Genomic DNA, 70,115 nt, shown 5'->3' with positions numbered 1-70,115 from the left:
CAAACAATATAATTATATTTTCAAATATTTAACGTTTTTCATATTCATTAAATATAATAATGGTTTTTATATGACAAACAATATAATTATATTTTTAAACCACCAAGTTTGGTCTAATGATGAGAGATTTTGGTAGTTTGCTAAAGGTCCCGGGCTTAATCCTTAGATCTATTGTGAACAAAAATATAATTACCATTTTACAAAAAAGTAATAAAAGACGGGTCCAAAAGCATTATTTTTTTTACCAATTATTCTTTTTTTATTTTAGTACTAATATAACAATATTGATATTAAATATTTTTTTGACCGGATATTGATATCATCATTAATTAATTTTGAAAATCTGTCACATATATAATAAACCACTGTGTGTTTCTTGACCAAAAAATATAAAATAATAAACCACGTGCATTTCTTTGACCAAAAATTATAAAATAATAAATCACGTGTATAGATAAATGTTCGCAATTTTTGCATATAAAAACGATAAGAAGTAGGGTTTTCTTGTCACATTAGCGGCGAAGGAAGAGAAGTTTGAGCAACATATCCCATCGTAGTTCTCGATTGATAGCACATGCAATTTCTCCGGCCGCTTTATTTTCCTGTAAATACATTCTCATTCATTTTCATTTCAAGTTTTTCTGTCTTATATTTTATTTATTATATAAACTTATATTTCAAAAGGGAGATCTGAAATCATCATGAATTGGTAACTACCACAATTTATCATTGTTTTAAATTATACTTATACTTATGTTGTGAAACCTCATAAACTACCGTAAAATGTTGATCATGTCGAAATTACGGTTGTGATGTAATTGTTGAAACCTAAAAAAAATTATATTTCGATAAACAGTTTAAAACCATAATTATTGTCCAATTCTTATCATCAATATCAAGATAATTAGTATTATTTACTTTGTCTTACATATCTCTTTTGTAGGTCGATCTTGAAAAAATAAGAATGATTATAGTTAGATATTCAGTTAAATGACAATCATTAATCATATCACCATTCACTCATTTTGATGACAACAAATTTGGTTTTTACTTTTATGTGTGTTTTATTGTTGTTATTGAATGGATTGAGTAATTGGATTTGATAATTTAATTTGCAGTAGTGGTAAGAGATATTATTGATGTATGCGTCATGCAGGCATCTACAACAAAGGTGCAACTCATCCTACGAATTGGTTCAGTTCTTTTCACCGGACAACCTACAACTTTTCAAAGTCGTACACAAAGTGTTCCGAAGGAGTAATGTGTCCAAGTTGTTACGAGAAAAAGACTCTACACAACACAAAAAAGCAATTGATTCATTAGTATATGAGGTTGAGGCTCGTATGAGGAACCATGTTAATGGTTTTATGGATTTTGTTCACAATCTTGAACATAGGTTGAAGAAAGTTCAACATAAAATCGATAATGTGAAGAGTGAACTGGCCAAATACCTCAGTCCTGAGGTCATTCAATTAGTGATAAACAATATATCACAAATTGAATGACCTCAGGACTGAGGTATTTGGTCAGTTCACTCTTCACATTATGGATTTTCTGTTGAACTTCCTTCAACCGATTTTCAATATTGTGAACAAAATTCAAACAATCATTAACAGGGTTCCTCAGACGAGCCTCAAACTCATACACCAATGAATCAACTGCCTTTTTGTGTTGTGTAGAGTCTATTTCTTGCAACATCTTGGACACATTGTTCCTTCCAAACACTTTGTGTACGACTTTGAAATGTTGCGGGTTGTCCGGTGGAAAGAATGGAGCCAATTCGCAGGATGACTTGCAGCTTCGATATATATGTTTTTGCATGCCACACACCGGTACATAATATCTCTTACCATTGCTACAAATTAATTTATCAAATTGGTTTATTCAATTCATTCAATACCAAGAAAAAAAACTCCTCCTCATGGGTTGAGAGAAGGAGGCACACTGAATTAACATCTCCAAGAGTTTTTCCCTTAAAGGAGATGTTCGAGATGTAGTCGCCTATGAGTTTCGTCCTAAAAAAAGACATGCATAACAAATAAACATTGCCAAATGAATTTATATGATAAAACTTTATCTAAACTAGTATATAATTTATACTTATTATTAATAAACCTGAGTCTGTGTTTTAAAAAAATTGACGCCATTGTATATGATTCTTTCCTTCTTTTTTTTATGAATTAACCTTTGTCTCCATTTTCTTTTAACCAACCTATGTATTCATATTTTTAATTTTTTTTTCTTCATAGTTGTTGTATATTTCATTTCTGTCTATCTATTTATATATTTACTGTTTGCTTCAAAACAAAATATACATTACAAAATATGAATCAAAATAAAAAATTATAATGAGAAACTTTTGTGTTCATTTTTCATTTAAAAAAATTAAAAGATTTTTTTAATTAAATTTTATAGCAATCAAATTTAAGTCATAAATATTTTTAATTTTTTTTATATAGACTGGGTCAACAGTCGTGCGGTGACCAGTGACCTAGTGACCCAATGCTTCGACCAGGTCGATCACCGGTCCGGGTTTTAAAACTATGTCGCCAATGAAGTTCACCCTCAAAGGAGAGATGTCAAAAGGTTTAGTCGCCTATCGGTTTCACCCATAGGCAGAACCAAGGCCCAACAAGCCTTGACAGTTTCTCAGGCTCTAGCCAAAAATTTGGCATTTTCGGTATTAATTTAGGGCAAAATTAAGATTTTTAGGGGTTAATTTTGGGAAAAACTGAGTTTTTTTGTTCAAAACCGAGATTTTTAGGCGTAAATTTAGGGCAAAACTGATATTTTTTATTACACTAATTATATATTATGTCACATGTGAAATTATATATTACACTAATTATTTTTTATATATTTTTTATTACACTAATTATATATTATCACACAAATTTTTTTGGCTCCGCCATTGGTTTCGCCATCAATGGAGACACATTGTGTGGTAGTCGCCAATGAGTTTCGCCCTCAAAGAAGATATACGAGGTGTAGTCGCCTATTAGTTTTGTCGTCAATGGAGACACATTGTGTGGTAGTTGCCAGAGAGTTTCAACCTCAAAGGAGACACAACGAAATAACATCGCCAAAAAGTTTTTCTCTCAATGGGGATCAAAGATTTTCTCCTCCAAATGACGAGATGAGCTTTCTTGAAAAAAGGAATTAAATTTGATAAACTTGCCAAAGGAGAAGTATGCTCATCCAAGATAACGATTTTCATTTAAGACGAATAAAATTATAGAAAATAAATCATAAATAAAATGTTGCAGGTTGATTAGTCCTACATTTAAAAATCAGATACCACCACGAATAAAATGGAACTTTGAGCAAGCTAAACAACATACATTAATCAAACTTATTGTTAATTGCAAATAGGGGCATTGACCCCGTTATAGGTTTTAATCTCGAATTAATGTCGATAAATATTTTAGTAAGTGTACTAAATTGTCATTTAAGTAATAATATTCATAATAAAGATTTGTTTCCACCGAGATTTCTTATTTCAACAATTCAATTAAAATAGATTTAGGACTAAAACAGTAATTTTAAGGGTTTTAAATAATAAGAAAAAGATTAACCGAATAATAACGAAGATAATAGTAACAACGAGAAAATAAATTGGTTTTGAACTTCAAATGAAGAAAAAAAATGATTAGGTTGTTTCGAATCCATACCCTATCACTATTTAGTAATTGCGGTCATACATTACATTTTATTCTTAATATTACGATGAATTAACACAAAAGTAGTTAAGACCAGTGTCCTCGCTTTAAACCCTATTCACAAATAACAACACCCTAATGTCTTAGGCGAGTTCAAAATTATGAAAATATTAAAGTACGTTATAATTCTAAAGTTACAATTAAAAGTTTGATATGTCTACCTAAACTACTTGATTGAATAATTATCTCGGATCGAGTTTCAAAAGTTGGTGTTGATAGTCATTTGTTACTTAGGATCAATTCACAAATATGTCTACTTATAAAAAATATTAAGCACAAAGATAATTAAATGAAGGGTAATAGCCTTTAACCCCCTGCAAAATATGTGATTTTTGTCTTACCCCCTGCAAAATAAAAAGTTGTGATTCGCCCCCTGCAATATGAAGATTCCATCATTTACCCCCCTTACTGCCACTTGGATTTGGAATCTTCATTTTTGCTGATGTGGCAAGCCTATGTGGCACCTGGCTGGACAAAATTGATTACATGACATGCTTATGTGGCCTTTAATTAATTTTTGATTTTTTTTAAACAAAATTCTTTTATATTTTACCTTTTCTTTTTTCTCTTCATCCCTGCCAACATCACTTTACAACAACATCAATATGAACAACCCATCACCATGATCATCCTTTACCCAACAACAATAACATCAACAACTTCTATAATAAACCCCAAAAATCATAAAACCAGGATTAATCCTTGTAACCCAATTTGGGATTTCTTCTTGTAAGGTGACTATATGATTATAGTGGAACGGAGGGGTTGCTTTCTCCCCCCGACTAGGTTGTTTTGACCGAACTAGGTAAACAAAGATTTGTGTCTCTTTTCTTTTATTTGTTTATGTTGTGAATTCGGATTGAATCACACCAATAAAATAATTGATGTGTGGAGCAAATAACGATTAAGCAATCAAATAATGAGATCGGCAATAAAAATCACAAATCAAAAGATAAAGCGATAAAAGAAAAGAACACAAGAGAATTGTTTACCTAGTTCAGTCAATGTGACCTACTCTAGGGGAGAGAGCAGCTCTCCGATCCACTATCAAACTTGTTCCTTGATTACAATGAAATTCACCACAAGAGTTACAAGATTTAGAGTTTTTCCTAAATCTACCCTAAGCCCGAATTTCTTCCCGTGACCAAGAAATTCAATATGAAAGTGTTTCCCAAGGTGATAGAATGTTTCCCTAACCCTAGAGTCTTCCCAAGATGAAATCTCTCAACCCTAGCCTTTTTGTTAGCCTTTGAAACCCTAAAATCCCCTTAAAAAAGTCAGAAAACGCATAACATATATATAGGCCCGCAGACACTACGCCTGGGCGCAGCCTCCCACGCCTGGGCGTGAGCAACCTGAGTTCAGCCCAGTTTTTCACGCCTGGGCGCCAACTCCCACGCCTGGGCGTGAGCAGGCAGAGACTACCAAAACATGATTTTCTGATTTTTACATTATTTCAAGGCAATATTCAACAATTCTCCACCTTGCCTTTAAATCAATGGTGATGCCGACTTCTCATCAACCATCGTGCTGCTCTCTCCAACCTCCGTCTACTCTTCAACGAAGTTAATCAAGTCCAAGCAATGCTTGAACTTAGCTCTAGGTAACGATTTGGTGAACATGTCAGCTGGATTCTCCTCCGATGCAATTTTCTCCACCATGATCTCTTTTGTCTCAATCATGTCTCTTACAAAATGCAACCGAATGTCAATGTGCTTTGTCCTTTTATGATACACCTGGTGATTTGCCAAATGAATGGCACTCTGACTGTCACAATGTATCTTCACACATCCTTGACTAATCCCCATTTCTCCAATCATACCCTTCAACCATATGGCTTCCTTGACCCCTTCAACAAGGGCTATGTATTCTGCTTGAGTTGTTGACAAAGCTACAACAGATTGTTGATTGGCCTTCCACGTTACCGCTGTACCGAACAATGTAAACACAAAACCCGATAAGGATTTTCTAGTGTCTATGTTACCTGCATAGTCCGCATCCACATATCCCTCCAAAGCATCTCTTCCTGGATCAGTTCTTGTGTACTTCAGACCACCCTTCAAAGAACCATTCAAATATCTCAGAACCCACTTCAAAGCTTGCCAATGAACTTGGCCTGGATTTGCCATAAACCGACTTACCACACTAATTGCATATGATAAATCAGGCCTACTACAAACCATGCCATACATGATGCTTCCAACCCCACTTGCATAGGGAGTACTCTCCATCTTCTTTCTCTCATCCTCGGATTGAGGACACTGTTTTATCGACAACTTTGAATGGTGACCAAGTGGCGTGTTCACTACCTTAGAATCTGTCATTCTAAACCGCTCCACCACTTTCTTCAAATAATCATGCTGAGATAAGAACAACTCACCTTTACTCCGGTCTCTCAAGATATCCATACCAAGTATCCTCTTCGCATTGCCAAGATCCTTCATCTCAAATTCACTATTTAGTTTCTCCTTGAGCTGTTGAATCTCTTGCTTGTCAGAACTTGCCATAAGAATATCATCTACATAAAGAAGAAGGTAGAGAATGACTTTCTCATTCCTCTTCATCATGTACACACAACTATCATAGTTGCTTCTCACAAATTCAGTCTTCAATAAGAAATCATCAAACCGACGATACCACTGCCTTGGACTCTGCTTCAACCCATACAAAGATTTCTTTAACAAACACACTTTTGAATTGTCTTTCACAAAACCTTCAGGTTGTTGCATGTAGATAGTTTCTTCTAACTCTCCATGTAAGAATGCGGTCTTCACATCCATTTGTTCTAACTCAAGATCATACATGTTAACAATCGCCATAAGTACCCTTATAGAACAATGTTTCACCACAGGTGAGAAGATTTCGTTGTAATCAATCCCCTCAACCTGAGTAAAACCCTTCGCTACAAGTCTTGCCTTATACCTTGGTGCTTCGACCCCTGGTATACCTTCTTTTCTTTTGAACACCCACTTGCTACCAACTACCCTTTTATTTTTAGGTAATGGCACAAGCTTCCAAGTCTGGTTCTTCTCCAATGAAAGCATTTCCTCATTCATTGCCTTCAACCAGTCTTGACTATCTATGCTTTCTGATGCTTCCCTGAAGTTCTTTGGTTCCGAGTCTTGCACTTCTTCAGCTGCATTCAAAGCATAACAAATAAGGTCAGCATAACCGAGTCTATTAGGTGGACGAATAACTCTCCTCTCCCTATCTCTTGCTAGCTGATAGTCAGGAACAGTTGTTTCATCACTTCCACTTTCATCAGGTACTTGAGTCTCATCCTCCTTTTCCCTCTCATCTGTGGAAGGCTCCACCTCAAACTGAATTCTCTCCACCCCCATTTCTGGTCTTTTCTCAAGGTCTTTGCACTTCATCCCCATTCGGGTCTCATCAAAAGTGACATCCCTGCTTATGATAAACTTTGATCCTCCAGGCTCCATCTTCCACAGCTTGTAACCTTTCACACCTTCAGGGTAACCAATGAAAACACACTTCACAGCTCTAGCATCAAGCTTATCTTGCTTGACATGTGCAAATGCTAAAGCTCCAAAGATTTTCAAGTTAGAGTAGTCTGCCAGCTTGCCACTCCAAACCTCCATAGGTGTCTTTAGATCAATTCCTGTTGATGGACATCTGTTGATCAAATATGCAGCAGTGTTAACTGCCTCTCCCCAGAAACTCTTGGGTAATCCAACTCCCAACAGCATACATCTCACGCGCTCCAGCAAGGTCCTGTTCATCCTTTCAGCCAGTCCATTCTGCTGCGGTGTGTATGCAACGGTCTCATGCCTCTTTATACCTAGTTTCCTGCAAAACTCATTAAACTGCTCTGAAACAAACTCCAGGCCATTGTCAGTCCTTAAAAGTTTTAGTTTACTTCCTGTTTGATTTTCTATTAAGGTATGCCATTCTTTGAATTTTTCAAAAGTGTCACTTTTATTCTTTATTATGTAAACCCATACCCTCCTAGAGTAATCATCAATTATTGAAAGAAAATATGAACCTCCCCCATGAGTAGACACAGATGCTGGACCCCAAAGATCCGAGTGAACATACTCGAATGGCCTAGTAGACTTATGCACTCCCACCCCAAACTTAACCTTATGTTGTTTTCCTAGAGTACAATTATCACAAAAGTCTAGTTTGTTCAATTTTTCTTTCCCTAGTAAACCTTGTTTAGCTAGTTCAACTAAACCCCTTTCACTAACATGACCTAACCTCAAATGCCATAGTTTAGTTATGTCTGCATTTTCAACACTAGTTACTAATGCATTAGAAATAACAGTTGAACCTTCTAAAATGTAAAGACCATTCATTTTAGACCCCTTAGCAATTACTAATGCACCATTAGAAATTCTCATTACCCCACGTTCAATCCTAGTACAATACCCTAGATTATCAAACATGCTTATGGAAATTAAATTTCTTTTAAGTTCAGGAATATACCTCACATTCTTCAAAAGGAAATCACGATCGTCATACATTTTAAGACGAATAGTACCCATACCTTGAACCTTGCACGCTTTATTGTTACCTAGACGGACGACTCCACCTTCTTTAAGCTCCAAAGTTTCAAAGTACTCCTTTCTTAGACAAATGTGATATGAGCACCCCGAGTCCATGACCCAGCTCTTCTCAGGTTCCCAACTTGTAACTGTCAATGCTCCTGCACTCTCATAACCTTCCTCTTCACTAACGGCAATTTGAGCTGACGAAATACCACCACCCCTTCTCTCAGGGCAGTACTTCTTGAAGTGACCTGGTTCATGACAATGATAGCACTTTAACTTGCCACCACCATCACCCTTTGACCTAGACTTGGACCTATGCTTCTTTCCCTTCCCCTTACTTTTGTTCTCGCTTCTTCCTCTCGCCACATTCAGCCCTTCTCCGCTGTCATCAATCCTCAAGTCTCTCATCTTAGTCATCTCCTTGGTTCTCAAAGCCGATTGGACTTCATCCAAGGTGATAGTACCTTCTTTTCCATAGAGCAATGCATCCTTGAGGTTTTCAAATGACTTAGGTAAAGCACACAATAGGTGGAAAGCTTTGTCCTCGTCCTCCAAGTTCACATCAATGTTCGCCAAATCGTCAATAATCTTATTGAACTCCGAAAGCTGCTCAACCACGGACTTGTTCTCCGACATACGATAGAAGAACAACCGTTCTTTCAGACACTGCTTATGTGCCAAGGACTTGGTCATATACAATGCATCAAGCTTCGACCACATCCCTACAGCAGTCCTCTCCTTTGCTACTTCTCTCAACACATTATCCGCGAGGCACAAGATAATGGCACTCAATGCCTTATCATTCATCTCGTTCTTCTCTGCTGCTGAGAAAGTATTAGGCATGTTCGCAATTCCTAACAATGCTTCTGAACACTTCTGTTGTGTTAATATTGCCCTCACCTTCACCTTCCACAACCCAAAGTCGTTACTCCCGGTGAACTTCTCAATGTCCCACTTAGAACCCATGATACTTAAATCGTTTGATCCTTTGCCCCACGGTGGGCGCCAATTGTTGTGAATTCGGATTGAATCACACCAATAAAATAATTGATGTGTGGAGCAAATAACGATTAAGCAATCAAATAATGAGATCGGCAATAAAAATCACAAATCAAAAGATAAAGCGATAAAAGAAAAGAACACAAGAGAATTGTTTACCCAGTTCAGTCAATGTGACCTACTCTGGGGGAGAGAGCAGCTCTCCGATCCACTATCAAACTTGTTCCTTGATTACAATGAAATTCACCACAAGAGTTACAAGATTTAGAGTTTTTCCTAAATCTACCCTAAGCCCGAATTTTTTCCCGTGACCAAGAAATTCAATATGAAAGTGTTTCCCAAGGTGATAGAATGTTTCCCTAACCCTAGAGTCTTCCCAAGATGAAATCTCTCAACCCTAGCCTTTTTGTTAGCCTTTGAAACCCTAAAATCCCCTTAAAAAAGTCAGAAAACGCATAACATATATATAGGCCCGCAGACACTACGCCTGGGCGCAGCCTCCCACGCCTGGGCGTGAGCAACCTGAGTTCAGCCCAGTTTTTCACGCCTGGGCGCCAACTCCCACGCCTGGGCGTGAGCAGGCAGAGACTACCAAAACATGATTTTCTGATTTTTACATTATTTCAAGGCAATATTCAACAGTTTACTTGCTTTTGGATTATTTATTATCATCATCTCTATCTACTTCATATATTGGTTGCTTGATTCAATTGCTCCACACATTAAGTTTCGTATTGGTTTGATTTATTAACGAATTCACAACAATTAGCGTCCACCGTGGGGGCAAGGATCATTCGATAATCAAGTATCATGGGTTCGAAGTTTGATATCGAGAAGTTCACCGGTAGTAACGACTACGGGTTGTGGAAGGTGAAGATGAGGGATGTTTTAGTCCATAACAAGTGTGTTAAGGCCTTGAAGAGGGAAGCACGGATGCCGGCGAGTCTCTCTGCTGCGGAGAAGGCTGATTTGAATGATAAAGCGGTTAGTGCTATCATCTTATGCCTCGGAGGACAATTTGTTGAGAGAATTTGCAAAGGAGACCAACGTTGTAGCTATGTGGGCTAAGCTTGATTCATTGTATATGACTAAGTCGGCGGCACATAAGCAGTTTTTGAAACAAAAGCTTTTCTTTTACCGAATGGTGGAGACGAAATCCATGACGGAACAACTGGCAGAATTTAATAAGATTATTGATGATTTAGCCAACCTTGAGGTGAACCTAGAAGATGAAGACAAAGCCCTACATCTATTGTGTACGTTACCTAAGTTCTAGAAAGTTTCAAGGATAGCTTGCTCTATGGCAGGGAAAACCCTGTTACCTTGGAGGAAGTTCAATCGGCCTTGAGGTCGAAAGAGCTAACTAAGTCAAATAACTTGAAGGTGGAGAACGGTGTGGATGCCTTAAACGTTTCAAGTGGGAGAGGTGGAGGTAGCGATAGGAAGGCTAAGGGAAATAGTCACTTCAAGGCATTGTTACCATTGTCAGAAGAAAGGTCACTTCAAGAGGGATTGTCCGGAGTTGAAGGACAATAATTCTGCTCATGTTGTTGAAGGCTTATCGGAGTATGAGGGTTATGAGCATGGAGAGGCACTAGTGGTGTCAAGCTGGGAACCGGGGGAGATTGGGACTCATAATTCTGGCGATGCTTGTGACGGTGGAGAGTTAGGGGATTTCGAGGTGATTGTTTCAGAGGAGTTGGAGAGGTCTTGTTTGTTACAAGGTGGAGATCATGGTGGGTATACTTTGGTGGAAACTCAATTTGAGGCGGAGTCTTCCAATAGTGGTAGACAGTCAACATTAACTCATGGCTAATCGGAGATAGGCAGGAGGGTGGTAGTGTTGAACCAAAGGGGGATGACCATGGAGACCTTACGGGTTATGTTTCAATTGTATCTGAAGAAGTGCAAGACCTTGAAAGCAACTGTGATCAAACTAGGGAACTTGTAGGACTAGAAGTCAAAGTTTTCAAGTTGCTGTTTTTTGCGCCTTAGGTGGAAAGTTTTCCGCCCTAGGCGGAATTTCCTGTGCCCCGGGCAGAAATACGCGGGTTTGTTATTTTTTGTGAAAAAAAAAACTTTTCTTGGAGGGCACTTTGACTTGGATTTGTTTTATTTAAAAACAGATTTGTTACTAGGTTTTTGGCATATATTTTTTTATAAATAGGGATCGCTTTTTTCATAGAAAAATTGAGATTGAGGGAACAATAAGGATTTGCCAACAACAAAGGCTAGGGTTTTAGAGAGAGAACAAAGAGATTTTCTTTTGGTATAATTCTAGGGCAAAGGTTTATTGTTTGTTCTTCACCTTGGGTAGACTAGGTCAAATTGAGTCTCTTGGCCACAAGAAGAGATTCGGGTTTTTTGGGTAGAACTAGGATTAATCCTTGTAACCCAATTTGGGATTTCTTCTTGTAAGGTGACTATTTGATTATAGTGGAACGGAGGGGCTGCTCTCTCCCCCATACTAGGTTATTTTGACCGAACTGGGTAAACAAAGATTTGTGTCTCTTCTATTTTATTTGTTTACTTGCTTTTGGATTATTTATTATCATCATCTCTATCTACTTCATATATTGGTTGCTTGATTCAATTGCTCCACACATCAAGTTTCGTATTGGTGTGACGAATTCACAACACATAGAAATAATAATCATAACAAAAGAGTTTTGAAAATTATACATGAATAGCAGGAGAAATATGAAACTCAAAGGTGTTTCCAATGATGAAAACTAAGATCCAATGATCTTTGGGAAGTCCCTAGCCGTTTTTCTCTCTTAATTTTAGTGTGTCTAATCCTTGTGGCTTTATTTCCTATTTATAGGCAAAAACAGGCGTCCATGTTACTACATCGTCGGGCGATAACCCAGAATCATGGCACAATTTGTCTGGTTGCACCTAAAAGATTTAAAAAAATTGGCTTAACTACACATTTGGTCCCTTATGTTTATTTTAGGTTTCAATTTGGTCCCTTACGTTTAAAAAGTATCAATTTGGTCCCTTACGTTTATTTTAGGTTTCAAGTTAGTCCTTTCCGTTAGTTTTGTCACTAACACCGTTTGAACAGTACATGTGTCAGCATGTCAAAGTGCCACGTGTCAGTCCACATATGCAAATTGACTGTCACATGTGACAAAATTGACGGAAATGATTAACTTGAAACCTAAAATAAACATAAGGGACCAAATTGATACTTTTTAAACGTAAGGGACCAAATTGAAACCTAAAATAAACGTAAGGGACCAAATGTATAGTTAAGCCAAAAAAATTCTAATTCATAGTGGGGCGATGTGCTGTGCTCTGCAGAAGATTTGAATTTTCTTCTTCTTATCATGGCATGATATATCCCTCATCCTGGGGCAATTATTCGTGATGGTTTTTTTCATCGTTTTCACCTCGAATTGTGCTTTTTCTTCAAACTCTTGAGTTGTCTTCACTTGAGCTATATTTCTTAGGTTTTTACCATGTAATTCTTCCTAAAACTACTAAAATATTACTATAAATTAACTACTAATTACTATCATATGACTATACCTTAAGTATTTCACCTTCATTCGATCCAAAACCGAAATGAACCGCAAATAATTTTATCTTTGGATCAAATGAGTTTTTGTCTCAAAACCGATCTAAACCGAATCACGAGCATCTTTAATAACAACTGTAATTTCGAATGGATATCGTCTTACAATAGTTAATAGTAATATAATAAGAAGGTAGGGATGGCAACGGGTGCCCATGGGTGCGGGTTTGACACTTACCAAACTCACACCCGAAATCATCACCCAAACCCAAACCCAAACCCAAAGGTTGTTCGGGTGGCAAAACAACGCCCACGCCCACACCCATTGGGTTCGGATTTTTTCCACCCAAACCCAAACCCGCAGCACATTTGAAAATAATTTGCAAATTTAAGAAATTAAATTCTAACATAGACTTTGAATTAAATTACAACTAAAATTAAGGTCTTCCAAGTAAATTCAAACATAGACTTTCAAGAAATTACAACATAGACTTTCAAGAAATTAAATTACAACTAAAATTTAAGGTCTTCCAAGGAAATTGAGGGAGACTATGGGGGTAATTAGGTAATTATAAAATATTACGGGTGGGTGTATGGGTTTCGGGTGTGGGTTTGACTGATACCAAACCCACACCCATATTATCGGGTGTCACCCGAACCCAAACCCAAACCCAGTCAAATCGAGTTTTGCCCGTTGACTTGGGTTTGGGTTCGGGTGGGTCTCTCGGGTTTGGGTTTTTTTGCCATCCCTATAAGAAGGGATACCTTCCATTTAAAAAAATGAAGGGAAAGTTTATATTAAAAATAAAATAATGAAGGGATACTTCTTCAACTTTGGTAACACCGCGGATAAGCTAGTTAAAAACAACTCCAATTTTTTTTTTTTTTTTTGTGATTATGTCTCAACACGGCATCGACACTAACTAAGGAAAAAAAACATATAAAAAAAAAAAAAAATAAATGTAAGGAAGCTGCAAAGAAAGTCACCAAGTAGGGAAATAACCAGGAATCTTTGTGATAAACTAGTATATAAGGAAGGTCGCAGTTCCAACAAAGATATCTTTGTGATATATAGCCAAAAATTCAAACACTTAGGCACACTTAGGTACCACTGCTGTCTGCTTGTATTATATTTTTTCCTTTTATAATTTGTTCTTTGTTCAATGTAACTTGTTCTTGTTCTTATTCTTGTTCGATTTAGGTTATATGTTTAAATCTTGTGTTGACACAAGACTTTCTCGGTGTTACAGCAGGATGTTGTAATAGATCGGGACCGTTTGATTTAAATAGACGGTCGAAATTATTTTTACTTAATTTTATTATATATATATATATATATATATATATATATATATATATATATATATATATATATATATATATAATCTGAACTGTTCAGTTTGAAATCAATGGTTGTGATTGCTTACTGCGGCAAATTGTGTTGTTTTTCAACCGCAGCTGGCAATCAACATCCCAAAGAGATATGTAAAAACAATTGATTTTTTATTTTTTTTAAATACTCCTCTTATATTAAGTGTTTATACAATTTTTGTGGTATGGTTTGGTCACTCTTTGGTTACCCTTTTCAATTGAAATTGAACAAAGAAATATCAAACAATATTTTATTTGCATTAATTAATTAAGGTCTCCATTTGCTCCTAATTCATCTGACAATGACTTTTTGTTCATTTTTGTGTTTTTATTTCTGATTATTTCTTTTGGTGAAGATGTGGTAGCATGGATTTCAGAATTTGTACATGGTGATGATGGAAATATAGTAATGAGAGATTTTATGGATAAGGATTTGAAGTACAAAGTTCCCCTAATTCTTAGTATTTGAAATTGTTGTCTTTGTTTTTGGTACATTGTTGTCTTTGTTTTTTATGCATTCATATTCTTTTTTTGGTACATATTCCACATTCATATTTTAATTTATTTGTTAATATATTAAATGCTGACATCTTGCTTCTGCCACTTGAAGAAAACAATAGTGATGCTCACTAAAAGGCCTTGGTTGGTAGCACAAGCCACAAGGCAGCCACAAATTAATAAGGGGCATTGTAGTATGGGTCTACAATATTTGTTTCAGAGTGAGGATTTAAACTATACTCTCTCTGGTAATTTTTCTCTGTCTGGTAAAATATTTTTGGGTTAAGTAAATTTTTTAGTTTTTATAAATATATCATATTTTGTTTTTAGTTCTTTAAAAATTTTCTTTAAATAGTTTCTGAAATATAAGATGGGACAAAAGTTTCAACCGTGGAGTTTTGTGAGAATAGATCTATATCTCCATTTTTTTCTTTCAATTTTTACATCAGAACCATTAACCAACTTCTCTTTTTCTTTAAAAAAATAAATTCAATCATATCCCCCTTTTATAAATTAAATGATCTACATTTCACATTATTCTTTCTTTTTTTGTTACAATTGAGAGAATTCATTCTCAGAGTTCTATACGTTTAGTAGTAAATCTATTAATCATTAATGAAACATTCACCGCAATTGTTTTGATGAGAGGAAAGCAATTGTTCTTTGAAAAATATAAATTAAACACAATTTTCAAATAAATATACAACAAAGCTACAATATCCATGTAATTTTTTATTTTTTAAATATTTTTTGTACGTACGAAAACCGTGCATAGAGTGGACAGACTTCGGTGTCTAAATTGTGTCCGATGTGCTGTGTTCATATAGCATGACTGTTGTTCTTTTGTGGATGGAGGATGACTTATATTGCCTAAAGGACCTTACATGCATTAACAGCTTGATATACACAAAAAGACACTAGTTAGATAGGTGTATTGCTCATTATTTAATTTATTTATTTTTTTGGCAAAATGTAATATATTTTTTTATAAAAGAAGTTAAGGTGATTTAATTATTATGTAATTATTTTTCAATAAAGTGATCATGTAATTTAGTGATTATAATTTTGTATATATTAAACTTTTTTTTAAGGTAAAATTGCACTTTCCAAGTTTTTTACTTAAAAAAATAGCACTTAGCACATTTCACACATTGACATATTTTTTTTGTTAACCGTCTAATTCTCAGGGAAAGGGGTTCCGGTAATCCAAAGTTCGATCGTGAGATAAGTAAAATTTTGGTCAAAAATTGTTTCCACAAAAAATCGACCTCGAGTGCTCTGAATGATTCGTGGAACTCATTAAGCACTTGAGCCTAATGCTTTTGTTGATTTATACAATGTTTTGGTTATATGTTCATTCCTAATTTAAATCTCAAGTATCAAAGCCTGCAATGTCAACAACATTAAAGTCATTGAATCTACACTGGATTTGGATTGAAGTATATCTGCAAATTTCAATAAAAAAAATACCATACCAAAACGCGAAATCAAAACAAACACCGTATTAAGACATAAAATCAAACAAGACGGGAATAAAACATCAGACGAAGAAATCACAAAAAAGAAAACTCAAAATTGTTAGGAGGGATGATTTCAGATCAAAATTGTTCCTAAATCACTCTTCTCTATTGGATGAACAAGAAAAAAAAAAAAGAAAAAAGCATAGAAAAATTAGGGTTAAAAAAACACATTTTTCTATTACATTTTACTTATCTGGTGGTGGAACTTCAAACTATCACGACTATTGATTGGTCAAAAAAGTTCATTGAATTGATTTAGATTAATGAATATAATTTGCCCTCTAAAAGATATAACCAAAAAGAAGAAATTAAAAGGATCTCTTGGGAGGAGCAACTAGCTAGGTGAAATTCAGGAAATTATTTTGTTTCTCAAAATCTTCTAAAAACCTCCAAGTTGAAGATTATCCAAGATTTTGTAATCTGATATCTGGAATTAAAGTTTCAAATTGACAAAGGTGAAAGTTATTAGTAGATTGGAACTTTGCTGAGGAAAAATTTCATCCAATTGTAGTGGGGTTGTTTGGCACTTTGGTCTAATTCAGAAGCTGAATTGAGAATTTTCAATTCCAGATATCATATTATAAAATTTTGGTGACTTTATAAGAGGTTAAAGCCTAGATTACTTGCACTGAAGTACAAGTTGTGGGAGGAGACATTTTAGTTTTCTAGATTCAGGACATGAGGGAGTTTTATTAGGTAGTATTGGTATTAGGTAGTATTGGTGTTATGAGTTGTGTAGTAAAAGATGATGATGTATTGATATGAGATGATTTCTTTTTTCACCACCCAAATTTTTCTTTTCGCGCAGAAAATTTTGGAAAATGTTGGTGTTTTGATTGGCTACATTTTGCAAAAGCCAACCAGCCAGATGCTGGACTGAGATGCTGTAGCATTATAGTACAGCATACTGAAGCTCTGTTTTCGTGCAGAATTTTTATTTCAAATCTGAGTCAAGATTTGCTTCAATTATATATTCAAGCACGTGCGCCTGGGCAAAACGAGCCTTGCTCAGCAAGTTTTATTGAAGTCGGCTGAAGGAATGTTATTTAAAACAAAAAATATAATTATATTATATTTTTGCGTTTTTTTGTTTGGAACAACATGAATTATATTTCTGGAAATAATTTAGGGTTGACCGCAATTCCTACAGCTGTATTTGACTGAAGACCTAACTTGAACATCAAGACAATTGAAGACTATAAATATGTGAAGCCTCAAGCCTTTACAACTCATGTATTCTAAACCGTGTTCTTTACAAAGTGTGAGTTTTTAGGGTTTAGAGTTTGTGTCTTTTGTCAGCCTTTCTTGTGTCACTTTGATGCAAGTTTAGGACTGTGTTTTATTGTTAATTGTAAGCTACTCCTAAGCTTTTAAGCACGGAGTTAGTGTGTGTGATTCACTCATAAGCTTTTAAGCAAGAGTGTGGTCTAGTTTCTAGGAGAGTGTCTCCATCCTGATTATTGTTATTGACAGCAACATAGTATGTGTTGTTAGAAGGAATTTGGGACGGGGTCTCATTATCTAAGAGGTTCTTAGGTAGGATTGCACGGGTAGTGTCTAGGTGATAAGTCAAGTACCGGGTGTTGGTCGAGGGCTTTGAACTAGAGCTATTATAGTGGATTCATTCCTGGATTGGTATCCTCCAGAGTAGGTGACGTTGCACTGAACTGGGTTAACAATTACCTGTCTTATTTATTGTTCTGCAATTTATTTATTTATTTACTGTGTTCTGCGACTGTCTTGCTGCAACGTGTGCTATAGCATCTTGTGCAGCATTGTGTTCACTGCGTGCCAGATTTCAATTGGCATCAGAGCAGACACCCTTTCTGGTTATAGGGTGAGCTCCAGGGAGAATGTCTGGCAACATGGAAAAAGAAGGAGGGCTTGTAAGCAGACCACCGCTTCTAGTTGGTGTCTCCAACTATGATTATTGGAAATCACGCATGATTGCTTTCCTAAAATCTATGGATAGCAAAACTTGGAAGGCTGTTCTGAAAGGATGGGACCCCCCTGTGGTCATGGACAAGGATGGAAAGCCAACACTTGAACTAAAAGCTGAGGAGGACTGGTCTAAAGAAGAGGATGAGCTTGCTTTGGGAAACTCAAAAGCATTATATGCATTATACAATGGGGTAGACAAACACATCTTCAAACTGATCAAAAAATGTGTCTCAGCAAAGGAAGCTTGGAAGATTCTTGAAACTGTTCATGAAGGTACTCCTCAGGTAAAAATGTCTAAATTACAGATTCTTACTACTCAGTTTGAAAATTTACGTATGAAGGAGGAGGAAACAATTCAAGATTTTCATATGACTATTCTAGACTATGATAATCAATTTGATGCTTTGGGAGAGAAAATTCCCGAAGAAAAGTTAGTAAGAAAAATGCTTAGATCACTTCCAAAGAAATTTGATATGAAAGTCACAGCTATGGAAGAAGCCAAAAACATATCTCAGATGAAGCTGGATGAACTGGTTGGATCACTCCAAACTTATGAAAGTGTTGCAAATGGAAGAAGTGAAAAGAAAAATAAGAGCATTGCCTTCTCATCTAAAAATAATGAAGAAGAACTGGAGGATGAAGAAGAATCTAATGAGAGTATTTCTGAGGCCATGGTGTTATTGGGAAAATAATTCAACAAAGTTCTGAAACGAATGGATAAGAGACCCAGATCAAATTTCAAAAACAATGCTCCAGGCACTATGCGCAGCAATGAAAATCAAGGAAAACCAAAAGGTGAGGAAAAATCAAGCTTAAACAGAAACATTCGATGTCATGAATGTGAAGGATATGGCCACATCAGACCTGAGTGTCCAACATATCAGAAGAGAACAAAGAAAGGGCTAACTGTCAGTTGGTCTGAGGATGATGACTCAGAAGATGATACAGCATCTGTAACTGCTAAACATATCTCAGTCTTAACAGGTATTGTTACATCTGATACAGAATCTGATGATGGAGAGGTAACCTATGAAGAGCTTGCTGAATCCTACAAGGAACTTTGTCTTAAGAGTGAAGAAATCTGCAGGGTTATTGAGAAACAAAAGGTAACCATCAATGAGTTAAAAGCAGAAAAATCTGAGAATATCTCAAAGATGGAGGAACTTCAAAAGAAGGTAAATTATCTATCCTCTGATCTTGAAATCTGCAGGGTTATTGAGAAACAAAAGGTAACCATCAATGAGTTAAAAGCAGAAAAATTTGAGAATATCTCAAAGATGGAGGAACTTCAAAAGAAGGTAAATTATCTGTCCTCTGATCTTGAAGAAGCTAAGGAAGTCATTGAAAAATTAAATGCTGACATTTGGCGGTTGAGAAAATTCTCTGACATGTTGTATAAAGATGATGAGCATCTTGACAAACTTCATAAGGCTGATGGTCAACTGGAGGAAATCTTAGAGAAAAATGTTCGAAAGCCTAGGAATATTGGGCTTAGCTATGAGAATGTCAACAAATTCAAAAAATATAGTCCTGACCTCATGTACATGGATCCTAGAGAAACTCAAAAGCAAAGGATGCCTTATCAAAAGCCGCAGCATCATCAGCAGCATTCCATGTCAAGAAATAGAAGAAAACACCATGCGTGGAGATGTCATTACTGTGGTAGAAAAGGGCACATAAGGCCTTACTGCTACAAACTATATGGGTACCCTAACAGACGTCCTCAGCATAAACCTGTTTCCACAACTGCCTCTACTCAACAAGAATGGAAACCTAAAGGTGAAAATGAGAAGAAAAGTGATACAACTCAACCTGAAAAAGAGACTACTGCTCTGATTGCTCACACATCACTTAGAGCTTCATCAAGGGAAGACTGGTACTTCGATAGTGGCTGTTCAAGACACATGACCGGAATAAGTAAATTTCTTGTTGGTATAAAGTCTTATTCAACCAGCTTTGTAACCTTTGGTGATGGTGCGAAAGGAGAAATTGTTGGGATAGGGGAGCTCAGAAGTAATAGCTTGCCTAAACTAAACAATGTGTTGTTAGTAAGAGGATTGACTGCAAACTTGATAAGTATTAGTCAACTATGCGACCAAGGAATGAAAGTAAACTTCACCAAGTCTGAATGTTTGGTTACAAATAACGAAGGCGAGATTCTGATGAAAGGTGTCAGATCAAAAGACAACTGCTATCTATGGGTTCCCCAAGAAGAAACAAATATGTCAACATGCTTAATCACTAAAGAAGATGAAGTAAAACTATGGCACCAAAAGCTTGGTCATCTTAATCTAAGAAGCATGAAGAAAGCAATATCTAAAGAAGCCATCAGAGGACTGCCAAATCTCAAAATTGAAGAAGGTAGCATATGTGGAGATTGTCAGATTGGGAAACAAACCAAGATGCCACATCCAAAGCTGCAACATCTTACCACCACCAGAGTTCTTGAACTTCTACACATGGACTTGATGGGTCCTATGCAAACTGAAAGCTTGGGAGGTAAAAGGTACGCATATGTTGTTGTTGATGACTTTTCTAGATACACCTGGATAAATTTTATTAGAAAGAAATCAGAAACCTTTGATGTGTTCAAAGATCTATGTATTCAACTTCAAAGGGAGAAAAACAATGTTGTATTAAGGATCAGAAGTGATCATGGTAAGGAGTTTGAAAACTCCAGGTTCTCTGACTTCTGTGCCTCTGAAGGCATCATACATGAATTCTCATCTCCCATTACACCACAACAAAATGGTGTAGTAGAAAGGAAAAATAGAACTATACAAGAGTCTGCAAGGGTAATGTTACATGCAAAGAAGCTTTCACATGGTTTTTGGGCAGAAGCTATGAATACTGCCTGTTATATCCATAATCGTGTCACCCTGAGATCTGGAACTACAACTACTCTGTACGAATTATGGAAAGAGAGGAAACCTACTGTTAAGCACTTCCATGTGTTTGGTAGTAAATGCTACATCTTGTCTGATAGAGAACCAAGAACCAAAATGGACCCTAAAAGTGATGAGGGCATATTCTTGGGATACTCAACAAATAGTAGAGCCTACAGAGTATATAATAATAGAACCAAAACCATGATGGAGTCTATAAATGTGGTAATAGATGACACCTCAAGTGAAACTGCTGAAGATGATACAGAAGATGCTACATCATCTATAACAGGTGGTGTAGATTGTGAAACTACTAATGAATCCAAGAATGATACAGAGGTTACTGCATCTGAACAAATCTCTGCTACTCCAAAGAAAGGACCTTCTACTCGTACTCAAAAGAATCATCCTACAGACCTGATTATTGGTAATCCCAATCAAGGAATTACTACTAGAAGGACACTTGACTTAGTTTCTAATGCTTGTTTTGTGTCTAAATTTGAGCCAAAAAATGTGAAGGAAGCTCTGACTGATGAGTTCTGGATAAATGCTATGCAAGAAGAGCTAAATCAGTTCAAGAGGAATGAAGTTTGGGACTTGGTTCCTAGACCTGAAAATGCAAATGTAATTGGTACCAAATGGGTCTACAAGAACAAGTCTGATGAAAGTGGAACTGTAACCAGAAACAAGGCGAGGCTGGTTGCACAAGGATACTCACAGATTGAAGGGATAGATTTTGATGAGACTTTTGCTCCGGTTGCTCGTCTTGAATCCATTAGATTACTTCTAGGAGTGGCATGCATTCTAAAATTCAAGTTATTCCAAATGGATGTGAAAAGTGCCTTCCTCAATGGGTACTTAAATGAAGAAGTGTATGTGGAACAACCAAAGGGGTTTGTTGATCCAAGCTTTCCAAATCATGTTTACAAATTAAAGAAAGCTCTATATGGATTAAAACAAGCACCTCGAGCATGGTATGAAAGATTGACTGAGTTCCTTATTAGTCAAGGCTATAGGAAAGGAGGAAATGACAAGACTCTATTTGTGAAAGAAGATCAAGGCAAATTTCTAATAGCACAAATCTATGTTGATGACATTGTCTTTGGAGGAATGTCTAGTGAGATGGTACAGCATTTCGTGCAGCAAATGCAGTCTGAGTTTGAGATGAGTCTTGTAGGTGAACTAACCTACTTTCTTTGGCTCCAAGTAAAGCAGATGGAAGATACTATTTTTATCTCCCAAAGCAAGTATGCAAGAAATATAGTGAAGAAGTTTGGTATGGAAAGTGCTGCTCATAAAAGAACACCTGCAGCAACCCATTTAAAGCTTACCAAAGATGAAAAGGGAGTTGATGTAGATCAAAGTCTTTATAGAAGCATGATAGGAAGCTTATTATACCTTACAGCCAGCAGGCCTGATATTACTTTTGCTGTAGGAGTATGTGCTAGGTACCAAGCTGAGCCAAAGATGAGTCATCTTGCTCAAGTAAAAAGAATTTTGAAGTATGTGAATGGTACATGTGACTATGGGATCATGTATACTCATGGTGAGAATTCTATGCTAGTAGGATATTGTGATGCTGATTGGGCAGGTTGTGCAGATGATAGAAAAAGCACCTCAGGAGCTTGTTTCTTTTTGGGCAACAATCTTATATCTTGGTTCAGCAAGAAACAAAATTGTGTATCCTTATCTACAGCTGAAGCAGAGTACATAGCTGCTGGTAGTAGCTGCTCCCAGCTATTATGGATGAAACAAATGTTGCTGGAGTACAATGTGGTACAAGATGCTATGGCATTGTACTGTGACAATCTTAGTGCCATCAATATTTCAAAGAATCCTATCCAACATAGCTGGACGAAGCATATTGATATTAGGCACCATTTTATTAGAGATCTAGTTGAAGAAGGTATAGTGACTCTTGAGCATATTGCCACTGAAGAACAGCTGGCTGATATTTTTACTAAGGCTCTAGATGCGGTCCAATTTGAAAAATTGCGAGGCAAACTTGGTGTTTGCCTATCTGAAGAGTTATAGCAATTATTGCAAATGTGGCGTGCAGTTTTCTCTTCAATTTATTTATTAATGCACGCTGTTATGGGTAATGTTGAAACATCTGAAGATGTGGTAAGAATTGTGTGTTTGTTGATGATAAGGATGTTTCTTGTGGAGAGAAAGTATTTGTCAGAGAAAGTTATGTGGTGTTTTCCCCTGCTGTGTTTAACATTTTTTGGTAATGATATTAGGGCTCCAACTGAGGTCAAAGTTGACTCTGTGTTGGAACATGTCAAGAAGAGTGTTCCTGAGAAAGATGTTGCACATGATGCTACAACATCTGCAGCACGGGAAAATTTGGATAACATTGTTATACCCGAGTTTCCAGATAATGTTATTGTTTCTAACAAAGAAAAGGGTTCTGAAGCAACTACTACTGATAATGTTTTTGTTCATGATATCTATGTGATCCCTTATGTTGATGATAGTGGTAAAACTATGTTTGTTCCTTTGAATGTTGATGAATCTGCTGAGAAAGATTCAAATATTATATATGTGGACAATCTCAACCTTACTGAGAGGACTCCTGCTTCTAGTACTAGGAGGTTAAGGAGCAATGCTGGTAAAGGTGTAGCTGTTTCTAATGTCTCTGTCAAGACTGCCAAAGAAAAAAAAAATCTATGGTCTTAAAAGACAGTGGAGTAAGATTACTAGGCTCTCTGAGCCAAAGAAGAAGCTTTTGAGGAGCTTGCTGTGGAAATGAATTTAAGTGAAGTTTTTTTTTACAATGCCAAAAGCTTGTTGATTTGATTAATGCAGCTGGATTGATGAAAACTGCAACTGGGCTCCAACTACCCATTCCAATACTATGGCTACAGGTTTGGGTAGATTTATATATGTTGTAGGGACCAGATCACCTTTTGCCTTTGGTTCTTATATTTTTTATGGAACTGTTCTGCATGGTAAGTCATATACTGTGAAGATGCCTATAGTCTTTCCTACATTGATGTGTGACATTATTCTAGCTCAACATCCTGACATTTGTACTAAGGCTGGTGTTCCTAGTAAGAGAGGTTGTGAATTGTCTTTTGATTTTAGACTGTTTGAGGGTACACATGCTGTAGACTGTGCTGCATCATCTGTCAACCAGTCAAACTGATGTTTTGCCTAGGAAGCAAATGACTGTTGACCTCAAGGTGTTTTTTCAATGTCAATCCTGGTGTTCTTAATGATATTGCAGGTGGTGATACTGAGGTAGAGGAGGAGGACTCTGACGCAAGTCCTTCTATGTGACCTGCTTATGCTTTATTTGCATGTCCTTTTCGATTTTAATTTGTTGGGCTACGCCCTGATGCTCTCTGGATTGTAACATGCATAATCCATGTCTTTGGGTCCGATACTCCAGGTTTTCTATGCCCTGATGGTTTGTATATGCACTTTATGAGTTCCTATGCTCTGATTCTCTCTGCACTCTATGTTCTCTATGATCTGATAACTCTATGGAAATATGTATTTTGCTCCTATTCTATGGTACTGACTTTATTTGTCAGAATTTATGGCTAAAAAGGGGGAGTAAAATATGTGTGTGTGCATGATGTGATGAAAAATGCTATAGCATCTAGAATAGCATGTTGGTTTACATGCATGTTTTGAGGGGGAGTGAAATTTATGCATGTGTTGGGAGGTAGAATTTATTTTTCTACTACTTATGATATGCATGCTTATATAGGAATTTATTTTTCCTATTCTCTGTGGCGTTGCTTAAATTTTAAGGAGTTTATTTCTCCGATCTTGAATCCACTATGTGAGAGTTTATTTCTCTCTATCTGTACTTTGAGGCTAAGATGTGTTATGTTCCGCTGTTGCATGCCTCTGATGCTTACGTGCTAGCTATCTATTCATCTGATGAATTTCTTTACTCTCTTTCCTAGTTGTGTGCGTATGTTGACTCGAAGGAAAGTTTAAATAGCTTAGCATCGTTCTACTTTCTTTCCTAGTTGTGTGCTTATGTTGACTCGAAGGAAAGTTTAGACTGTATCTCTCTATGCACTGGCCTAAGGTTGTTTTAGCCAAAATTTGCCAAAGGGGGAGATTGTTGGTGTTTTGATTGGCAACATTTTGCAAAAGCCAACCAGCCAGATGCTGGACTGAGATGCTGTAGCATTATAGTACAGCATACTGAAGCTCTGTTTTCGTGCAGAATTTTTATTTCAAATCTGAGTCAAGATTTGCTTCAATTATATATTCAAGCACGTGCGCCTAGGCAAAACGAGCCTTGCTCAGCAAGTTTTATTGAAGTCGGCTGAAGGAATGTTATTTAAAACAAAAAATATAATTATATTATATTTTTGCGTTTTTTTGTTTGGAACAACATGAATTATATTTCTGGAAATAATTTAGGGTTGGCCGCAATTCCTACAGCTGTATTTGACTGAAGACCTAACTTGGACATCAAGACAATTGAAGACTATAAATATGTGAAGCCTCAAGCCTTTACAACTCATGTATTCTAAACCGTGTTCTTTACAAAGTGTGAGTTTTTAGGGTTTAGAGTTTGTGTCTTTTGTCAGCCTTTCTTGTGTCACTTTGATGCAAGTTTAGGACTGTGTTTTATTGTTAATTGTAAGCTACTCCTAAGCTTTTAAGCACGGAGTTAGTGTGTGTGATTCACTCATAAGCTTTTAAGCAAGAGTGTGGTCTAGTTTCTAGGAGAGTGTCTCCATCCTGATTATTGTTATTGACAGCAACATAGTATGTGTTGTTAGAAGGAATTTGGGACGGGGTCTCATTATCTAAGAGGTTCTTAGGTAGGATTGCACGGGTAGTGTCTAGGTGATAAGTCAAGTACCGGGTGTTGGTCGAGGGCTTTGAACTAGAGCTATTATAGTGGATTCATTCCTGGATTGGTATCCTCCAGAGTAGGTGACGTTGCACTGAACTGGGTTAACAATTACCTGTCTTATTTATTGTTCTGCAATTTATTTATTTATTTATTGTGTTCTGCGACTGTCTTGCTGCAACGTGTGCTATAGCATCTTGTGCAGCATTGTGTTCACTGCGTGCCAGATTTCAAAAAATATTTTTCGAATTTTTTTAATGTAAATTTAGAGTGAGGTTCAACTCTACTAAATTTGAACCGAGTTAAAGAAAAAGAAGAGGGTAGAGTTGAATTGAGTAAAGTGCTTACATGTATTAAAAGTACACAAAAAGACACTAGTTAGATAGGTGCATTGCTCATTATGTAATTTATTTATTTTTTGAGAAAATGTAAAAAAAAAATTTATAAAATAAGTTTAGGTGATTTAGTTATTATATGTAATTATTTTTCAATAAAGTGATCATATAATTTTGTATATATTAATTTTTTTTAGAAAAATAGCACTTAGCACGTTTCACACATTGACATTTTTTTTTAACCATATGATTCTTAGGTGAAGCGGTTCCAGTAATTCAGAGTTTGGTCGCAAGGTAAGTAAAATTTGGCCAAGAATGGTTCCCACGAAAAATCGAAGCCGGATTCTCCCGAATAATACGTGGAACTCATTAATCACTTGAGTCTAATGTTTTAGTTGATTTATACAATGTTTGGTTATGTGCTCCTAATTTAAATCTCAGGTATCAAAGCTTGCAATGTTGCACTAAGATTGAACTGAAGCATATATGCAAATTTGAATAAAACAACATTGTACCAAGACGCGAAATCAAAACAAACATCGTACTAAGATAGTAAATTACTTATTTAAATAAAAAAGAAATAGTGAAAAATTTGACGGGAGGGACTAACATGAAACCTCCGGAAAAGATAATTAAGGGACCAACTTGAAACTTTTAAAAGATAATGGACTAACTTCAAACCTAAAATAAAGAGAAGGGAGCAAAAGTGCAATTAAGACTAATTTTTTTTTAATAAAAGACGGGTCTAAAAGCATGATTTTTTTTTACCAATAATTCTTTTTTGATTTTAGTACTAATATAATAATATTGATTTTAAATATTTTTTTGACCGGATATTGATATCATCATTAATTAGTTAGTTTTGAAAATCAGTTACATAATAAACCACGTGCGTTTCTTGACCAAAAAATATAAAATAATAAACCACGTGCGTAGATAAATGTTCGCATTTTTTGCATATAAAATCGATAAGAAGTAGGGTTTCTTGTCACGGTAGCGCCGAATGAAGAGAAATTTGAGCAACATATCTCATCACAGTTCTCGATTGATAGCACAAGTAATCTCTCTCGCCGCTTTCTTTTCCGGTAAATAAATTCTCTTTCATTTTCATTTCAAGTTTTTCTCTCTTATTTTATTTATTATATAAACTTTGATTTCAAAAGGGAGATATGAGATCATCATGAATTGGGAACTACCACAATTTATCATTGTTTTAAATTATACTTATGTTGTGAAACCTCATATATTACTGTAAAATGTTGATTATATTGAAATTATAGTTGTGATGTCGTTGTTGAAACCTAAAAAAATAAATTATATTTTGATAAACAGTTTAAAATCATAATTATAGTCCAATTCTTATCATCAATTATTATGTTAATCAAGATAATTAGCATTATTTACTTTGTCTTACATATCAGTTTTGTATGGCACTAACATGTCGATCTTGAAAAAATAAGAATGATTATAGTTTTTTTATCGAAAGAATCATATTATCATTCAATCATTTTGATGACAATAAATTTGGTTTTCGCTTTTATGTGTGTTTTATTGTTCTTATTGAATGGATTGAGTAATTGGATTTGATAATTTAATTTGCAGTAGTGGAAAGAGATATTATTGGTGTATGCGTCATGCAAGCATCTACAACAAAGGTGCAACTCATCCTACGAATTGGTTCAGTTCTTTTCACCGGACAATCTACAACTTTTCAAAGTCATACACAAAGTGTTCTGAAGGAGTAATGTGTCTAAGCTGTTACGAGAAAAAGACTCTACACAACGCAAAAAAGCAATTGATTCATTGGTGTATGAGGTTGAGGCTCATATGAGGAACCATGTTAATGGTTTTATGGATTTTGTTCACAATCTTGAACATAGGTTCAAGAAAGTTCAACATAAAATCGATAATGTGAAGAGCGAACTGACCAAATACCTCAGTCCTGAGGTCATTCAAATTGTGATAAACAATATATCACAAATTGAATGACCTCAGGACTGAGGTATTTGGTCAGTTCACTCTTCACATTATTGATTTTCTGTTGAACTTCCTTCAACCGATTTTCAAGATTGTGAACAAAATCCAAACAACCATTAACAAGGTTCCTCAAACGAGCCTCAACTTCATACACCAATGAATCAAATGCTTTTTTGCGTTGCGTAGAATCTATTTATCGCAACATCTTGGACACATTGCTCCTTCCGAACACTTTGTGTACGACTTTGAAATTTTACGGGTTGTCCGGTGGAAAGAACGGAGCCAATTCGCAGGATGAGTTGCACCTTCGATATAGATGCTTGCATGCCACACATAGATACATAATAACTCTTACCACTACTGCAAATTAAATTATCAAATCGGATTATTCAATTCATTCAATAATACGAACAAAACTCTTCTACATGGGTTGAGAAAAGGAGGCACACCGAATTAACATCACCAATGAGTTTCTCCCTTAAAGGAGATGTTCGAGATATAGTCGCCTATGAGTTTCGTCCTAAAAAAAGACATTACAAATAAACATCGCCAATGAAGTTCTCCCTCAAAGGAGATGTCAAAGGTGTAGTCGCCTATCAGTTTCACGCCATCAATGGAGACACATTGTGTGGTAATCACCAATGAGTTTCGCCCTCAAAGGAGACACATCGTAACATCACCAATGAGTTTCGCCCTCAAAGGAGATGTACGAGGTGTAGTCGCCTATTAGTTTTGCCCTCAATGGAGACACGTTGTGTGATAGTCGCCAATGAGTTTCACCCTCAAAGGAGACACAACGAATTAACATCGCCAATATGTTTTTTCTCTCAACAGGGATCAAAGATTGTCTCGTCCAAATGACGAGATGAGCTTTCTTGAAAAAATGAATTAAATTTGATAAACTTGCCAAAGGAAGAAGTATGCTATCCAAGATAACGATTTTCATTTAAGACGAATAAAATTTCAAAAAATAAATCACAAATGAACTGTTGCAGGTTGATTAGTCCTACATTTAAAAAAGCATCACAAGTGAAATAGAACTTTGAGCAAGTTAAACAACATAAATTAATAAAACTTGTTGATTGCAAATAGGGGTGCCGCCACTGGCCCGTTATACGATTTTAATCTCGAATTAATGTTGTGAATATTTTAGTAATGTTAAAGTACAAAAGTAAGTATTGTTTTTATCGTCTCCACAAGGAGAGATGCGATATTAGTGTCGTTCAACAATTAATATTGTTTTAAGTATAGAGAAAGAGTTTTGTTTATAAACATCCAAACTTACAAAGCAGATAAATTCAGGAAGAAATAACAGGAGACAAGTTACTGGGATTATATATAGTTAACTACTCTTCTAATGCAACCTCTTAATCGATTATATATTTTACAAATTTCAATTATATTTTCATCTATTGCTCATCGTACGTTTTCGTCCCCGGATAACGGCGATATATCTAATCTACCTATCCGATCCCTCAGGTGATTAATCAATCACAACAAGAAAATAATCATATACCGGCAGTCAAATAGCGGCAGTTGCTCACCAACCGCAGCCGCTTCCACATATACCAGCAGTTTGGTAGCCGCCGCTCTTGTTCATATAATACCGTCTGTTGGCTTATATCTAACACCGTCGGTTTGAATCACCGCTGATTGCTTATAGTAGATTTGGGAAAAACACTGCTACCTAATCTACTTTCCCTTGTTTTTTTCTTCACTTTTCCCTCATATTTTTCATTCTTTACCTCATCCACAGAAGAAGCGTCAAAATTGCTCCCGTCCTTTCGACGCCGTAGTTCCATCCACAGTTGACGTTCCTCTCGTCGCCACCGCAGCTCCTCCTCAACACAGGTTTCATCGCTCTCTCTTCCCCCCTCTCTCTTCCTATCTCCGATTACGATCCCTTGTTATCCACGTGTTTGGTTAGGATTCTTCTCTTGTTTTGCTTAATTTGTTAATTTCTTGGATTCTTCTACAGTTTGATTTTAGGGTTTTTAAGTTTAGTGGTTTAATTTCTTGGATTCTTCTACAGTTTGATTTTTAGGGTTTTTGAGTTTAGTGATTTAATTTCTTGGATTCTTCTGCATTTTGATTTTTAGTGTTTTGATAGTTTGTTAATTCTCTTGGATTGATTCTTCTACCGTTTCAATTTGATCCAAATTTCACATTTTTTTTAATTAAACATATTGATCAGATTTATATAATGAACAAATGTGTAAAATCTAAAAAAGCATACTTATCAGGAACCTAGATCATCTTTGTATTACAACATATTATTGATTATTGATGAAAGAATCGTGTAAATTTTCAATAATGGTAACAAAAATTCAACCAAAATGCATTATAGGAATGATTATAATGGGATATATATGGTTGGATTTTGGGGGATCAGATTTTTATGCATTTATTCTGGACATATTATTCTAGACATATTATAATTGGCCTACAAACATGTAAATACTAAATGGTATATTATTAGCTTAATTAGACTCAGATCTCATCACATAATCTTTCTAGTTGAATTCCATGAAACCATCAAAAGATCACACTCACCTCCAACAAAGTCTTTCTTTTTGCTTTAGTGAGTGATTCACTTCAAATTCTGCTGGAGTTCCTGATAATCTCGTTCCTTTGCAAGGTTAGTAAAATTTTATGTTTAATTGTGGAATATGGCCTGATGCTATTATTCATCATTGAATTCGTCTATGATTGAGCGTAAGAAGAAGCAATTACAAACATCACTTTAAACTAAGCACCGTTTATATTTCATTACCCTTTTTTTAACATTGGAAAGTTCATACTCTTAGTAATTAGCATGGGATGACTGTACATATAGATTCCTTAATATTGAATCAATTGAAATAAGTTGTATAGATACTTTCAAGACCCTTCTTTGTTCACACATAGCAGTGTCAGTGTGTGTTGGTATGTGAGGGATATTTATATCATGTCAAACTAAGGTCACAATATAATAATTGTTACCTCTTTGAAAGGACTTGATCACAAACAGGGCATACAGCATACTCCATCGTTGCTTAATATCTCATTGGCATTCACTAACATTAAGATCCAATAGTGCATCTGAATGTGAATCTAACACTATTCCTAGAAATTAACATCCACGAATGAATTTATTTAAGTTCATTTAAGTAAAAGACTATGTCTAGCTCTTTCTAAATCAAAATATCAATCTCGGAATTTTACGTCGGAAAAGCATTAAGCACATAATTAAATCATCAACATAACGAAATATAGATTATATATAACCAGCCAGGTTAAGAATTTACATGAGAATTATAACTAGCTAAACCCAGTGGCGTCTCCGAGTTTTTGGAGGCTCTGTGCGAAATATGAAAGTGGACCTTTAATTAAAAAAAAACTTAACTTTTTTTAATAAAAAAACCATCATCGATTTAAATTGCAAATAACATAAAATTATAATCATTCTTGTAATTAATATAAAAAAGATTTATAGTCTAACAATAACAACAAAATACATTATAGCTACGGAGAACGCAAAACAGAAAGCAAAACACAAGAAGATAGGCTTCTCTTGTCTGCTTTTTTTTTTCCTTAGGAAAACAGGTTGGGCTGGGCCTTACTGCCCTTACAACATTTTCTAACATAAATAATTAATTTTTACACCCCCTAACTTACTAATACTACTACTCTATAATTTTTTTTGTGACCCTCATTTTTAAGTGACCTTGTGCCACGGCCCATGTCGCACATGGGCCTGGGCCTGGGCCTCCCCTGGCTAAACCTAATCCCAATAACAGAGAGAATTAGTTACACATAAACATGGTAACCTTACACTACATAACTAGAAGAGATGGAAAGATGATGTCGATGATTCCGCCGCTCCTCATTTGATCACTCTCAGCCTCGTGATAATTTCCTTCCAGACTTCCAGTTGTTTCTTTGAAGTTCTAAGAATGGAATGAATTTTAAGGAATGGCCGATGCATGCCTTATAGGCTTTGAAACTTCACACCTAAGTCTAAGCTATGAGATTCACATGAAACGGCGGTGAGGCGGTGAATGTCTTTGCTTTTTGTTTTCTGTCAAAGCCACTTCTTTCTAGTTTTCCTTCCATGTTAAGTTTGCTATTTTCTTCTTTTAAAATTTATTTTAGCTCTTTTCCATAAGTTCATAAAAACCTACAAAAATAATGGGAAATAGGTGAAAGTAGGTAAAATAGATAATATGTTATAAAAACTAATATTTTCAAATAGTTGAAGTTTTTACTTTAAATTGCTTATAAAAAAAAGTTAACAAGTGCTTAAAATATATAGGTAAAATCACTATTTTTGAGCACTTATTAAGTAAGTGCACTAAATTGTCGTTCAAGTAATAATATTCATAATAAAGATTTGTTTTCACTGAGATTGCTTATTTCGACAATTCAATTAAAATAGATTTAGGATTAAAACAATAATTTCAAGGGTTTTTAAATAAAAAAAAAAAAAGATTAACCGACTAATAACAAAAATAATAGTAACAACGAGAAAATAAATTGGTATTGAACTTCCGATGAAAAAACTGATTAGGTTGTTTCGAATTCATACCCTATCACTATTTGGTAACTGCGACCATACATTACAATTCATTTTTAATATTACGACGAATTAACACAAAAGTAGTTAAGACCAGTGTCCTGGCTCTAAATCCTATTCACAAACAACACCCTAATGTCTTAGGCGAGTTCAAAATTATGAAAATATTAAAGTACGTTGATTCTAAAGTTACAATCAAAAGTCCGATATGTTTACCTAAACTACTTGATTGAATAATTATCTCGGATCAAGTTTCAAAAGTTGGTGTTAATAGTCATTTGTTACTTAGGATCAATTAACAAATATGTCTATTTATGAAAAATATTAAGCACAAAGATAATTAAATGAATAATAAAACCGAATTGCAATAATATGATCCTCTACAAATTGCATGGTTCAAATAGATCTAGAAGTTCATAACAACCTAACCTTAGGAGTTTAGCTAGACATAGAAATAATAATCATAACAAAAGAATTTTAAGAATTATACATGAATAGCAGGAGAAATATGAAACTCGACGATGTTTCCAATGATGAAAACTAAGATCTAGTGACCTTTGGGAAGTCCCTAGCCGTTTTTCTCTCTCAATTTCATTCAGTGTGTCTAATTATTGTGGTTTTATTTCCTATTTATAGGCAAAAACACGTGTCCATGTTACGCTACATCGTGGGGCGATAACCCATAATCATGGCACAATTTGTCTGAATGCACCCAAAATATTTGAAATTTTTATAACTCATTGTATGAGAATATATTTATTTTTATTTTTATTTTGGTCAAGTCATATAGTGGTTAAAGATTTCACCTTAAAAGTGAATAAGTAGAATGTTCAAGATTCGTACTCTATTCTAGTGTTTTTGTTGTTGTAAACACTTGACGTTCTGTTTGACACTCCTTGTGCTGTGCAGGATATTCATTTTTGGTTGTTAAAAAAAATTAATAATATGAAGGGATATACCCTTCCATTTAAAAAATGAAGGAAAAGTTTATATAAAAAATAAAATAATGAAGGGATACTTCTTCAACTTTGCTAACACCGCGGATAAGCTAGTTAAAAACAACTCCATTTTTTTTTTTGTGCTTGTCTCTCAACACGGTATCGACACCAACTAAGGAAAAGAAAAAACTTATAAAAACAAAATAAAAAAATAAATGTAAGGAAGCTGCAAAGAAAGTCACAAAGAAGGAAATAACAAGGAATCTTCGTCATAAATTCCCTATTTAAAGGATGCTTGCTTCCAACAAAGTTATCATCGCACCACTTCTTGTATTATATATTTTTTCCTTTTATAATTTGTTCTTTGTTCGATTTAACTTGTTCTTGTTCTTATATTCTTATTCGATTTATAACTTGTATAGTTAGTTTATCATGAAGATTTCTTTTTAGCTAGATTTAGGTTTTATGTTTAAATTTTGTGTCAACACAAGACTTTCTCTTATTTTTAGTTATTATTCCCTCTGGTCCTTGTTATAAGAAGAAATCTATTTTTTAGATTCATGGAATGTTGAATCTATCTAGACAATAATATGAACCAGATACATCAAACTTTTTCTTATAATAAGAACCGGAAGGAGTAGTCCTTTTTCTTCTTTTTGCACACGAACCTATGTTGGCAAGAGGAGTATCATGAAAACTGAGATATGTAAACACAATTGATTTTTTATTTAAAATACTCCTCTTGTATTAAGTGTTTATACAATTTTTGTGGTATGGCTAGCTTGGTCATTCTTTCGTTACCCTTTACAATCAAAATTGAACAAAGAAATATCAAACAATATTTTATTTGCATTATGTGACAATGATTTTTTGTTCATATTTTTTTTTGTGTTTTTATTTGCATTAAGGTCTCCATTTGCTCCTAATTCTTATTTGTTGTCTTTGTTTTTTTATACATTCATATTCTTTTTTTGCTACATATTATACATTCATATTTTAATTTAGTTGTTTATATATAAAATGCTGACATCTTGTTTCTGCTGCCACTTGAAGAAAACAATAGAACGATGGTCACTCTAAAAGGCCTTGGTTGGTAGCACAAGGCAGCCACAAATTAATAAGAGGCATTGTAGTATGGGTCTACAATATTTGTTTCAGAGTGAGGATTTAAACTATACTCTCTGGTATTGTTTTATTTGTCAGCTGGTAAAAAAAAACTTTGGGTTAAATAATTTTTTTAGTTTTTATTAATATATCATGTTTTGTTTTTAATTATTTAAAATTTTTCTTTAAATAGTTTTTGAAATATACGATGGGACAAAAGTTTCAACCGTGGAGTTCGAATTCTATGAGAATAGATCTCTCTATTTTTGTTTTCTTTCAATTTTTTTCAATTTTTAATCACAACCATTAACCAACTTCTCTATTTTTTTAAAAAAAATTCAACCATATCCCTCTTTTTAAAAAATAAAAATAAAAAAATTATCGGAGTTCTATACTAAACATGTAGTAAATCTCTCAATCATTAATGAAACAAGTTTTGCACCACAATTGTTTTGATGAGAGGAAGCCAATATACTGTTCTTTTGTGGATGGAGGATGACTTATGTACCTAAAGGACCTTACACAAGGACCAATTGAACAAGAGATGCCTTAGAAATTTTAAACATTCAAACATTGACAAAGTGAGAGAAGATATTTGTTTATTTCAAAAAATCATTCGCAAAATCCTCATGTGCATATAGCTAGCATGTTCGATAGTCAACAGTTTAAACAAGAGTTGAGGTTCAACTCTACTAAATTTGAACCGAGTTAAAGAAAAAGAAGAGAGGGTAGAGTTGAGTTGAGTAGAGTGCTTACATGCATAGTTAGATAGGTGTATTGCTCATTATGTAATTTATTTATTATTTGACAAAATGTAATATTTTTTTTGATAAAAGAAGTTTAGGTGATTTAGTTATTATATGTAATTATTTTCAATAAAGTGATCATTATAATTTTGTATATATTAATTTTTTTTAGCAAAATAGCACTTTAAAAGTTTTTTTTACTTAAAAAACTAGCACTTAGCACGTTTCACACATTGACATTTTTCTTGTTAATCGTATGATTGTCAGGGGAAGATGTTCTAGTAATTCAGAGTTCGGCCGCGAGGTAAGTAAAATTTGGCCAAAAATTGTTCCCACGAAAAATCAAACCCGGGTTCTCTCGAATAATTCGTGGAACTCATTAATCACTTGAGCCTAATGTTTTGGTTGATTTATACAATGTTTGATTATGTGTTCCTAATTTAAATCTCAGGTATCAAAGCCTGCAACGTTGACGACGTTAAAGTCATTGAATCTGTACTAAATTTGGATTGAAACATATATGCAAATTTGAATAAAACAACATTGTACCAAGACGCGAAATCAAAACAAACACCGTACTAAGACATGAGATCAAACAACTCTGCATTAAGACGGGAATAAAACAACACCAGTCGAAGAAATCACAAAAAAGAAAACTTAATTGAAACCTCAAAATATGTGAAAATTACTTATTTAAGTAAAAAAGAAATAAAAAACGATCAAGAGAGGTAATTACAATCAAAATTGTTCCCAAGTCAGCCTTCTCTAGTGGATGAACAAGAAAGAAGAACTAGGGTTTAAAAAACACATTTTTTTAATCATGGTTTTACTTATCTCGTGACGGACCTTCAAACTATCACGACTATTGATTGGTCAAAAAAGTTCATTAAATTGATTTAGATTAATCAACATAATTTCCCTTCTAAAAGATATAACCAAATACTCCAACATTAGTTACTATGTTTTCCTACCAAAAAGAAGAAATAAAAAGGATCTCTTGGGAGGAGCAACTAGCTAGGTGAAATTCATGAAATTATTTTGTTTCTCCAAATCTTAATTCTAAAAAACCTCCAAGTTGAAGATTATCCAAGATTTTGTAATCTGATATCTGGAATTAAAGTTTCAAAATTACAAAGGTGAAAGTTAGTAGGTTGGGACTTTGCTGAGGAAAAATTTCATCCAGTTGTGGTGGGGTGGATGTTGTTTGGCATTTTGGTTTAATTCAGAAGCTGAATTGAGAATTTTCAATTCCAGATATCATATTATAAAATTTTGGTGACATTATAAGAGGTTAAAGCCTAGATTACTTGCACTGAAGTACAGGTTGTGGGAGGAGACATTTTAGTTTTCTAGATTCAGGACATGAGGGAGTTTTATTAGGTAGTATTGGTGTTATGAGTTGTGTTGTAAAAGATGGTGTATTGAGATGGGATGATTTCTCTTTTCACCCCCCAAATTTTTCTTTTCGCGCAGAAAATTTTGTAAAACAGTTTTCAATTTTTTTTAGTGTAAATTTTACCAGTAAATTTACTCGGAAAAAAATTCATAAAATATTTTTCGAACTTTTCTAAGCGAAAAGAGAAATTTAGGGGTGGGGAGAAAAATCATCTTGAGATGGACCTGGGGCCCAAAGCATAAGTCATTCCGTGGCCTTCAAATTAGGCCCAAAGCCCAAATTTTGCTAATGTTTCTAGACTAGAAGAAAGTTGTTGTTGGAGCACAAATACAAAGTGAGGTGCATAAAACCTTTTCCTTTATATCTTAACAAGGGAACTTATAACTAACTAGATGATGTCGTTAGAAGAATATCATCAACTAACCAGAACACAACACAAGGATCTCTCACATCAGGTAAAACTCCAAATACAATTAGCAACGGTAAAAAATTTATACTTGAAAGTATCTGTGGATAAAACCTCCAAAAATGATCTTACGATACAAATAATTAATAATCGAAATTTTCTCATCTCACCCATTCACTTTCTCCCCTACCTCCTAGCAATTCAGAAAACGTTTTCCGAATTTTTTATAGTATAAATTTTACACTACAAAAACAGTTCGGAAATATATAATAAATAAAATATGTATTTTTAAAAAAACAGTTCCGAATTTTTCCGTGTTTTTGGCTTTTGGGTTTCTATGGTGCAACTGCAAAGCAAAAAATTCAGAGAAATCAAAATGTAAATGTAAAATATATAATAAATAGGCAAATTCTATGGTACATATGAACAATTTTAATATACCGGTACATTAGATCATTAAATTACTAGGTAAATGAATATTTTTTCAAAAGAAATCAATTTTCTATCATTTAAGATATTATAATAACTAAATACTATTTATGAAAATTGTGAAAAAATAAAATTTTATATTTTTTGAATTTTTTATCACTCATAATAGTTATTATTGAATTTTTAATGAAAACTGTAAAAAAATTATTATAATGCTTATAAAACATTGAACTTGTGTTCTTTCTTATGGAATTATCATCTCTAAAATATTATGATCGATAAATAGTTTTTTAATTTATAAAATAATCGTTAATTTATTAATTAACCGATCTAATGTACCGGTACATTGAAATTTTTCATATATACCATAGAAACTCCCATAAATAAAATATGTATATTTTTAAAAAATTTCTAAGTGTGCAGGCTGTCACATCACATCTACTAGTCTAACAACGTCCGCCTCCGGCCACACCTGTCCATTGGACAAACTTACATACATAAAATTCAGTCTCCAAGACCACTTCCTTGCCTACTACTATTATAACATTGGTTATACAATTTCCATTAAATTTAGTCACAGGTCACAGCGTATAATTATTACAAAACTTGTGTTGTGAATTCACATACTACTTCTACTGTTTTGTTTGCTTGAAAATATAAGGCACGGGCATATACACCAACATTGGACACAATCAAGATATTGACAATTCAAAGTCATTAAATTTGATTTATGGGTTATGTTAACTTGTGCCCTAAGGGCACATGTTAAGCTACCTAAAAATAGAAATATAGCTTTTAATGATAGAAAACATTTAATGTCTAGAGAATTGAATACACCACAAGTTCAATAAATTTTTTCCACATTTATCTCCTTAACATGTGCCCTTAAGGGCACAAGTTAACATTCTCCTTGATTTAATAGTGAGAGATTTGAATAGTATGTTAGAAGTTCTGAGTTTGAACTTTTAAGCTAAATTGTAAACAAAACAAAAAAAATGACATAATTCAATATAATTGTGTCAAATATTAACGTGTGTCAAACATCAAAATACAGGACTAACCCGTGCTTCATAGCTGCTTGAAACATCACATACAGTATCATACAACTTCCTTGCAACTGCTTTATATCTGCATATTAATTCTATACCACACTTCTTGCCGGACCCAACGGCTTTATATCTTATCTTGTTTAAGCACAGTAATTGTGCTGTAGTTTCCCCCACGTTACAATAACAGTTCAATAAAGAATAAAAGACTCTCTTGACTTGACCAAAAAAAATAAATAAAGACTCTATCAATGATAAATTAATTTAAGTGGTAGAAATTTTGCATTTCCTAAAGATATTCAATTTATAACTTATGTGCTATATTGTCTAGGTGCGGGTACGACACTGATACCCGATACGGATACCGGTACGAGATACGATACTTTTAGAAAAACTAATGTACGAACATAAATTAAGGTACCGGTATGTACCCAATACTAGTATGAGTACGTATCCGATACTAATATTTTCTCTCAAATGAAGTACCCATGTGTTTACACTGATTTTTGGTAAACAACCGCTAGTTTAAATTAATTACTTGAGAGATCAACTAGTAAATCTCGGGACAATTGTTCATGCATTTTGTTAAAGTAAATTTGGAAGTTTATCTTTAAAGACATCCTTATTTTATAAAAGAACAATATGTTTAATTTCTGAAACATATGTTAGATGCAATTAAAGCAAGTTCACTCGAACGAGGGAACTAATGAAAAGCAGAATTTGTAAATGCTTTAAGAAAATAAAGACTTATGAAAAGTAAATTTGCATTTAGAATGTAAAAGTTACAAAGAAAATGTAAAGGTTCACCGATTCATACATCTTTCTCGAGTAACTCGTTTCTCGCTTTAACATGGATACTTTGAGTGTTTGAGATTTTGTGTAAATGAATTGTGACCCCTACTTCGACTACACATACTTCTATTTATAGAAAATTAAGCAACGTCTATCCTAACGTTAAACTACTAAACTTCAGCCACGCGTCCTTCGCATTTGAAATGAACCAAGGCCTTTAAACCGTTGTAACCGTCGAAGTCGAATCACACTTAAATGATAAAAATGCTCTAAGTCCATAACTCTTGACTACTTCGATTCGTTGGCTTCTATCGAAAGATTCTTCAGTCTCGAGCTATGAAGCTTTTCCATTAGGATTCTCTTGTTCTTAAAGACATTACCCTTAACCTTCATTTAAACGATAAGAGAAAGAATCTCTCTTGTTTTTGAAGACATTAAAGACTAAGGCTACCTAAAGCCATTTCAACAGGTTTTTATAGCAATAAATGTCTTTGGAACCTGGAGATTATAACATATTTTACCTTGAGCTAAAATATGGGATAACAAATTGCCCCCAAAAATGCCTATTTCGATTTGAATGACTCGAATGAAATAAGAGATTGGCATTTTTCAAAGTACCTCTATTTCCAAACGCCATTCCTTTTATTCGATTTGATGATGTCATGGCATTTAAGAAGATAACCGTTTCACTTCTTACAAAACTGTCACGTTCTGCATCCTTTTGAGTAGTGGGACACGCGTCAGCCTAAGAAGTTGAATCGGAACGGACAAAAGGCGCTTTTTCAGCATTTATCCCTTTTTTTAATTAAATTGTCTTAATCCAAGATTGCCTATAAATAGAGCTCTGTCACTTCAGTTGAAACTTTTCCAACTTCTTCCAAAGCTTCTCACGCTCCAGAAATCTCTCAAAATCTTTCTCCCAATCTTGAAACACCAAAGATTCAAAACAAATCTGAACTTACCGGATCTTTGATTACCTTCTTCAGTTCGCATCTTTCAAGATCTCAGATCTACATCTTTTCTTTCGTTTTCCCAAGAACTTTCATGGCGTCTTCATCTAACAAGTTTCAAGTTCCTTTTGCTGGAAAATGGAGCGATTTCTCCGTTGCTGATGATGGGACGAAGCATGTTCCAGAACCCAAAGGTAGCAAAGAACATCGAGAAATCTGGGAAAGTCAGGTAATGATTCCCTTTGCTATTGATAAAAATGTTTATGCTTTTGGTGGTCCGATTCCAGATGATATGAACTTGACTAGGGAAGTAGATGAGATATTTCCATGTCTCGAAACTTGTGAACCCAGAATCTTTGACAGCAAACCCTATAACTTTGAATATATGCTGACAAATTATAAACCCTTTCGATCCCATCCTTATTACGGAAATAGCCTTTACCTTACCTGGCTTGATCGAATAGAACAATCCTTTGGCAAATTCTGGAAAGATTATGGAATCTTCGAGTTAATACAATTTTCTAGGATAGGGCCCAAATACCAACCTGAAATGCTCATTGCTGCGATGCATTTCTTTGAAAAATCTACCAACACCTTTCACTTCAAAAGTGGTATGATGACACCTACCCTGTTCGATGTGTCTGCTATCACAGGGTTAAGACCCACTGGCAAAACTTACAGCCCTGATGATGTTAGTGATAACATCACTTTAAACTACAAAGAAAACGCCTTTTCTGCCTTTATCCTCAAACATTCAGGACCTGAGAATGAAGAAGTCTCAGATGAAGAACATGTGGCCTTTCTCACTTTATGGTTATCCCATTATGTATTTTGCTCTCGATCTCTTCAGATTGCTAGGAAATTTATACCCATGGCTGTGCAAATACATGAAGGATGCCATTTTGCCTTAGGACGCCTTCTGCTGGCAACCTTGTATGAGTCGATTGGGGAAGTTTGTGATAACTTAAAAGGTTTAGTTCCTGCCAAATCGAAATCGAAGAAAGTTGCGCCAGATGGATGTTTTCAAGCTGCTGGGCCAATGTGGCTATTACAATTGTGGTTAAATGCCACCTTTGAAAAGGAACTTGGTTTGTTCATTCCCACTGAACATCATGCTTCGATAGCTAAAAGGAAAATTGAAGGTACTCGCTTAATAAGGCTTCAACCTAATCCCCTTGAACAAAACTCTCAACAGCTATTCATGAAGTACATGAAAATTTTCTTAGCCATTGACCAATTCAAGCCTGAGCATGCCCCATTTGTGAAGAGAACCATTGGTCCCTCCTGGTTCGTCAAAGAAATACCAGTGTTGAATCCTAATGCTGAGGAGGAAATAAATGAAACCTGGACAGCATACTTAGATCCTACCATTCTGTCTATTCGAATTGGTACCCTATCTTCTGAATATGCATTAATTGGGTATCAACCAAATTTGGTCTCTAGACAGTTTGGCTTTTCGCAGCTTCGACCAAAGAGCATGTATATAAGAAAGAAGAACATCGTGCTTGGGACTACTGTGACTTCCACTTTGTATGAAAGGTACATGAAGATTAGTCGTGATAACGTTTATGGCTTCGAGCCATTTGACTTCAACCTTTCTTACTACTGTACACAAGAGTTTGCCAACTGGTGGAGGCGATATTTCGACAGCAAACACCTAGGAGATGCAGTGCTTATCTCGAGGTTGGAGAGTGGGTTTACTCGACCTCAGATAAAGAGAATCGAACAGCAAGTCAAGACTACAGGTAGCTTGTCTATATATGCACTCTCTTTTACCAAATATTCTCATATTGTTTCGATTTAACCTTTTGCTTATGTTTCTTAGTTACCAAGAAACAAGCTGCAGAATCTGTTAAGACAGTTAAAGAGAAAACAACATCAAAGGCAGTTGAGTCTGAAGAGCCTTCTAAGGTACATACTGAATCGAAACTTGTTTTCCTTTGAAAAATTCTAAGTTAAATCTTTATTTTTCTAACCTACTTCTTCTAGGCACGTAAAAGACCAACCAACCTCCCTTCTACTAAGACTGGCCCATCGAAGAAGCCAAAACCTAACACAATAGTCGTCAGTGACGAAGAAGAGGTATAAGTTTTTTCTAATTTACTTTCAAAGTTCCTTCAAATCCATTAACTCAAATGTTTCTTATCTCGACTCCTATTCGCAGGAAGAAGAAGAACAAAGTTTCCAGAGAAAGAGGCGCCAGCCTCCTGTGATTGAAACAAATATCCCAGAAACTACTTCTGATGATCTTTCTACTGAAGAGAAGGAAAAGAAGATGAAAGAAAAGAAAGAAAAGAAGGAAAGGAAAGCGAAGAGGAAAGAGGAAAAGAAGAAAGAAGGAAAGAGAAGTTCAGAGGATCGAACCCGGGATAAAAAGAATAAAAAGTCAAAGTCCTCAAGTGATCCTTCTGCAACCAACCTTAAATCTCCTTCGATCTCGAATGAACAACAAGAGCCTACCCCTGATGCTGAAGTTCAAGAAGATGCTGCTATGCCTGATGCTACATTCAAAGAATCGGACAACATGCCCCAGCAAGACAACAATCCAGAAGTACTTGTACTACTTTACTTGCATTTTCTTATTTATAATAAGTAAAGTTATATTTCCTCAAATTCGATCCTGTCTTTCAGGACATCCTATCGAACAAGTCTAGTGGTGATACTCTCAAAGATAGTGAGACCACTATTTCTGAAAAAATCATACCAGAGCCTAGTCAAGATCAACCAGAGCATCCTATGTCTGCAGAGACTGATAACAAGACTTCTCCTTTCAAGGAATGGAACGAAAATCCAACAGTCGAGGTCAATGCTGATGAAACTTCCTCAGAGGAAGAAGAATTTGATTCTGAAGCCATAAAGGAAGCAGAGGCTGGTGGATCAGAATTGCTACCTGAAACTTCGACATCGAAGCTGTCAGCCAGCCTAGGGCTCGCTGAAGAAGAATTCATTTCCTTGCAAATTCATGATCCTGAGGCTGCTCTAAAACTTCTGATTTCTAAAACAACTACTGATCCCGTAAGTTCGAGTGGACCCAGTAATTCAACTGCTTCAGACTCAGAAATCAATTCCTCTGTTCGACAAGACTCTCTGATTTCAAAGCTATATACTGATTTCATCAATGGAGACATCTTGGCATCAGTTGAGGAGCACCCTGCTAATGCTTTTAAGCATAAATCCTTTTTGAACAAGTTGCACAATCCTCAAACTGACCTCGAAACCTTGGGAAAAGTTATCCAGCTCGAATCGATCTTGGACCAGTTTGCTACCACAGTGCAAAACCTGAAGCGCAACTCTCAGAAACTTGTTGGTCAACAAGCTGCTTATGATGCATTATTTGAGAAGGCCATGGCTGCTCAATCGAAAGTTGACCAAATGAAAGCACAAGTTCAGCAACCAGGTCTTGGGATTCAAGAATGTACCAACAATATTTCCAAGTGGGAGGCAGAAATAGATTCTCTTCGAGCTGAGATTGCTGATCGAGAGAAAAAGATTCTTGAAGAGAAAGCAAAGCGTGCAAAGATTGAAGAAGCTGTTGCTGCTACCACTCAAGAATCTATCCGCGAAGCTGCGAAAGAAGGTATTTCTCACTTCAGTGCTGCCACTGTGATCAAAGAAGAGATCAAATCTCTCGAAGATGCAATCAAGATCCAGACTGTCGAAGTTGGCCTTATTAAGGACCATTATGCTGATTTCAAATCTAAGTGTTTGTCTTAGATTTTCTTTTGATGTTTTTTAATTCTCGAACAATTATCTGGTTTTGTTTTATTTGGTTTGTAACCTTGACAATTGCCTTTTATGGCACTTTTACTTCGTTTATGCCATTTCAATTTTGTTTCGAATATTTATTTTGTGCTAATATTAACTTCTAAAAGCGTTGGTTTATATTTTTTCAAATACTTACCATTTATATTCAATGTTCGCTTTTCTGAAGTCAATTCTTCTATTTCATACGCACCATTCGAAAATACTTGTATTATTTTAAAAGGTCCTTCCCAATTTGGAGACCATTTGCCTAAAACTCTATCTTTTCTGTCCATAGGCAAAATAACTTTCCAAACTAAATTCCCCACGTCAAAGGTTTTTGATTTAACCTTCTTATTATAGGCCTTTGCTACTCTTTCTTTTTGTCTACTTAAAGTATCAAGCGCTCTTAGCCTTTCTTCGTCTAAATCAACCAATTCATCAAACATCATACTCCAATAGTGATCAGTTGGTATCTCCATTTGCCTTTGAATTCTGATAGATTGCAAATAAATTTCTACTGGTAACACAGCATCATGACCATATGTTAATCGAAATGGAGTAAAATTTGTTGATTCTTTAGGGGAATTTCTACATGCCCATAAGACTTGATTTAAAGTCTTGTTCCAATTTCTTGGCTTTTGAGCAATATGTTTTCTGATTAATCCAATTATAATTTTATTGGCAGCTTCTACTTGACCATTTGCTTGTGCATAATAAGGTGTCGAAGTCAAAAGTTTAAACCCTGTTTGCCTGGCGAATTCTTGCATCTTTCGACCAGTAAACACTGAACCTTGATCAGTTGTGATGGTTTCAGGAATTCCAAACCTATAAATAATGTGGTTTTGGATAAAACTTATAACTTCTTCTTGATCAACGTTAGGCAGGGGTATAGCCTCGATCCATTTGGTAAAATAATCAACACCAACTATTATGTATTTTTGATTTTTTGATGATGCTGGTTTTATTTCACCAATTAAATCCAATGCCCAACCTCTAAATGGCCAAGGTTTTATTATCGAATGTAATTCACTTGCAGGTACGTGTTGGATTCCTGCATGTTTTTGACATTCTTGACAACCTTTAGCAAAATCTATGCAATCTTTTAACATAGATGGCCAGTACATGCCTTGTCGAACTAAAAACCACTTCATCTTATGGCCGGATTGGTGAGAACCGCAAGCCCCACTATGAACATCGGATATTGCTATGTAGGCCTCATTCTCACTAAGGCATTTCAACAGTACCCCTTCGAGGGTCTTTTTAAACAATTCATTACCAATGATCACATAATTTGATGCCCTATATTTGATCTTTCGAGGAGCACTCCCGACTGGATTTTCCAAATATTCTACAATTGGTTTTCTCCAATCACCATCTATTAAATTGTCAATGACCAAAATTTGGAGTTCATCATAATTCATTTCTTTATCAGAATTATTTATGTCATTTGGTGACATCTCTGCCCCCTCAAGTTTTGGTATTGACAATTCCAATTGCATTGGCTCATTAGAAATCAATTTTTCTTTGATTTCTATTAATTGTTCTAGCTTTTCTTTGGACACTTTGTATCCTGAAGCAATCTGGGCTAAGTCATTTGCTTCTTGATTTTCTATTCGAGGAACATGTTCTATGTCAATCGAATCGAAACGTTTTAGTAACGCATTTGCTATGACAAAATAACGAATCAAATGCTCTTTGATACATTTGTATTCTTTTGTCAGTTGTTTCAAAACTAGTTCTGAATCACCTTTTATTTTAACGTCTTTTGCCCCCAGGCTTAATAATATTTCTAATCCTGCTATCAAAGCCTCATATTCAGCCTCATTGTTCGAACAAATACCATTAATCCTGTATTTGAACTTAGTAGGAATTTTTTGTGGGGAAATTATCAAAATACCTATTCCAGTACCATGTTGATGTCTAGACCCATCGAAATACAGAATCCATGGTTCTAGGGCAATGTAATCTTGAGGTGATTCGATTGCTGAATGATCAACAATGAAGTCAGCCACTATTTGGCCTTTAATTGCTTTCAAAGGTTTGTATGAAAGTGAATACTCAGAAAGAGCTAAAGCCCATCTCCCAATTCGACTATGTAAAATTGGTTTTAGCAACATATGTTTAATAACATCATAATGAGAATAAACATAAACATCAATAGGCTTTATATAATGCTTCAATTTCATACAAGAAAAGTACAAACAAAGACAAAGCTTTTCAATACTACTATATCTAGTTTCAACATCATTAAGGACTCTACTTAGATAATAAATGGCCTTTTCTTCGCCATTTTCGTCCTCTTGGGCTAACATACTACCTAATGTGGTATCAGATGCTGAAATATACAACTTCATAAACTTATTTCTAATTGGTGGCATCAGAGTTGGAGGATTAGACAAATATCTTTTGATTGCATCGAATGCTTCTTGCTGATCCTGCCCCCAAGTAAAAACATCCTCTTTCTTGAGTCGAAGCAATGGTAAAAAAGCTTGAGCTTTACCACTTAGATTCGAAATGAATCTTCTCAGAAAGTTGATTTTTCCCAACAAGGATTGAAGTTGCTTTTTGTTTGTTGGAGGGTTAGTCTCCAAAATCGCTTTTGTCTTGTTTTGGTTTATCTCAATGCCTTTTTTATGCACCACAAACCCAAGGAAATCTCCTGCATGTACACAAAAAGCACATTTCAATGGATTCATTTTCAATCCATATTTCCTCATTCTTTCGAATGACTTTTTTAAACAAACCAAATGATCATTTTGTGATGATGATTTAACAATAATATCATCAATATATACTTGCATAAAAGTATCTATAAAATCATGGAAAATTGAGTTCATAGCTCTTTGGTATGTGGCTCCAGCATTTTTCAATCCAAATGGCATTACGACCCATTCATAGGTACCCAAAGCCCCTGGGCATCGAAAAGCTGTTTTTGCCACATCTTCCTCAGCGATAAAAATTTGGTTATATCCAGAATACCCATCTAACATGCTAAGATATTCGAAGCCTGCTGCTGAATCTATTAACATTTCTGCTACAGGCATCGAATATTCATCTTTAGGGGTAGCATTATTTAAATCCCTAAAATCTATACATATTCTAAGAGAACCATTTTTCTTAATGACAGGAACTATATTTGCTAACCATTCGACATACCTGGCAGTCCGGATGAACTTGCTTCTCAGCAGCCTTTCAATTTCCTCCTTGATCTTAGATAGGATTTCTGGTGCAAATCTTCTTGGTGATTGTTTAACTGGTTTCTTGTCTGGTCGAATGGGTAATCTATGTTCGACCAAATTTCTGTCTAGACCTGGCATTTCATTGTAATCCCAAGCGAAACAATCTTTGAACTCTTTAAGGAGTTCGACCAGTTTATCACGCAAGTCCTTTGGGATATTGGCACTTATGTACGTTGGCCTTTTGATAGAGCCATCTCCAATATCTATTTCTTCCAAAGGATCTTGGGCCTGCATCTTTTGACTGGAACTGGAAGGATCTTTCTCAAATCCTAATGGTTCTTCATCATAGATGCAGTCCATTTTTTGAGTCATTGGCAATAATTTGCCATTTTCACAATGGTTGGCTTCGATAGCCATATTTTCTTGCAGCATTGTGGCTTCTAAAGCCATCTCTATCTTGTTTTCGGCCATGTAAGCCGAAATCTTGGCCCAAGCATTGGGCTTAGTCATCGTAGTATTCTTCAAGGTCCCACCCAGTTGGGCGGACTTTGCCTTCATCCACATGTGGACCTTCGTCTATCTCCTCTCTCTCCCAAATGAATCCATGAGTTGGATCCAATTTGACAGAATGGTAGACATTATCAGCAGGGGCATAGGCATATCCCTGTTCAGTGCATGGCGATATATTCGCCAATTTCTTATCAAATGAATGCTTGGTTATGTGGTGTGTTTCAGCCCTAAAATAACTTTGATCGGCTTCGATATTTTCTACCACACCATCATCTCTCCAAATACTCACTCTCTGATGGAGAGTCGAAGGCACTGCTCCAACACCATGTATCCACTCCCTTCCTAGAAGCAGATTATAATTGGCCTTCGATGCTACAACCAAAAACAAAGTTGGCCTAACAGTGCTGCCAACTGCCACATCGACTTGAATTGCCCCCAGCGAGAAACCAGTCTCACCTTCGTAATTCGAAAGAACGATGTTATGAGGGTGCAAGTCAGTAGAGAATTTACCAATCTTGGTAATCATGAATTCTGGCATTAGGTTTACTGCTGCTCCTCCATCAATCAACACTTTGTTGACCCCCACATTGTTTACTTTGGCCTGAATAAAGAGGGGTTTCAAATGATTCTTCATTCCCTCAGTTGGCCTCTCAAAATTGGCCATCTGTTCCTCTAAGCAGCCATTATTCATTACATAATAACACATTGGCTTGTGTAAAGCCAATTCAGACTCATCAAATTCATCCTCCCCTTCAGTCACTTCTGACCACACGTCATATTCAGCAGGGAGAATCGACACTACGTTCACTAGCACATCAAACTCGGGATCTGAATCGAGGAGATCCTCATCTTCCATGTTTTCTCCTTCAAACTCATTCTCAACCTTTTGATCATCCTCTGGTTGAGTCAATCTTTCTTTCAGAGGCCTTCTAGCCACTTCGACAACTTGTTTTCCTTTGTTGTCTTCAGTCTTTTGAGCCTCTTGAAGGGAGAGCCTTTGTTGGCGCTGATGCCTACGCCATTGTGTGCGGGTCATGGGATTCTTTCCCTTGTAATTGTTTCTGTAAGCATACTTCTTCGAATCGACAGAATGACTCGAACTTCCCTTGTCAACAGAATTTCTGACAAAGTTGGATGCATGACCATGAACCCATTTGTTCATTGGTGATTTGTTGGATGGCACAAAAGTATTTGGGTTGCCCAACCTTTGATGTATTGGTTTAGCATGCGCCATGTTCTGTTTTTTCATTGGCCTTGAGTTTGGCCAATTCTCTTTGTTTCTTCTGAATGGTATAAACTTGTTAAGGCCCTCAGTAGCCTTCTTGTCGAATACAGCACTGCACCTTGGGCAAAGCATCACCTCCGACTTGTTAAGCTTACACCTTTGTAGAAAATCAATCAGTTCCTCTTCAGCCCCAGGATATACTACTTTCATTTTCTCATAGTACTCATTCTCTGGAATAGAAACTAATTGAGCGCCTCCTGATAAGTCCATGGCATCGATCATCAAGCATTCGACCGGTTCCACATAGGAAGCATCAGATATTTGTAGTGGATCTTCGTCAATTTTCATCTTGTGTCCGGATTTCTCTCCAAACTTCAGCCTTCCATCTTTCAAAGCCTTTTGAACCAGATCCCTGAAAAGAACACATTGTGAGGTTTTATGACCCAAAAAATTATGAAATTTGCAGAAACCTCTTTTCTTTTGTTGTTCAAGGGGAGGCACTTTCAATCCCTTTGGAACAACAATTTGGCCATCAGTAACCAACAAATCGAATATTTCATCACATTTAGTTATATCAAACGAATAAGTTTTAGCGACAAATTTATCATTCTTGGGTTCGACAGGATTTTTTCCATTCGAAGGTTTTAGTAATTTGCAGACATAAGGGGGCCCAGGTTTTAATTCGGCCACATTAATTTCATTATCCTCTATGTCTCCATAGTTTATTACATATTCCTCATCATCATCATCTATAGTTTCAACATAAGCAATCTTTTCTCTCTTCTGAAACTTCGATGATCTAGCCTTCTCAGCCTTAAGGCGTTCGACCTGTCTTACCCTATCTGCTAATTGTGCCATGTCTCTTAGATGTTGCGTATCTAATTTCTTTCGAATTGAATAGTCTAGGCCTCCAGCAGCCATTTCGACTAATTCATGTTCAGGCACTTGGGTAAAGCATCTAGCCTTAAGTAGCCTAAATCGATTCAAATAGTCATCTATGGACTCTGGTGTCTTTCTCCTGACACTGGCCAATTCCTTCAAACTAATCTTAGATTGGCCCATATAAAACTGTTCATGGAAAGCCCTCTCCAATTGAGTCCAATGCTGAATCGAACGGGGGGGAAGAGTTGTGAACCAAGTGAAAGCATTTTTTGTAAGGGAATTTGGGAAATATTTCAACCTTAAATTTTCGTTATCTGCCAAATTTCCTGCTTCGGCAAAAAATCTTGCCACATGTTCCACTGTTGACTCAGTTGTGTCCCCAGCAAACTTTGTGAATTTGGGGATCTTCCATCCCCTTGGCAATTCAGTTTGTAACACGTATTCAGATAATGGGGAAATGAAGTTAGGCCTGTGTAGGCCAACATTGAAACCGTTTTGAGTTAAGATGGTTTCGACTAAATTTGCCAAGTTATCTTGTTGCGCAAAATTATTTCTTTGCACATTTCTAATTACTTCGTCAGCATTTTGATTTCGATTAACCAAAATTACTTCAGGCTCTGGCACATGGTGCACTACTGGAGCCGGTGGTTCCTCTTGTACCACTTGTGGTACTTGATTGTTTGGAACTTCATTGTTCACATGAAACCCTTGGTTCTGAACCTGTGTTTGGTTTCGAATGGGCTGAAGGTTTTGGTTAGGCATTGTAGGAGTACCAAAGAAATCTGCAATCCGCCCCATCTGATGGGCTAGCAACTGATAATTATTATTTGTATTGTTGATTAAAGGGTTCAAAATAGTCCCCAATTGTGAAGTCAGAGTGTTAACCATTTCATGATTACTCTCGTCCATTTGTTGTCGAAAAGACATCATAGTTACATTGGTTAAATTTTGTAAGGCAATATCTCTGGTCCTATTTCCCACAACAGAGGCTGCTGGGGAAGGCATGGTACTCCTGTCAGGATTTGGGTTAGAATTATGTAAGCCTGCCATCAAAGAATCTGGCATTCCTAGTCCTGATTGGTTCAATAAAAACGATCGAATGGGGCTCCTTACATCTTCAGCACCAGGCTGACTGCCTCCTATACCATGTGATACTAACGAAGATATCGACCCAGATACAGTCGAACTCGTTGAGGGCATTGTTACCCCTATATTCCCAAAACTGACTGCAGGAACGCTCGAAGCAGATGTTCCAGAGCCTTGGGCCATGACAGTAGCGTTACTAATTGACGCTTGTGTTGGCTGTCCTTCAGGATTTGGGACATTGTTGTTATTGTTTTGATTATTATTTGGTGGTCTAACCATTTTTGATCTAGATTTGACACTAGTTAAATTTGGTAAAGATTTACCACTTCTCAAATGCATACAAAATCAAAACACAAACTATAAACACTAACTGTCTTAATACTTGTAAAAGGATTTTTAGAAAATAAACTTCTTTTAACAATGTAAATTGCACAAAACAACCCGTCCCACTGGGCGTGCCAATTTGTTTACACTGATTTTTGGTAAACAACCGCTAGTTTAAATTAATTACTTGAGAGATCAACTAGTAAATCTCGGGACAATTGTTCATGCATTTTGTTAAAGTAAATTTGGAAGTTTATCTTTAAAGACATCCTTATTTTATAAAAGAACAATATGTTTAATTTCTGAAACATATGTTAGATGCAATTAAAGCAAGTTCACTCGAACGAGGGAACTAATGAAAAGCAGAATTTGTAAATGCTTTAAGAAAATAAAGACTTATGAAAAGTAAATTTGCATTTAGAATGTAAAAGTTACAAAGAAAATGTAAAGGTTCACCGATTCATACATCTTTCTCGAGTAACTCGTTTCTCGCTTTAACATGGATACTTTGAGTGTTTGAGATTTTGTGTAAATGAATTGTGACCCCTACTTCGACTACACATACTTCTATTTATAGAAAATTAAGCAACGTCTATCCTAACGTTAAACTACTAAACTTCAGCCACGCGTCCTTCGCATTTGAAATGAACCAAGGCCTTTAAACCGTTGTAACCGTCGAAGTCGAATCACACTTAAATGATAAAAATGCTCTAAGTCCATAACTCTTGACTACTTCGATTCGTTGGCTTCTATCGAAAGATTCTTCAGTCTCGAGCTATGAAGCTTTTCCATTAGGATTCTCTTGTTCTTAAAGACATTACCCTTAACCTTCATTTAAACGATAAGAGAAAGAATCTCTCTTGTTTTTGAAGACATTAAAGACTAAGGCTACCTAAAGCCATTTCAACAGGTTTTTATAGCAATAAATGTCTTTGGAACCTGGAGATTATAACATATTTTACCTTGAGCTAAAATATGGGATAACACCATGCACGGTGCATCATAGCTTGTGCGTATAAAAGGATTTGATTTGAAGGGGAAGAACTTACCTGATAAATTTACCGATAAAAATAAGTTGTTTTTTTTACTAAAAGATAAGTCATTGTTAACGGAGAAAAAAAACTCACTTTAATCTCTTAGACAAGAACTCAATTTAGTCATACATCTATATAACCGAAAAACTAATTTATTATTTATATAAAAGTATCTTAGACTAATTAGTTTTTTTTTTAACTAGTATTCAGTCTACCGGACCATTTAATCTAATTCGAAAATCAGCTCTAGTATCAATTTGCCGTTGCGGGTCATCGAATTAGATATTATTTTTTGTCATAGCTGTTAACCTACCTGCAAGGAAATTGCAATAATGCGTAGACTAGTGATAACGACAAAGGAAATTGCAAAGAAATTACTAACCTTTGGTAAAGAAACAAGAAACTTCATCATATAAGATTATATATAGCTCTATCTCCAGTTCAGAGGTTTGAAATAATAACTTTAGCATTTCAATGTAATCTAAGAGATACCCACAAACTTTGAAAGATCAAGTCATAATTTCTTAGGTACTATATTTCAATATTTTCTTTATTTTCATATTATAAACTTTCAATTTAAATTACTACTACACTAGATAAATCCTTGTTGAAACAACCTAGTATTTCTCGACCTAGTTTTAGTTAGTTATTCATGGGAGAAACAACAGAATTAGATGCTATTACATCACAGCTTCAACAAACATACAAACAAGTTCAACATGACCAAACATCCATGAGATGTTTTAGGTCAACTCTACAAGATTTGTCTCCAATTGTTCAAGAAATCAACCAATTTAATGAACAATTGAACCCACCTAGAGAAGAAATCAAGACTCTTATAAAAGAAAATCATGCAGAACAAGAACAAAGGGTTGACCAGAAGAATCTTTGTTGGAACAAGTTTTTTTCTTGGTTTCAGCTTTGTATGAATGGAATTTTGCATAAAAAGAAGGATGATTTTCATTCTGATGATAATGACGATAAGCAAAAAGTTATGGCAAAAGATGTTAAGGATACACTTTATAAGTTGAGAGAAGTTCTTGAGATTCTTAATAAGGAGAATTTTGAGAAGAAATTAAGTGGATCTGGAGGACCAATTTTTAAGGGTCCTTTTGGTGTTCCTGAAAATTCTGAATTTACTGTTGGTTTGGATTTGCAATTGATGAAGTTGAAGACTGAACTTCTTAAAGATGGAAGATCTACCCTTTTGGTCACTGGAATGGGTGGATTGGGAAAAACCACTCTGGCTAAGAAGCTATGTTGGGATGAACAAGTTAAGGGTATGTTATAAATCTTTTTTTATTCTCTCATGTATGTATGATAAATAGACTAATTTGTTATTCTTACTTAGGAATTTTTCATGGTCTTATGGAGTTATGATTATTATATAAGATTTGTGTAGAGTGATAGTTATTAGCTCATCAATAATTTATGAATATATTATTCAAATTTTGCAAACATTTAGTGTTTTGTAGTATGATCCTATTTGGATAAACAATTTAATTAAACATTTATAGCGTAAGCGTTTATCATATAAGTGTTTATTCATATGCTGTTTCTATAACAAGAGTTAAAATTAAGTCAAATTGTTTCTATATAAGCTATAAGTAAGTTGTTTTCATAAACTATTTTGGAGAGCTTATGGAAATAAACTGAAAACAACTTAGGGCTCGTTTGGATTGACTTATTTTTGAGGTTATGCGAAACAAATTATGCAAATAAATAAGCTTTTATGTATTATTATAAAATTTTCAAGGTAGTTTATGATAAAATAGCTTATAAAGATACAATTTTTGTCCGTGAAATAGCTTATTTGCATAAGCTCAAAAATAAGCCGAATTCAAACGGCCCTTAGTTGTTTCGTAAGTTCTACCAAACAGTCTCATAAATGTTTATGTAAATAGATAAACTCAAATAAGTAAATCCAAATATGGGCTGTTTAGTGATAAGTTTATAAGAATTTTTTGTTATTGTGATATAACATAGTGAAATTAATACATGCAAACACACACACACATATATGCCTTATGTGTTGTGGTAGGAGATATCAAATACTCTGGCCTTATTGTTCTCTTTTGATTCATTAGGTAAATTCCGGGGAAATATTTTATTTGTCGTCTTCTCAAAAACACCCCAATTGAAAACTATTGTAGAGAGACTTTTTGAACACTGTGGAAATCCAGTGCCAGAGTTTCAAAGTGAAGAAGATGCAATTAATAGATTGGGACTTATGCTGAAGAAAAATGAGGGAAGTCCAATATTGTTGGTCCTGGATGATGTTTGGCCTGGATCAGAAGACCTCGTTGAGAAATTTCAATTCCAGATATCAGATTATAAAATTTTAGTGACTTCAAGGGTTGCAATATCTAGATTTGACAAAACCTTTATCCTAAAGCCTCTTGTTCACGAAGATGCAGTAACCCTTTTCGGTCACTACATACACTCGGGAAAAACTCATTTAAATATTCCTGACACAGATCTAATCGAAAAGGTGCTTATCCTTCTTGTACTTACACCATTTGAGCACCGATGCTATATTATCTATTGTTACTGACGATATTCATGTGCTTTGAAATATAGGTTGTAGAAAATTGCAAGGGTTTACCTCTTGCCATTAAAGTGATCGCAACATCACTCAGTAATCGACCATATGAGTTGTGGGAAAAGATTGTGAAGGAACTTTCTCAAGGCCGTTCTATACTTGATTCTAATATGGAATTACTTACTCGCCTCCGCAAGATCTTGGATGTTTTGGAAGATAATCCCATTAACAAGGAGTGCTTCATGGACCTAGCTTTATTCCCCGAAGACCAGAGAATTCCTGTTGCTGCTCTGATTGATATGTGGGCAGAGTTGTATGGACTAGATAACAACGGCATAGAAGCAATGAACATCATCAACAAATTAGACTCTATGAATATGGCTAATCTCTTAGTAGCTAGGTACAATTTACTACTGCTATTTTCTTCAAGGCCACTTAATCCAAATATATCTAACATGAAATATGAGACAAAAATTCATTAGCTGGTGTAGCTATTATGAGAAGCATGGAATTCCTCGATTAACATTATAAATTGATCATTTGTCTTGGATTAAATTTAAACTTCTCCGATTTTGTAACTATTGTAATATGCTTTTATTCTTCTGATCTTAAGGGAAGAAGTCAATAATTGCAATTAAACTATCTAATACAGAATATGTATTTTTCATTTAGTGGTAGAATTTTTATCTTTAAGGAATACTAAAACTTATGTTCATTTCCCAGGAAAAATGCAAGTGACACTGAAAATTACTACTACAATAACCACTTTATCGTCCTTCATGATCTACTAAGAGAGCTTGGAAATTATCAAAACAACCAAGGACCTATTGAACAAAGAAAAAGACTTCTTATTGACATTAATGAATACAAACGTGATCAGTGGCTTGCGGAGAAGCAGCGAGGCGCAATGTCCTGCATTTTGTCCAAATTTGTTAAATGGTGTGTCAAACCAAAGCCTCGGCAGGTCCCAGCCCGTACATTGTCTATATCAATTGGTTAGTTATACTTGCATACTTTTCTTTAAATATATTCACTAACTTACAAGTTAAAAATGCTTTTATTTTTTCATCGTCCACAATTGATCCCGTATGGATTGTTTTTGCAGATGAAAATTGTGCGTCAGATTGGTCTCAAATTCAACCAGATCAGGTCGAGGTTCTGATTTTAAATCTTCAAACCAAGCAGTACTCATTTCCAGAGTCAATGAAAGAAATGAGCAAACTAAGAGTTCTGATAGTCATAAACCACGGTTTCCGTCCTTGTGAACTGAACAATTTTGAAGTACTTAACTCTTTATCCAACTTGAACAGAATTAGGCTTGAGCGAGTTTCTGTTCCTTCCTTTGGCACATTCAAGAATCTGAAAAAATTATCCCTCTACATGTGTAATACAAGACTAGCTTTTGAAAAGGGTAGCATCGAAATTTCTGATTCATTTCCAAATTTAGAAGATTTGAGCATTGACTATTGCAAGGAATTGATGGCATTGCCTAGTGGGGTGTGTGATATTACCTCATTAAAGAAGATCAGTATTACTAATTGCCATAAGCTTTCGTCGCTGCCCAAAGATATTGGAAAGTTGGAGAATTTGGAACTCTTGAGCCTGATTTCCTGCACTGATTTGCTAGAGCTACCAGATTCTATTGGAAGGCTTTTAAATCTAAGACTACTTGACATTTCCAACTGCTTAAGCCTTTCAAGTTTGCCCGAGGACATTGGCAATCTGTGTAATCTAAGAAATCTCTACATGACTAGTTGTGCAAGCTGCGAGTTGCCACTATCAGTTGTCAATCTTGAAAATTTAAAAGTGATATGCGATGAAGAGACAGCTGCTTCGTGGGAATCTTTCGAATCTATGATTTCCAATTTAACTATAGAGGTTCCTAAAGTTGAAGTCAATTTAAATTGGCTTCATGCAATTTGCTCTTAACACATAGATAATGATAGGGACTTGGGTATTATGGGGGGTGTTCTTCAAATACTTGAATACTTATCATGTGCATCAGAGCTGGTTCTGGTGCCTCGGAATTGGCTACCTATGAAAGGGTTGACCCAAAAGGCCGAATAAGGCATCGGACGCCAGCTCTCAAGACGGTGCTTTGATAGGAAGATGGTATTGTGGGGTGTCCAAGTCCTTATCGATTAGCATGGGAAGCTTGGTGGAGTATTTAAGTGGCTTCGTTTGTTCTTCTCCCTTGATAGCTAACTTTTAAGGGAGGGCTCCTTAAGTATCCAAATTCAAAGAGATATGTCAATTTCCAGGCTAGCTACTATGAGTGGCAGGTCATTTGGCAACATCTAGGGTCATTCAATTACAGCTATTAGAATATGTCAATTTTCAAGGCAAGCAACTTGCCTACATGTCTCAAAAAAGGCTTCCATGTTTAAGATCCACAGTTGGGAAGAAATCAAAAGCAAAAGAATCGACGAAAAGGAAGAATAACAGGGATACTGATGCTACACCACAAGAAGATGAAAACCATTCATGATTGTTTTTCAGCACCTGCTGCTGCATCAGAGGTGGATAATTTATAGCTGTTTATGCAAAAATAAGAAGAGCAACATGATGGTTATGCACTGGTCGTCGTTGTGAACACAAACATCATCTAGTAGTATTAACATTGACAATCATTGGCCAAAAGCGCAAGTTGATTCGTCAAAATAATGTTCAAGAAGTTGAGCAAAGGCTAATCTTCGTTTTGTTTCTTCTAACTATCGTGTCTGGTAAAAAATTTGTTTGCTCTGCACTTGTTTTTTCCTTCGCAGGTTTTATCCCATTGGGCTTTCCAGATAAGGATTTTAACGAGACATGTGTTGTTTTTACTCTTGGTGTTTAATTTGGGTTAGCTTTCAATATTTGTAATTTCTCTTTTTTATTTTGATCCTACGGTTGATATGTGGTTAGAAATCCATGATGAAGATGATTTGAGTGCATTGGAGAAAATTTAAGCACAGGTCAATTGTGAACATTGTTGATATTGTTGTTTTTTCTTTTAATAAGGTGGGGTGGCTCTTAAAACAATTTGATATTATGTGTGATTTTCTTGTAAAGCCACTAACTGCCACTTGTATAATTATTCACATTAAATAAAACTGTTGATTTTTCTGCTTGGCAAGAAAGAAAGAGACAAATATGATAGATGAGTTTTGCGCCATTAGGCGCCAATAAGGTGCAAGTAGTAGTACCTTGTTTTAATTTATCTTGGCTTTTAATTTTATAATAATCCGAACAAGATTGGGTTAATATACTTGTCAAAGTCATTTACATAGTCTTCATAACAAATTATCAACAAAAAAAATAGTCTTCATAACATAAGTCTTCATTGATTGGATAAGCCTGAAAGCCTTGGTCAATCAAGGATTCAAGGTCGATGTTCACTTCCATCCTGTGGACATAATTTACAAAGAAATTTTTTATAAAAACTTTAAATGAATTTTTTTTTAATAGTTTATTCCTAAAATGTTATTTTAGCTATTTTATCATTTTATTAAAAAAAAAAATTGTATATCAAAATTTAAAAAAATACTTAATTTTGAAGTTATTTCAAATACATTTTCATAAAAAATCATTTTTGAAATATAACTTTTTGAAAAAATTGTGATTTTGACTATATTTTGATCTTCAATAATATATGTTTAAGTTAACATGCATGGGTATTGCAAAACTTTTTTTTTTTTGCCTAAGGACGTGCCAACCAGTTTACATGGAATATGTGAAAAACTAATGTAGATTAATATTAACTTAAATAGGCCTAATGTAGATTAATAAACTTAAATTACCGAAAAAGTTAATAAATTTATAATTTAATCAAAGTACAAATTTTAATATATAAATAATAATAGTAGTAAAAATATTATTCATATTAACTTAAATAGGCTGGTGTATTAGGCTAAAATACTTTTTTAATGGTCTGCAACCTGCTTATTTAACTAAACATACTTAAAATAAAGTTTTGGCCTGAGTGTATGTAGGCTAGGTCATAGGCCCGGGTAGGCCAGCCTAGCCTATTCTCTGTAAATTAATTTAATCGATTTAACCATGTTGTACATCATAAGCAACATGTTTAAATCAGAAAAGCGGAAGCAAGAATTAAAAGCCACTAACCTCCAGCCATTGCTTATGTCAGAAACTCCTTGTTGATGTTGCGATGGTTCTGTTTCGATATTCCGAACTTTTAATAACTCAACTCGATGGTGTAGTTTACTAAAGAGAGCAAGTAGGTTTGGTAACCAAGAAACAGAGTAAATACGTTATATTTATAGATTCTTTCCCATCACAAGGTCTTGTAACGTATTGCACCTTTTTAGGGGCTGAATTTTAGCATCGTTAGTTACTATATATGTGCTTTAGATTATAGGATAAGTGAGAAAAAGAGTGGACCAACTTAGTATGTTTTTTCCCCAAAAATAGCAATCCACAACAACTTAATTTGTGACTAAAAGATTTGCTTACGTGGAATGCAAATAAATAGGAAAAAACTAACATTCTCACCTCTAATTAATGATCATATATCCCTTTTCCTCCAAAGGTGCATACCCCTATTCTTCTACTCTTCAACTTTCCACTTCACGTAAATACTTACTTTAATATCGGAGTATCTTGTAGGTACTTTTCCACACCAACGATCATATTGACGCGGTGTTTCACGGGCCAATTTTTTTTATTATTATTATTAGGCTTAACTTACGTTTATTTTATGTTTTAAGTTAGTCCTTTCCGTCAATTTTGTCACATGTGGCAGCAATTTTGCATATGTTGACTGACATGTTGCACTTGGACACACTGACACGTGTACTGATCAAACGGTGTTAGTGACAAAACTAACGGAAATGACTAACTTAAAACCTAAAATAAACGTAAGGGACCAAATTGATACTTTTTAAACGTAAGGGACCAAATGTATAGTTAGACCTTATTATTATGTAAGATCAAAACCCTTGTGCATGCAAAAAATTATTATAGTTTTTGTTTTATTTTTACAATGGCGACGACTTCAAAATAGCTGTGCCGTGTCTAAGGTTCTGGTCTTCTTGGTACATTGAATGTATAACTGATGACTCTTCAAATCAATTATTCGTCGTTTGTACATAGCCATAAGTCATTTGAACGTGTCAAACAATTATTGTCAATTAGTTTATCAATTTTCCGCATATGAGAATGACTTCCCAGTTTTTCAACATCTTTGGAGAACCAGAATAAAGGTCTACTCTAAATTTATCAATATATACTAGTATATGAATATGATGCTAACTTGTTCAATTTTATCCACAGCTTGAAGCTTACTCTAAAGAACATTATTTTGTAGAAAATGTGTTTGGTTCAAGTTATGGAATAAAAAACCATGTGTTTGGCCTTTTCAAAAGTGCAAAGTATTTTGTAGAAAATGTTGCCCCTAAGAATAATTCATGGTACTTGACAAAAATATTCTTGGAAATAATCCAGTAATTTCTTGCAATTATCTATGTGCTATTGTAACATAACATGTGCAGTTAGTTACACCAAATTCCAGCAACCTATACCAATGAAAGGTATAGTAGTTGGCAGTAGTTAACATCGTCACAGATAAACATCAATCACTGCTAAGGAACTATGATCATATCATAATTTTTTTATTTTTTATTTTAAATAATGGTTATTCCTTTCGGTCACAATTATAATCGAAATTTTATATTTTTTTCAAATAATCAGTTACTGTATTAAATTAATTTGAAAAATAGGCATTTGCTATGCTTGTGATAGGACCGAGTATTTCGGTGGATAATGATGTGGATAAGCTGGTGTTGTTGGTAATAAGAATTATAAAATTGATATCTTATAAAATAAGTTATACTATACAATTGAAGCAATCTTATCTTATTTTGGTTAAACAAATAGTACTAATTTTTTAAAGGAAGAAGTTAATTAGTGTCTCAAGGCACCAATTAAAGAAATTATATATAATAAAAATATTTTAAAATTTTCTTTTTAATGCCATTTTTTTTTAGTACTAGTTAGTAATATGAGTATGACTCATTTTTAAATGGGAATGCATTTTACTCTTATCCAATGCATTTTACTCTTTTTAATGCCCAATGTTTTCACCTGATTTTTGAGGATGAATTTTTTTTGCATGAATGAATGAAAGCGTGCGTTATGTAACCTCTAGATATATTTGATTTGATTAGTTTTTTCTTTCTTCTTTTCCTAGACTTGGAGGGAAATTAAGGTTCAAAATATTTTTTTTTTCGGCTTTTCACCACCAGTTGAATCTGGTTCGGGGGTCAGTTCTGGCATCAAGTGGTTCCAGCCCCCTCCCGATCGCAGTTGTGGGGGATCGAACCGCGGTCCTCCCTACCAAGTTCAGCACCAATCACCACTGAACCAACTAATGATTGGTAAGGTTCAAAATATTTGACTAAGACAAAATAAATACTTAATTATGACTTAAAATATTGTGACCAGAAAAACCAAGTTAGGTTAATTTCCTATATTTTAGATGAGAAATTTGACGTATACTTATGTACAAAAAAACTTAAATAATATTTGTTCCAAATATATTATATTTTGGTTTTTACCTCTTTAAAAAATTTCAACAAGTTTTAAAACCTAAATAATATTTGTTCCTATAAATACATATGTACAATATTCATATTTTCTTAATAATTTTTTGTATCATGTTTAAAATATTAAAGGAATCTCTCTTAGAAAATTAGATTTTTTTAACAAAATATTAATTAAATATTAAATTTTAAGCACCAACACCCTACCACTTTTATTAAAAATTCGAGTACTCCTGGTGCCCGTTTTGAACTGGCTTATTTTTTAGCTTATATAAAACAACTTAAACAAATAATAAATAAGTTTTTATGTATTATTCATAAGATTGTTAAGGTATTTTATGAAATAATAGTTTATGAAGATACAATTTTTACCAGCGAGAACCTATGAATTAACATAAAAACTTATTTATTTGTATAAACTATTTTCCATAAACTCAAAAGTAAACTAATTCAAACGGATCCTTATTTCTTTAAATACAATATCTATTATCTTGACAAATGAATTACGAATTTTAAAACATATATAAAATATTAAACTATAAAACATTAGAAAGGACTGCTTCAAAAAGTAATTAAAAGGGAGATTTGAAATATTAATAAGAAAAGTTTAAAATATAAGGAAGGTTAATAACCCCTGCAAAATCACCTCTGAAAAAAAAAACCTGCAAATTAAATACAGAGGTAGTTCTAAAATCTCTATGCGAACTTCACAAATCATTTAGCGGAGGTTTAAAACCACCACAAATTCGTATCTCTTAGTTTTCTTCTACTATATTACCACCATAATTTGTTTCTTGCCTGTTACGAGTGTATTTGTTTGTTTTCTAAAAATTTATCAATTTATTATTTGTTGATTTTTTTTCATCGATTTTACATTTTTACCACTTCATCTTACTAGTGTACGTGGTTTAAAACATTTGGGTAGTGAAGTCGATAAAAGTAATGTGCATTCATAAATCTAGAGTTAATGTGATGAATAAAATTCAATACAACTCCATATTAATAATAGCTTTATATTTCTTTTTTGTCCCAACTACTTATGTGAGACTTGGATATGATCGGTATTCACTTTGACACACCACTTTTAAGAGCCGACTTGACGTCCACGGCGGCTTTCACTCTATTTGCAGAGACTCGATGGTAGCTCTTTTCTTTTTGGTGGTTTCACTCACCTATCAGTATTCGGTGGAGCACCTTAATCCAGCTTATAGGTAGCCCGTTCTGTGGCCCAATTCTCAATGAAAGCACCAATTGTTAAAATTTAAGCACATGAGGATAGTCTAACCCAAAAGACTAGTCCAATAGATAGGAGAACTTCATGACTTAAATACCACATCAAACACTTTAATATACTTGATGTGGGAATCCTAACACAAAGTTAATTACTCCATCCGTCTCAAAATAATTGTCACAATTTGACTGTGTGCACTATTCATATAAGCTACTTTGACTATATTTTTTTACTAATGTATAAAGATAAATATTAACATATAAGATCTTGTTAGATTCGTCTCGATGAGTACTACCAAAATATCAATTTTTCATAATTTTTAATAATACACAACAAAAAATATTCATGATCAAAATTGTGCATCGACAAGTATACAGTGATAAAATGTGACAATTATTTTGAGATGAGGGGAGGGAGCATCTCTCAACCTCATGTGACATGAGCTACATAATGCTATTCCAGTATACGGGCCAATCTTTTTGAGAGAAATATTCTATGCAACCCTCAGAAATATTCTATGCAACCCTATGTACACTAGGTGTAATATGTCAGGAAAATTTCTCATCTCACCCACTTACTTTCTCATCTACCCCTGTTTTTCCATTTTTTCTCTTAGTCAAAAAATTCGGAACGCATTTTCCGAATTTTTTTGCCTTTAAAAACAACTTCGGAATGTGTTTTCCGAAGTTTTTCCAAATTTGAACTAAAAAAATTCGTAAAATGCATTCCGAATTTTTTGACCAAGGACGAAAATGGAAAAACAGAGGGTAAGTGAGAAAGTGAGTGGGTGGGATGAAAAATTTTCATATATGAGTCTAATAAAACAATAAACCACATGTTTATGGAGTGTGATTCGGAAAAACATACTTGGTTTGCTTCTCGGCTAACCATAAAGTTAACGTGAGTTTTGATGATGAAACAAACGGTGCTGTCAGTTTCGTCAGCTTGAAGAAACTATGGGTGCACTTAGTAAAAGCAGTTAGTTTAATTCGGAAATAGATTCTCAACCTAATACAGTTGATTGATGGTCATTAAAATAAATTATTGGTGTTAATACATTTTTGATCTCTATTTTGAAAAACATGAATTTTTGGTTCTATATTTTAAAAACTAACTTTTTGATTCCCCTATTTTGAAAAATCCTGAACTTTTCATCCCATATTTTAAAAGTCAACTTTTTTATCTCCTATTTTAGATTTTTCTGAATTTTAGTCCCCAACTCAATTTGGTCAAATTTTTGCCGATGTGTCAAGCTCATTAATGACGTGGCAGTTTCATATTGACAAACTATTTTCATGTCATTAATCTTTTTTAAAAATCAAATATTTTAAAAGTATTAAAACAATAAAATAATTAATGATAATTAAAAACAATAAAATACACCTCTTTACATTATACTCCATCCGTCCCAAAATATAAGGGAAAATTAGTCAAATAAACTTGATGTATTTGGTTAAGAATTTGGACTAAATACATCAACTTCGGTTGACCAATTTTCCCTTATATTTTGGGACGGAGGGAGTATAATACTAACTAAAATAAACCTCTTAACATTATTATATAACTAAAAATCCGTAAATTACTCAAACAAGTCAGAAAAGCAAACGCTGGTTCCCAAATCATGGAATCCTAAGAAATCATAAACACAAATCATCACGCTCGTGTTAACATCATTTGTCTTTGTTCGTTCCCTCTCAATCGTTCATTGACTTTGTTCTCAATCGTTAATTTTTTTTGTAATTTAATGATTTTTAATTATATATATTTGTTGGTAAGAGTTTTTAATTATATGTATGTATAGAGGTTAATTTTACTTTTTTTAAAAAAAAATTTACTAATTAATTATTTTATTATTTAATACTTTTAAAGTATTTGATGTAAAAAAATTAAAGACATGGAAACGTTTTGTCAACATGGACACTTCCACGTCACTAATGAGCTTGACACATCAGCAAAAATTTGACAAAGTTGAGTTCAGAGACTAAAATTCAGAAAAATCTAAAATAGGTGGATCAAAAGTTCAGATTTTTCAAAATAGGGGATCAAAAAGTTGACTTTTAAAATAGGTGGATAAAAAATAGGGGATCAAAAAGTTGGCTTTTAAAATAGAGGGATCAACCAATCGTTAGTTGGTTCAGTGGTGATTGGCGCTGAACTTGGTAGGGAGGACCGCGGTTCGATCCCCGCAACTGCGATCGGGAGGAGGCTGGAACCACTTGATGTCAGAACTGACCCTCGAACCAGAATAAACTGGTGGTGAAAACCAAAAAAAAAAAAAAAAATAGGAGATCAAAAGTTCAAATTTTTTAAAATAGAGATCAAAAGTGCATTAAAGCCTAAATTATTTTAATGTGAGAGAATAATTGTTTAGGAAACTAGAGAGAATTTTCATGCAACTTTTTAGATTTATCGGAATAGTTTACTAATTTTTTTTTAATGAGGAATACTTTACTAATTGATAGTGGAGGAATTTATCTATACTTATATACTTCCTTTGCTCCTTAGCGTCCGTTTGAATTAGCTTATTTTTGAGTTTATACAAACAGCTTGTGCAATTTTTATGTATTATTATAAGTTTGTCAAGATAGTTTATGATAAAATAGCTTATAAAAATACACTATTTTCACTAGTGTGAACTTATGAAATAACATAAAACTTAATTTATAATGCGTAAGCTGTTTGTATAAGCTTAAAAATAAGTTAATCCAAAAGGACCCTTTTTATAAGAAGTTTATTTTGGACCATATTATTGACGAGATATATCCAACATTCTATGAATCTAAAATGTAAATTTCTTCTTATAATAAGGACCGGAGGGAGTATATAAAGAGGATAAAAAAAATTGGTGTGACTTTTCATAATCTATACCTATACCAACTGACGGAAATATCGAAATTGCTAGTGTCGGACGTCAGGACCGGGGTTCGAACCCCTGTCACTCCACTTTGTGTGATACCCCTGACTTTTTTTTAGCAGCAAAAATCTTTTATTAACAAATTCATCATAACATAAGACATATGTTGTTTTTTAGCCGTAACAATCTCTCACCATAACATAATGCATTTTTTTTTACATAAGTTTGCATAATAGAATATAGGCTTAATTAGTCTATTGGTCCCTTAAAGACATTTTAGATTTCACAATGGTCCCTTAAAGAAAAAAAAGTCTGAATTGGTCCCTTAAAGACACATGTTTCTCACATTGGTCATTTCCGTCAATTTTTTTACAAAATCGTTAGTTTTAGTTGACTGAATTGTGGATGTCATTAAGTGTAAGTCAGTAAGTGGTCCGTCAAAAACCTTATTAATTTTTAAAATTTTAACTATTGGAATTTTTTATTATATTTGAAGTTAAAATTTAACGGAAATGACCAATATGACAAACATATATGTCTTTAAGGGAGCAATCCGGACCTTTTTTCTTTAAGGGACCAATCCGTACATTTTTTTTCTTTAAGGGACCATTGTGAAACTTAAAATATCTTTAAGGGACCAATAAATTAATTAAGCCTAAATTATATGGATCTCTGGCCGCTAGTATTAAATAATTTAGGAATTTAAGTTAGAGTGGTATTTATATTATTTGATTTTTTTTATTTTGTTCTATAATTAGATATTTTTTTAAAATCTTTAGGCCCATTAGTATTATCCATAGTATTAGCCTATATTTAGTGTCTCTTGAGACATTATGATGAGAATCATTCAAAATGAATTAATGTTTATTTTCTTTAGTTTAATATTTTCTTTATGCTTTCTTTTATCTTTTTGCAAAGTAGTTGTGGCTTTCTAACAAAACTTGTATATACCTATATCTCAAAATTAGAATACTTTAAAAATGAAGAATGTTGTTGGAAAAAAAGAGAGAAAGAAATGAAAAATATATTGACTCGCGTAAAATGTTAACGTCTTTGTTGGGCTATCCTTATAATAGTGTTGTATTGGTGTTGTCGGAATAGGTATATTGCTTGTTTTTTACCTAAAATTATAATGTTGTTAATTGTTGCTTAGGAAATTATCTACGTAGGACAATGTTTAGAATGTGTTTGATTCGTAAAATAGTAAGTACTGCACATAATAATATAGGACATAATAAGATTGTACAGGACAAGACAAAGTTGTATCGGAGAGAGACATGCGATAATATTTTTTTTATATTCAAATATAAAATGGGTATTTTCGTATTTTTCATAGTTGGACTGTGGACAAAAAGTTGTCTTGTGGTTCTGTGAGGGACAAAAATTCTTGTTTTTGTCCTGTCCCTTGCTACCTATTTTGTCCAGTCCCATAATCGGTTTCTTAAACAAACAGGGTACAACAACGGTTGTCCAGTTCAGTCCCCTATTTTTTAGCAGATCAAACACACAATAAGTTCTGTTAATAAAGTCGTATATATAGTATTTTTTTTTATGTTTTTATTACCAATAATCTTGATTTAAATAGTAAAAATCTTGGTCATTTTAACTATATGATTATGAGTTTGATTTTTGTCTCAAGTGTATGTAAAAAATTCAGCCGGGAGGAGAGAACCTATCTTACGTGCCCACAGAATCACCAACAAAGATTATTCATTTTTAATGACCGTAAAAATTTCATATCAATATAATGTTAACAAAAAATAGAAAAAATAAATAACATGTTTTATTGTAATTGTTTGTCTGGGTTCGAACTCTGATTTTCTATATATATATATAATATAATGTCTCCATCAACTGAGCTAAGTTTACAGAACACAATCATCTGTTTTTATTTAAACCAAAATAGCATTCACTCATTGGCTATAATTAAAAATTAGGTCTCGTATACTACTAATATGACCCTAATTAAATAATAATCATACACAATTGTAATCACAATTAGATTTATCCTTGAGAGATGACATAAATTTAATTGGCCAATTAATTTGTAGGTATATTGAGTTAGCATTAATGTGAGATCAACGTGTAACAATATTTTATATTTTGAAGGATATATATATATATATATATATATATATATATATAGAGTCAGGATCCGTTGACACCAACTAGTTTGACACCAAATGTTACACCTCTCAATAACGTTTTAACCGATATAAATTTTATAAAATCCACCGTTGGATTGAAAGTTTACATCATATAGATCATTTGTGTAAAATTTCAAATAAATCCAAAATCATTTGATATGTTATTGAGATACATCAAAATTAACGGTTTTTGTATTTTTTTAAATGCCGTTAATCTTTATGTGTCTCAATAGCATATCAAATGATTTTGGATTTGTCTGAAATTTTACACAAATGATCTATATGATGTAAACTTTCAATCCAACGGTGGATTTTATAAAATTTATATCGGTTAAAACGTTATTGAGAGGTGTAACATTTGGTGTCAAACTAGTTGGTGTCAACGGATCCTGACTCATATATATATATATATGAGTCAGGATCCGTTGACACCAACTAGTTTGACACCAAATGTTACACCTCTCAATAACGTTTTAACCGATATAAATTTTATAAAATCCACCGTTGGATTGAAAGTTTACATCATATAGATCATTTGTGTAAAATTTCAAATAAATCCAAAATCATTTGATATGTTATTGAGATACATCAAAATTAACGGTTTTTGTATTTTTTTAAATGCCGTTAATCTTTATGTGTCTCAATAGCATATCAAATGATTTTGGATTTGTCTGAAATTTTACACAAATGATCTATATGATGTAAACTTTCAATCCAACGGTGGATTTTATAAAATTTATATCGGTTAAAACGTTATTGAGAGGTGTAACATTTGGTGTCAAACTAGTTGGTGTCAACGGATCCTGACTCATATATATATATATATATATATATATATATATATATATATATATATATATATATATATATATATATATATATATATATATACGTGACAATATATAAATAAAAATTACTTTCTTAAATTCATTGGATAATTAATGTATCTGATATTTGAATATTGTCACGGTATATATTACAATGGAACAAACTACATGTATACAAGTGTTTATAATTTTATGCATACCGATCAAAGCCTCAAACTCCTCATAGATCAAATTTAGTATTTATAATTTTATATTTTCTAATTCACAAAAATAATTAATAGACAAATTAATTAACTCCCAATTACACTTTTGTAATAACAAACTGTTACCAATCATGTTTATTTTGGTCATATGACCTGATATCTACTATAAACTCGAAAATCCACCTTCTCAAATAGAGTCTGGAAATTACTTTTTTTGGAGGATTTAAATAGAATTCTTCAAATATGTGGTTGATCTTAGTGATAAGAGATTGGGAAACATTAAACAAGTAGTCATGCATTTGATGCATTTGATTTTTGTCTAGAAAAAACTTAGTTGATATGAGAAAATATGTGCTAAAGAGGTTTTTCGTAAAAATTAATCAAATCAATACCTAATATAAAGAGAATATAAAAAAAAAATTAGTGTGAACTTTTCATAATCCAACAATATCCTTGATTTTTTTTTTAACAGCAAAAATCTTTTATTAACAAACTCACCATAACATAAGGTAAAATATAAAACGTGGATCACACAAACGGGCACGTCCGACAGCTAGTTAGTCATAAATATTTCACACACATATATCATAGTTATAAAGAAATAACATTCGTGGTGATTGACGCTGAACTTGATAGGGAGGACCACAGTTTGATCCTTGCAACTGCGATCGGGAGTGGGCTGGAACCACTTGATGCTAAGACTGACCCCCGAAGCAGATTAAACTTGTGGTGAAACATAAAAATAAAAAAAATCGGTGATTTTTTGTTTAGAAAATAATAGGTCTCAACTCATAAATTGAGAAATGATTTTCAAAATCACAGTCAAATATGTCTTTTAATTTTTGTGTATTAACAAGATTGTATTCTCATGAAATTTAATGAAAATTGTATTTAATTTACTCTTTTTTTCTCCATAATCAACAACCAATAAAAATTATTTTTACATCTTCCCATGAAACTTATTTCAAGGAAAATACAAAAAGTCATACTTCAAATTAGTATCATATTTTACTTTTTTTTAATAACCGTGACTTTTTTTTTTTGTTTATAATATGGAATGGAGGGAGTATATACTTGTTGATTTTTCACAACATTGCAGTTTGTGACCTGTGAGAACAAGCATTTTCCTTTTAAAAATTTAGTTTTGCTCGGGGCCAGCCTAACAGATTGTGTGGCCTAAAACAAACATTAAAATGAGATTTTAAATTTTTTTAAATAAAATAAAATTTGATTTTACAAAAATAAATTAATTTTTTTTTGGGTAAAAAATATTACTAATAATTATGTATATTTTATTAAAAAAAATTTAAAAATTTTTA

At 34.2% G+C, this 70,115-nt stretch overlaps 1 protein-coding gene and 2 long non-coding RNA genes across 4 annotated transcripts; all 3 read left to right on the top strand.

The window, feature by feature from the left end:
* Nucleotides 1-27,104: 27,104 nt before the first annotated feature.
* LOC123881610 lies at nt 27,105-35,382 on the top strand. Of its 2 annotated transcripts, none has more exons than XR_006799542.1 (2): nt 27,105-27,215; nt 34,654-35,382. It is a non-coding gene; the product is annotated as an uncharacterized LOC123881610 (long non-coding RNA). The 2 variants fall into 2 exon arrangements; XR_006799543.1 differs by lacking the exon at nt 27,105-27,215 and adding an exon at nt 33,846-33,930.
* LOC123881611 lies at nt 28,248-30,745 on the top strand. Its single transcript, XR_006799544.1, has 2 exons — nt 28,248-29,958; nt 30,690-30,745. It is a non-coding gene; the product is annotated as an uncharacterized LOC123881611 (long non-coding RNA).
* A 17,197-nt stretch (nt 35,383-52,579) lies between the features above and the next one.
* Nucleotides 52,580-58,114, top strand: LOC123881609 (probable disease resistance protein At5g66900). The gene is made up of 5 exons (XM_045930334.1): nt 52,580-53,733; nt 54,541-54,944; nt 55,034-55,395; nt 55,719-55,990; nt 56,101-58,114. The coding sequence occupies exons 1-5, from the start codon at nt 53,106-53,108 to the stop codon at nt 56,922-56,924; spliced, it is 2,490 nt and encodes an 829-aa protein (XP_045786290.1). The 5' UTR covers nt 52,580-53,105; the 3' UTR covers nt 56,925-58,114.
* The last annotated feature ends 12,001 nt before the right edge of the window (nt 58,115-70,115 follow it).

The sequence above is a fragment of the Trifolium pratense genome, linkage group LG4 (genome assembly GCF_020283565.1).
Source record: "Trifolium pratense cultivar HEN17-A07 linkage group LG4, ARS_RC_1.1, whole genome shotgun sequence".
Taxonomy (NCBI): domain Eukaryota; kingdom Viridiplantae; phylum Streptophyta; class Magnoliopsida; order Fabales; family Fabaceae; genus Trifolium; species Trifolium pratense.
The sequence above is the reverse complement of the archived record's forward strand: the minus strand, read 5'-3'. Positions and strand labels throughout refer to the sequence as shown.

What these genes read in the sequence shown, in the direction of transcription:
- LOC123881609 (XM_045930334.1), top strand. Translation starts at nt 53,106, where the DNA reads ATGGGAGAAACAACAGAATTAGATGCTATTACATCACAGCTTCAACAA. An exon ending in TTGGGATGAACAAGTTAAGG is followed by an intron (nt 53,734 to 54,540) that starts GTATGTTATAAA and finishes TTGATTCATTAG; the next exon opens with GTAAATTCCGGGGAAATATT. An exon ending in TACATTGTCTATATCAATTG is followed by an intron (nt 55,991 to 56,100) that starts GTTAGTTATACT and finishes TTGTTTTTGCAG; the next exon opens with ATGAAAATTGTGCGTCAGAT.